This window comes from Panulirus ornatus, chromosome 37 (assembly GCF_036320965.1).
Source record: "Panulirus ornatus isolate Po-2019 chromosome 37, ASM3632096v1, whole genome shotgun sequence".
Classification (NCBI taxonomy): Eukaryota; Metazoa; Arthropoda; class Malacostraca; order Decapoda; family Palinuridae; genus Panulirus; species Panulirus ornatus.
The window spans coordinates 21,016,502-21,088,590 of NC_092260.1; the positions used below are offsets into that span (position 1 = coordinate 21,016,502).

Consider the following 72,089-nt stretch of genomic DNA (forward strand, 5'->3'; position numbering starts at 1 on the left):
ACTACGTACCCTGAGCACACATAATTACCATACGTAACCGAAGAACAGTAATTATGATGCATAGGCTTATTACCCCCCGGCACATAACTGCAACTTTCTCCAACCAGCTCAGACCGGCTCTCTTTCTCATAATCTCGTGTATCTTAAGCCCTCACATATGCGTGTAATCTATTACGTTGGTTCACCCCAGAAAAAAAAAAAATCAGACGTCTGTTACTTCTTCTTTTGTCCGTGAGCAAGCCTGTCTTTAGTTGCTCTGAGCCTCCACTTCTCCGTTCTTATGACACTCCAACTGATCCAGGAACACTCTCCTGCGTCCCTCGACCTGCTATCGCTTTAGTTCATCCAGCTTATCTCATTATCTATACCTCCACATCTCTATCTCGTTATCTATCTACCTCTGTATCAGCGGTCTCTCCACCCACAGGTGTTCGTCGATCATCTAGCTACCTACCTTAGGCTGGGGTGTATGTATATATATATATGTGTGTGTGTGTGTGTGTGTGTGTATGATTTTAGGGATTAAGAATGAGGTGAATAAGGCTCCTAAACTCAGTCCCTTCGACTAACTATAGAACTCGATTCCATCGCTATTGGAACCACATGTATATGTAAAATAGTCGCAAGCAGGGAGGCACACACACACACACACACACACACACACACACACACACACACACACACACACACACACACACACACACACACACACACACACACTATCCCATTCGACAGGACTGTGTGAGGGAACAATCTTCCCACGACATCCACCTCTCGCAAAGACTCCATTGCCTTACAATAACCCAGGGAAAACAATACCGAGGAAGCGCCCGTCTTGATACTCGCCCCACACTTCAAGCGGAGGAGGAGGAGGAGGAGGAGGCGGTGGTAGTAATAGGGAGGGAGGGAAGCGGCCCTGGGAAGTGTGGATTATAGTGTGATTCCAGAATGGCAGTTTCATACATGAAGATGAGACAGGTCATGAGAGAGATAGAGAGACATGGAGGAGAGATAGTGAGTGTATGTACTAGCCTACAATATATATATATATATATATATATATATATATATATATATATATATATATATATATATATATATATATATATGCCATTTACCTTATATATCAGCTTCTCTATTTTGTTATATTTCTGCTTTTAATTATTTCAAACATGATGGAAAAACATGTAAATATCGAATATGAATAGCAAGCGTTCAAATATGTGGTTAAAACCAATTTATGATATTGAATGATAAATTTAATCGCCTTTCTCTTTAATCTAATAAACAGCTCTCATCGTAAATGGATAACTTTTACGGTAAATTTAAAACTTTTGGTAAAATATGAGAACTTTGGCCATAAACAAAGGCGGGTCAGCATCAGTAATTATCTCGTGCATAAACAAATGACCCTTTGACCCCGGTCTCTCTCTCACCCCTGTGGCCCCTCTCCTGTGAGCTCTCTCTCTCTCTCTCTCTCTCTCTCTCTCTCTCTCTCTCTCTCTCTCTCTCTCTCTCTCTCTCTCTCTCTCTCTCTCTCTCTCTCTCTCTCTCTCGATCTGTAGACGACCTGCCTGCTCTGGGATTCTAAGATCATTTTTTTTTTTTCGTTTCCTGCTGTCTGTGAACTCTCTCACAGTGCAATAACCCTCTCACTCTAGCTCATTTTTCACGCTAGGCCTTCCTCTCTCATACTGATGCACCGCCTCTCCTATTCACACTGGCTCCCCGATTTAACCGCCAGTATGACATTATAACTCTTTCCCGTCTCTCCTCCTCTCCTCTAACTTACACTACTCATCCCTCATAATCCTCTCCCCCTCCCTCGTATCTTGACTCGCATCCTCCTCACACAGGTTCACTTTCCCACACATTAATTCCATCCATTCACACCTCGGCTAGCTCTGGAGTCCCATGGCTGACACGATCCCAAAGGAGATCACATTTGGGAGGTGGCGTCGAACCCCACCTAATTCACTAAACACTGAAGCATAACCGTAGCATTGCAATAGCATCCCATCCCTTACAAACCTTTAGGGAGTTGATATTCCTCAAGACCTAAAGGAACCAGCCAAAAAAAGACCGAGGGGAAACGTAATCTGGTACCTATTATTACCCATCTTCTGAGGTGCTAACACGCCAGTTCTGTTGGAGGAGAAGCACAGGTGCTGATATCAGCGTCTGCGAAGTCTCAGATTTACTCTCCTAAGTGTGAGAGGAAGCCAAGGAAACACAGAGGTGATCTTGCTCTCTTGGGCCTAGCAGACCTGAGCATGACATCTATCGGCCAGGCTTTTGTAACGCTAGGACGAAGATTACGTTGTTGGCCTTGAAGACGTTAGCGAGGAGGTTCTCCACCGTCTTACGACAACCAGCTCCCCGGACGGAGCAAGTTAATGATAAAGTGATCAGGATGGAATCCGGGAGAACAAGAGGAGGTCCTGGTTGATCCCAACCAAACCAACAGTCGAGTGTAGTGAAGAATATCTGGTCCTCTTCAGCATACCTTGTATAGAACATATAATCCTCTTCAGCATGTCTTGTATAGAACATCTAATCCTCTTCAGCATGTCTTGTATAGAACATCTAATCCTATTCAGCATGCCTAGTATCGAACATCTAATCCTCGTCAATATGCAGAAGAAAGAACAGCTAATCCTCTTCAACCAGCGTTGTACAATACATCTGATCCTCTTTTGTATGCGTGGTAGAGAGAATCAAACCCCCTTCAACATGCTTTGTAGATAACGGGTAATCTTCGTCACTATTCAGGACATTTCGTTACATATACACCCTTAGATGGTGTTACAGGAAGGACTATAGGCAACCGCATGGAATCAACATTCATTCTGTAATGGATATCGAGGAAATGAAATATATTTGCCCACTTAACCTGAAGATGACCGACCGTTCGTCTGTCTGTCTGTCTCCAGCGTCGTTAATGATCTCCACATATGGCTACCTTCAATGGTAATGGTATTCTGATGTCTCATACGTGAATGAAGTTTGGATTAATATTATAGATATTCATAATTACCTCCGAAACAGTTTCTATGAAATGAGTCATGGTGTTCCTTAGTGTTTTACTAAAGGCTCCTACACCCCAAGGTTGCGCTACTCCCAGTACCAGGGAAATACAGACTCCGTTGAGATGAAAACTTGTTTGATGATACTGTATTCCCAGGGATACACCTTCGCCAAAGGTGACATTTTTAAACTCGTGGTATTAACTTTGAGCAGGCGGGAGTCGGTGGATGTCCACCACTCACTTCGTCTCGACGACTTGGAATATGATTTCATGAATGAGAACAAGAAGCTAAGATCGTTACTGATCGAGGCACACGAATCACTTAACAACCTTTAATGTACGATGATACGTAGGCTCACAACGCTGCAATGTGTGATACGAGGGGAGAAGGTAACCTTCCTTTATTACTGACGTCTCACTGTAAAAACCCGTGTTCTCTACCTCACCCTCGCTGTGTTGACACCTGCTGAGTATAAAGCTCTCGTTGACGTTGTTGTGAAGTGCAGAGACTTTTAGAGAACCTACAGAAAAGGGATTAATCTTTCGTGAAATCTAAAGGCAAGCTATTCACTTGCACTCCTCATCCTTCCACGAGTTTGTATAGTCTTGTAAAGATTAAGAAGAACAAGTGAAGAATGAGTGGAGGATATTTTCCCCACAAGAACTGTCTTTTCAAACCGTTCTTTTCATCAGACCTCGTACCACGACTGCAGCGAGGGTACCATGGTGGCAGCACTGGCACCATGCCATCAGTCCCTCACAACGTAGTACCAGACCTCCTCACACTGTGGTTAAACCCCTCACACCGTAGTGCCAGACTTCCTCACACTGTGGTTAAGCCTCTCACACCATAGTGCCACCCCTCTCGTGGTGTTAGCCCCTCATACCGTTGTACCGGACCCTCACACTGGAGTATTAACCCCTCACAACGGTGACATCAGCCCCTCTCACCGTGGCTTCAGGAGGGTCAGAACCAACCGGCTGGGCTTCAGTAGGAACCGGCCATTACCGGCCTCTGTTGATTTGTTCGGGGGCGAGTGGGGTTAAGGGGAAGGGGTGCCTCTCGGCCCTTAATCTCCGGCGATCCTCCTAATGTGTTCCATACGTTCTCCCTCCCTCCCTCCCTCATTACACCCTGGCTCCCATCCTCCTCCTCCCACCCTCTTCTCTTCTCCTTAAATCCCTACCCATCCTGCCCTCTCCTCTACCTAAGCCCTGACTCATCCTGTCCCCTCTCCTCTCCCTACACCCTTTCCCAGCCTCCCCTCCCTCCTCCTTTATAGTACCTCGCTATCACAGCACAATTTTCACAGCAACATTTGACCTTATGACCGAAGAGGCAAGTGTTTCAGCCGAGTGGAACGTCTTGAATATTGATTACTTACTTTCATGATAGATCTAGTACACGTCTTGATACCTTGACAGATCTACTGTCATTTAGTCCACAAACAAAACTACCACTTCGTATCAGGGTTACGTGCCTATCATCATTCAATCTTTGTAAGTGTTTCGTTGGTAGCAAAAGTAGATGAAAGACTTGGTAGTAGTGTCAGGCTTCAAGGAGGCGTAGAGAACTGTAAAGGGTTTCTACCGCGGCTCTGGAGACCCTTGAGAACTTCTTGTGTACGGTTTCATTCTCAAAATGATTAAGTTGGAAACGGCTTCAGACATTTGACACTTTTCCCTCGGTGCTCGAGGCTGGAAAGGAGAGGTAGGTGCGTCCGTGTCACACCAGAAAAAAAGAAAAATATCGAGAGTTTTGCTAAAAACAACTGCAAAGAATCCTGCAAAACCCACCATTTAGTGAATGAGACATCTAGCACACAATACTGATGTGCGTCTCCAAAAGAAAATACGTATAACTTCACTGGCTCACACCCCACCTTTCCAAGACCTGAGCCAAGAGGAAGAACCTCTAAGAGATTACTTTTGGCCTGTGAACTATTTTCTTGAACGGAGCACAGCAGAGTCCTCGGGTCTGAAGTCTGTTTCATCGAGAGTCCGTCCGCAGTGAGAGCAATTGGTCGTGTCAACAAACATAACTGTGTCTACCAGCACGATGGAGAACCTCGCTTAATCCCTGTTGGAGCGTTGAGCGTTCCCGGCATCACACGGTGTGGGGTGAACTGACCTGACTGCACTGTTTTGTTGTGCCTTGCTGCTTCGTCCACACTGCAGTATTCATATACCTTGGAGGAAGAAAAAAAAAGAAATGTATGTTTGATCAGAACGAAAATACTTCGAAGCCAAACAACGTGAGGTCAATTATGCCTGCTTCATCCAGAGGCAGAATGGGAAACACCTGTGTTTTGTTCTCTATGAGAGCTCCACTTTCTCTCGGTCGTATATGATTCGAAGTTGCCATCCCTCGCCCACGTAAAAGCCAAGGGCCGTATATACAGTGAGAGTGTACGTGGTCTGAGAATTATCTTCAACACCAGAAGAACATTCGTGTGTTCGAGCTTATACTCGACTGATGGTTGTGATATGAAACCTGACGACTCTGAACACTCTTGGTCGTCAGTCAGTCGACATGGGTAACGTTAAAGCCTAACTTAACCAACACATCAACCAACTAAGCTCTCATGGTGTTGCCGTGCCCTAGGTTGCCTCGGCGCAGTTCAGTTCGAGGCTGCCATACCTCTCCACTAACTTTATCATGGTTTCCTCCGTACGACGACCTCAGCACAGGTCAACTGGAGGCTGCCATACCTCTCTCTCTCTCTCTCTCTCTCTCTCTCTCTCTCTCTCTCTCTCTCTCTCTCTCTCTCTCTCTCTCTCTCTCTCTCTCCTCCCTTGTCATGTTTCTCTGTACCACGAGCTACCATGCCATGACATGAACGGATACCTTCGATCCCCAGGTCATGGAAATACCCTCCTCCATTTGCCTGATACCACTATCCTGTTGATATATATTTCACCATTAAACTGAGCGATGTACTCTATCATGGCGGGAGATTTCCAAGGAAGCAATGTGCTGTATGTGTTCGAGTGGAGAGATGCGTTTGTGCAAATGGCCGTCTGTGTGTGTGTGTGTGTGTGTGTGTGTGTGTGTGTGTGTGTGGATGAAGGGTGAAGTTGGAGTGATGGTTTCTGGGTGATTGTTTGTTTGTCTTTGGAGATTTTTGTGTTTTGGGGAATTATTTTCATGAGTGTTTGTGTACAGTTAAATCCGTGTGTATGTGTTGTGTACGTGTGTATATATGTATGTGTGTGTGTGTGTGTGTGTGTGTATGTGTGTGTGTGTGTGTGTATGCGCAAGTAGGTATAAGTATGCATGTGCGTGCGCTTCTCTTATTTATCATACTGAATGAGGATGTAAAAAAAAATCTTTTTCAGCGTACTACTCCTGTTCATAAGCCTTGGAGTAATTAGTACAGGTAATTACACGTGTTGATTACTTGACTAATTGGTCGCAGCCTGTAAATCCTGGGTACTTTTTATCAGGTAATTAGTTTACGAGTAAAAGTAATAAAACACATAATCAAGTTAATAAGGTAATAAATCACTTAATTATGTTGATAAAGGTAATAATCACTTAATTACGTTATTTACCGATTTTGAAAAAGCAAAAAAAAATAAAAAGTATCCATAAAATGGAGGTGCTGTCTATATATATAAGCTTATTGACACAATTTTATTTATATATTGAAGACAAAGGATATAAAAATTATGCTTCAAACCACATAACAAAAGCGTCATCCTTCGCTTAGAGTTAGGATGCAGGATCTATTAAAAGCTGTATTTCGGCTCATTAGTTGTGGTGATAGCCCTCACAGGGATTAGGATGGGTAATTATACAATAATTGCGTCTTTTTGATTACTTTGGATTTTCTGTGAATTTCGAGGAATGAGTTTCCTTTTTTTTATTGGGGGGGTGAAGTTACAAATTATACTGTTATCGAATTCTATGTCATTTTATATATACATATATATATATATATATATATATATATATATATATATATATATATATATATATATATATACATATATATATATATATATATAATCGTATTCCATGTGGTTTTCTTCGATGATTGACGAAGATATAGGATCTGAATTAGAAGACAGTCTTATTAATCGGCAATCATTAGATATTGGACGAGTAATCATAAGCCATATTTTCTTATTGATCACTGGCTATCTATTGATCCCAGACATCTATTTTTTGCTTTTGAGATCAAAGTAATAAACTCCCGAATCACATCACTTTCTAGTCCTGAAAAAAATGCCCGAAAATTGTCATGGAGTTTACTGACACTTTAAAAAAAAAGGGGGTTTTGCTTAAAATCACATGAGAGGTTGCCATCACCTTGCTGATGAATGAGATGGGTTCTGAAAGTTATATTTCAACTCATCAGTCGTGTTATTAACCTTTGGAGTAATTAGGATAGATAATTAAGCGTTAATTAAGGGCATGATTAGCTCCCGTCTACCATTCTTGAGTATTGGTCTGAGCATCAGATAAAGATAACGAACCTCTTAATCACGTTATCATCCAATGATGACACAAATAAATGCTTTTGACTTTTTTTTTGGCCATTTTTTTTATTTTCATTTTTTCCCCTCGAACTTTACTTTTTTTGTTGTTGTTTTTTAATCGTATTATGGGCGCTATTCATCATGACCAGTAATGGAAACATGATCATAAAACTACACGTTAAACTTATTAATCACCATGATAATCCTTGGAGTAATTCGCACACGTATCAATCACTAATCATGATTGGTCGCGATCATAAATCCCATTTTCTAGGAAACTGGATTTATGGGAAATAAGGGAATAAATCACATAATAACGTTGCGTACCAGTTCGGAGCGAAGACACTTTTTGGGCGAAAGAGGAAAAGGGTAGATAAACATGTTTGCTTGTATAGGCTGATGATGGCCTTTCTCTTCGTCGGGTGTGCATGAAGGCAGGAATATCGTGCGCTCATTTGTGCTCGAAGAAAAGCAGCTTTGCGCCATTTTCTTCCCCCTCATTCGAAATTCCCTTTCATTGTCTCCTCCTCTCCCCCTCTTCCTTCCACTCCTCTTCGTCTTCCCCTTCTTCCTCCTCCTCCTCTTCCCCCTTCCCTTCATCTTCTTGTTCCTCCTCTGGCTCCTTCTCTTCCCTGAATTCGCAGTCTTCCTTCTCCTCTCACCCCTCCTCTTCCTCTTCTTGCTCCTCCTCCTCCTCCTTCCTCTGGCCTCTTCTCTGCATTCGCGGGAACGCAGTGATAACCCTTGGACAAGGGAAAACGCGCTAGATAACCTCGACCTCCGTCTCCTGCAAATGGGGCGAGAAAGAGGAATAGAGCGAGGAAGTCAAGCCACTGAGTGGAAGGAGAGACAATGAGACACCGGATCAGATTACAGGCATCGTTATTGAAATTAACCCACCCTCTTCCCTCCCCTCCAACCTCCCTCCAGGACCGACCACGATCCCAACCCAACCCCAAAATCACCGCCTCACCCCATCCTCAGCTCACTCCATCCCCCACACCCACCCACCCTCGCTCCTCCTCTCCCACCCTCGGTGGAACACGGGCGCAATGGCGTCACGCTGGCCCGCTGCATGACCACCTGATAACCATAAAGAGCCAGACACCCCTAGTGGGAAGCGGGAGTGAGATCGGATGCTATTATGAGTGTCATTTCGCCCATTAACATCAGTTAATCAGCTCTTTGGATCGCCCGTCTCCTACAGAGGATCTGATCCGAAGATGTTAGTAATTTTGTGCCAGACTGAAAGGGTTTTGAAAGCCGTATGTCTTTCGTATCTTTTTTTTTTATATGTTATGGTAGAGGGAGGGAGAGGGAGCGTAAAGAAAGTTTGAAAATTATTTTATATACTATCATAAAAGTAAGTCGTGGATTTTGTCGTCCCCTTTGCCCATTCCCAAAGAAATATTGGTGCCTTCCATAGCTAAAACTGACCCTTAAAAGAAAAAAATATATATACGCACTTGTGTATATATATACGTTCTTCACACGTATACCTACGTATATATACATTTTTTTTCTTCTTTTGTTTATGATCAGACCCGGAATAATTTCTGTGAGAGTCTTGGTCTTCGCCACAGGACCTTTCGAAAGTCTCCTATAGACCAAGGCTGCGCTACTTCCAGTAGCAGGAAATTGTAGACTCCTTCAGATTGAAAAGACACACACACACACACACACACACACACACACACACACACACACACACACACACACACACACACACACACATACATACACACAGTCACTGACTCACATATGTGTGAGTGTGTGTGTGTGTGTGTGTGTGTGTGTGTGTGTGTGTGTGTGTGTGTACGTGTGCGCGCGTGTGCGCGTGTCAAGCCGAGTGTCACCATATTCTTTACGAAATCATTAAAACTTTAGGGTCGCCCTCACTTTCCTTCTCCTTCAAAAACTCCTAAGAAGTCACATCCACACTTCCCTCCCAAAGGATTTAGAAATTCACAAAATTTCTTTTTTGTGTGTGTGAGGAGAGAGAGAGAGAGAGAGAGAGAGAGAGAGAGAGAGAGAGAGAGAGAGAGAGAGAGAGAAGAGAGCGGGAAGAGAGATAGAAGAGTAGAGAAGAGAAGGGAGAGAGAGAAATTTTCTTCCCTCAAATACGAACATAGAGAAAATAAAATTATATATATATATATATATATATATATATATATATATATATATATATATATATATATATATAAAAGAAATGCAGAATTAGGGTCGGCAAACTGTAACTTTGTGGAGATTAAGGTTAAAAAATGGTTGTAATCTGCATGATAAGGAGCCGTGCAATGGACGGTCTGCCCCTGCCAGATATAAGTAACGAGACGGCGCCAGTTGTGATATCCTAATTCATTTACATAATCCCGACCTCTTCCATAAGCCTTTCTTACTGTTATTCCCGGCCAGGTGTTTGTCAAGCAGGGGGGAGTTGGTGGTGGGTGGGTGGAGGGGGAAAAGGAGAGAGAGAGAGAGAGACGGAGTAGGGAAAGTGAAAGAGTGAGATAGGCAGACAAGAGGGAGGGGAAAAAAAAAAGAGAATCTTAAATGATTAAGAAAATTTGTACAGGAAGGGATGAGAGATGACAGAAGATAGATAAGAAAGAAGATGCAAATACAGAATGAAAAAAAGAAATAGCAATAATGAAGGGAATGGAAGACGAATGCAGTTGTAAACGTGTATGAAAATGAAAATAAGACGAGACAAGTAGGAACTAGGAAGACTGGCAGAGGAAGTGGAGAAGACTTGTGGAAGAGAACTAACTACAGCGTGAGGAAATGAAACTATCAACTGTACGAGAAAAGATGTCCAGAAACATTACAGGAGAAATGATAGAAAAAAAGGGAAGAAAGAAGAAAGATAATCGTTTTGTAACTGTGATGGAAAGTAATGGGAAGGACACAGAACACACACACACATACTGAGGCGAAGAAATGATAAAGGTAGAAGATGGAAATGAGTGATACGTACAAGAAATACAGAAATTAACAACAGGAGGCGAAGGTAAGGAGTAAAACCCACTTACGACTGTGATGTGATGAGGGACGAAAAGAAAACGGAAATGAGAATGGAATGACTAGAGAACGGGGAGTCGGTAAAGTTTAAGAAGAGTTGATAATAGTATTTTGAGAAGGACAGGTAAAAGGCCAAACAAGGGTCAGGGATAATGATGATAAACGACCGTGAAAATCACAGTGAACGACCCATGATCCTCAATGATGTTCTTCCTCTACCACCCTCACCCCTTTCTCTTCTCTGATCCTTCTCTTTTTCCCCCATCACTCCGTTTCCCCCCCCCCCCCTATTTTCCTCCACTCTCCCTATACCCTTCCTCTCTCTCTCTCTCTCTCTCTCTCTCTCTCTCTCTCTCTCTCTCTCTCTCTCTCTCTCTCTCCCCCTGCCTGCCTGCCACTGCGTTGCAGCAATTGCCTTGCTTATGGAAATCCAACTCCCCATTGGAATTCCTATGAATGTAATACGTCCATGAGCATCAACAGTAGACACGGATGACCTTGAAGCCCAGGCCAATACGCCCGATCTTATTACCAGAAAAAAAAGACATAAAATAGTCGAGTACTGGGTGGTTTTGTTGGTGAGGGATGTATGTCCATTTCACAGCCATTTCCCTCTAAGTCGTATTCCTAACTTGCATTCCCTCGACACCGATAGATTTTGTACTGCAGGTTTTCATCCTTACTGTGTGTTAGCGAAGAGTCGATATTTTGGTTTGTGTGGCTCGTTTTGTCAAAAAAAAAAAAAGGTATAGAGTCTGTTTCGTATACTGCGGGTATATACATAAAACGCTTTCAAAAAAAATGTCCATAGTTTATTCAGAATCGAGCGAGCGTATTGCCTCTCTGATAATTATAATCTTATCTAGGAATATGTTAAGGTGCAGTTGCTGAAGATAACTGTGTCGCATTGACAAGGTATGGATGCATCCAAGTAGATGCGATTAATACGATTAAAATCATAGAGTGATTACAAGACTCGAGAAATTCATCTTCAAGTTCTATTCCTCCCGTGTGATCTTATGGATAAATGAAGACAAGAAATAGTTGCAGGAAAGTCAGCACAATGAATTCATTCACTCGGTGAATTTACGATTGTTGTAAACTCGGCCGTCGAGAGAGAGAGAGAGAGAGAGAGAGAGAGAGAGAGAGAGAGAGAGAGAGAGAGAGAGAGAGAGAGAGAATAGTGTTTATTTACCTGACAACACTCGGATGAGTATCTAAATATACTTTAGAAACGCAAGGTAAACACACGCGGGTTCATAAGCCAACAATTAATGCATCGCTGTTGGTTTAAACTAATTCGTTTTCTTTATACACAGTCGTTTGTGTGTCAGATATTATTATTCCTCTATGTAAGTTAGTCAAATTTTCTTTAATAGCTGAGACGACACAGGCAAATGAGTACCCTAATCTCATTAACTATACACACACACACACACACACACACACACACACACACACACACACACACACAAGCCAGGGATCCGTTTTATCGATCTACTCTTAGGGGAGGATGAACAGCTGGGTTGACTGTAGACCGACTGCTGAAACTAGGCTTCGAACCTATCCACTCGATCCAGGACATCCCATGAGTGCGTCATAGCGACGCTGACCTCTACATCTCTGAAGTCCACTACACTAATATCACATTTGTAATCATGGTTTTCAACCGATGATGATACAAAAAAGAAAAATATTCGTTGGACTGACAAAATGCCACATTTCCTCGCCCTCTCGACCAATGAGATTTCATTATCCATCCAAGATGTTTACATCAACAGCCAATCACGACTCCAGATTCATCACGAGGATATGGACACTGGCCAATAACAGAAAGAAAATGCAGTGACGTAAGGCCCTTTCTACTCAAGTTGCGCCCGATTTGGGCTTTGAGAAGCCAGTGGCAACGTCCCACCACGGGATGTTACACAGCAGGTGGCTATCGAAGTCAGTATACATCATCCAACCGAATCACCTTCATCTTGCGTTAAGAAGAATTCTAAGACCTCACACTGTCTCATTATGGAATATAACCCTTTATTTCTCCATGGATCCCCATTTCTTTTTTTTTTTTCTATGGTAACATCTCCTACTCTGGAGTAGTCTGGGATTATAGGTCATATAGGCTTTAGGTTATCATAGCACAAGAACTAATGGCAGGTCGTAAGATATCAAAGCCCAAGAACCTATGCAAAAGTTTAGGATACCATTACCAGTGTGAACTTTCCCCAGGTCTCATAGTATCAACACAAGAACCTAAGAACTGTTGGAGTATCATAGCAAGCAAACACTCTTGCTAGGTTATAGACTACAATAGCGCAAGGGTTTAAACCCCATCTTATGATGCCACAGCGCAAGGACCTATGCTTTATCATAGGGATTTCAATAGCTAAAGAACTTTGGCATATCCTCTCCATCTTGGTGATCGTTCGATCTGATCCTATACAAATCAATATTCTTAATCCAATCTTGTTATAACTGTACCCATGAAGGCTGATTCATCATTCCTATCCTCCATTATTTGATATAGGGCTTCGACATTTTCTTAGTATCTAGTATTCATACTTCTGTATTCGAATTGTAGTCTCTCTCTCTCTCTCTCTCTCTCTCTCTCTCTCTCTCTCTCTCTCTCTCTCTCTCTCTCTCTCAGAGCAGTAATATCACCAAGGAAATATTCTTGACACTACAGATGGCCACAACTCAATAACGTCCCTTTCAAGTTTTCCCCCCCACATTCGAATGAGAGAAATTCGTAGATACGTGCGTGAGATCTTCTCATAAGACCAAGCCGAACCTCCGATCACAGACCATGTAATGTTCATCGTATACGAAAGAACAGAGAACACAACAAATGCTGCCATCGCCAAGCACCGCCAAGCTCATTTGATATTCAGCGAGAAGAGAGTTGCGCATTAGTGCCAAATGTGCTGCTCGTTCGTATACGAATCTTCCGTAAGCTGCTTGATAGCGAGAGAGACTTTGTTCCGTGTTCGTGTAAAGTGTTCTACTGAATCGTGTTCATGCGAGGCGTAGCACAGAGTTGCCTGTGTCCCTCTGAAGTGATCCATAGAGCAATTATTTCTTCAAATGGTTACGTAAAAGTTGTTATATATATATATATATATATATATATATATATATATATATATATATATATATATATATATATATATATATATATATAGTAAAATTGCTTCAAAGAGCTTACAAAGCAGTAAAACACACACACACACACACAACGCTTGGTTATAGGGAAGCCTGGCTAGCGAGTCCAATAACAGGTCCTGGGAGGCGGCGTCGCGTAAGATAAATGCTCGCGATATAAGCAGTAACGAGAGCGGATAGAGTAGAATGAAAAATTATTCCTGCAATAGCGGTAGCAACGGAGGAGCTCAGAGGCCATGGCTGTGGGGGTGGGTGGGTAGGATCGTTGGTGTGGGGAGGGTGGAGGTGGCTACCGCAGCGCCAGCCCCGGGCACTGCGGCAGACGGAAGAACTAATTTGCGAGTACAACTGATACGACCTTGCTGAAGTAGAATCTCCTAATAGCATTATTGATGATCTTTAGACACTTATGCTGATAACTATCGTTATTCTATGTCTCGGTTCTGGACATTTAGTACAGAATAAGTTATGGGAGAATAAGAATATGAGTCTCATTTACGAAGTGGGCTCAAAGGATCATTTCGGGGGGGGGGGAGGCAACAGGACAAAAAAAAAGAAAAGAAAAATAATAGGATCCGTGTGCTGCTGGCTCAGGACGCTCTCTCTCTCTCTCTCTCTCTCTCTCTCTCTCTCTCTCTCTCTCTCTCTCTCTCTCTCTCTCTCTCTCTCTAGGATGCCAGTAACAATCCTACCACACAGCGACGGATTCGTCCTTTGTGAAGTGTCCTTCACTCAGGTCAAGTATATAATCCTTTATCAGCTTTTACTTACAAGCTGATCCAGGTACATGATCTTTCATTAGCTTTACTTACAAGCTGATCCAAGTACATAATCTTTCATTAGCTTTACTTACAAGGTGACCCAAGTATATAATGTTTCATTAGCTTTACTTACAAGCTGATCCAAGTACATAATCTTTCATCAGCTTTACTTACAAGCTGACCCAAGTACTTAGTCTTTCATTAGCTTTACTTACAAGCTGATCCAAGTACATTACCTTTCATCAGCTTTACTTACAAGCTGATCCAAGTACATAATCTTTCATTAGCTTTACTTACAAGCTGATCCAAGTACATAATCTTTCATCAGCTTTACTTACAAGCTGACCCAAGTACTTAGTCTTTCATTAGCTTTACTTACAAGCTGATCCAAGTACATAATCTTTCATCAGCTATACTTACAAGCTGATCCAGCTTGAAAGTTCATCTGCTTGGAAGCTCAGCGTAGAGCGCTAACCCTTGAAACACAATGGTACAACCCTTAGGCCTACCCCTTAAGGATCAGGTCAAAGGAACCATGTCATCATACCCAAGGATCGATCCACTGAGGTCAAAGGTCGTACCGTTGTGCTCAATAGTTGTACCACCTCTACCAAGGGTCGTACCGTCGTGCTCAGTAGTCGTACCACCTCTCGCAAGGGTCGTACCGTCTTCCTCAGTAGTCGTACCACCTCTCCCAAGGATCGTACCGTCGTGCTCAGTAGTCGTACCACCTCTCGCAAGGGTGGTACCGTCGTGCTCAATAGTCGTACCACCTCTCGCTAGGGTCGTACCGTCGTGATCAATAGTCGTACCACCTCTCCCAAGGGTCGTATCGTCGTGCTCAATAGTCGTACCACCTCTCCCAAGGGTCGTACGTCGTGCTCAGTAGTCGTACCACCTCTCGCAAGGGTCGTACCGTCGTGCTCAATAGTCGTACCACCTCTCGCAAGGGTCGTACCGTCGTGATCAATAGTCGTACCACCTCTCCCATGGGTCGTACCGTTGTGCTCAGTAGTCGTACCACCTCTCGCAAGGGTCGTACCGTCGTGCTCAGTAGTCGTACCACCTCTCGCAAGGGTCGTACCGTCGTGATCAATAGTCGTACCACCTCTCGCAAGGGTCGTACCGTCGTGCTCAGTAGTCGTACCACCTCTCCCATGGGTCGTACCGTCGTCCTCAGTAGTCGTACCACCTCTCCCAAGGGTCGCACCGTTGTGCTCAGAATCTAATTTAGATTTTTTGATCCCAGTGCACTATACGTCAAAGAACATTTGAAGGGAACATGACCATAATATTAAGGCAGTTCCTCCAGGATCTCGGAGTTTAATCAAGTGACTAAGATCGGAATTCAGACATCCTGACACTAGTTGATAATTACTTTAATCCGGTGTGTCAACTTTTGTAGAGAAAATTAAAAAAAAAGATGATAGTTTCAGTAATTGCCCAGGAACGTAAGCTTAGCCAGTCAGCAATGTAATTTGCAGCAAAATACATTTCGCTCTTCTGTGTTAATCTCCCAATCCTTTCGAGTGCAACAGTGCTTGCAAGTTTAATAAGAGATTCTTTACCATTTAGTAAACTGTAACTATTTTTGTAGGATTTTACATTCGTGAATGAAAAAAAATGAGAGAAAAAAAAAAAAGATAACACGCGGTTTACCGTTTTCTATTTCAGATTAACAAAACACATTTCAGCTACTGCGAATTCTTAAATTCGCTTCCTCTCCCGTTTCAGTCCACACACATCACCATGAAGCTTCTCCTCTCTATTTTCGTGGACATGTCTCCCCTCACCCTCCAGTCTTTAAGGGAGTGAACACGAATTCGTGAATTGGTTCGTCAGCGAGCAAAACCGCGTCTCATTTACATACTTTTTTGGTGTTATATTTTCCTTTCTGATCCAACTACATTGTTTAATTTTAGCCTTTAAGTATACAGCAAACTGTTATTTTTCTACTTTCATCGTGTAATTACATCGTTTTACTGTTTGTTGTATATCTTTCATTGCGATATTCTATCGTTTACTGTTTAGAGAGAGACTTGTTTTGTCCTGTTTTTTAACATTACGTTAATTTATGACGCAATTCGTGGACCCCTGTGCAATCGGTATCCTCCTTCGCATCAAGCCCTAACAAAAAATGAAAAGAATAGCATCCAAAAACAATGGCTACGGAATACGTTTTCTACGGTAGGTTTTCCTTTGTTGGCTACAGCGAAGCTATTCAAAAAAATATGAGAAAATCTCGTCGATCTTTTATAGATGGCCACGAAAAGTCACCTTTAGTAACATTTGATTTTAAAAAGTATGACACGTCTGGGCATCATAACAAGGTCAGTGCTTGTGTCAGTTCGAAACTGATTGGCCTCATCTGTCATTCAGTGGCGGAACAATCTAGACCAAGTTGAAACAGACGTCCCGATGAACGGACGCAGCCAGCAAGCATCCTCCATATCATATGACTTGGGTTTACAAAAATGAAAACAGAGAAGAAAAAAAAAGGTTTAAAAAAATACGCATACAAATGTAGGGTAGAGTTTTATTTGTACTCTGGTGAAATCATAAAAAGAGATAGTTTCTTTTATCTATATTGTTGTTTTTGATATATATATATATATATATATATATATATATATATATATATATATATATATATATATATATATATATATATATATATTTTTTTTTTTTTTTTTTTTTTTTTTTTTTTTTTTTTTTTATACTTTGTCGCTGTCTCCCGCGTTTGCGAGGTAGCGCAAGGAAACAGACGAAAGAAATGGCCCAACCCCCCCCCCCCCCCTACACATGTACATACACACGTCCACACACGCAAATATTCATACCTACACAGCTTTCCATGGTTTACCCCAGACGCTTCACATGCCTTGATTCAATCCACTGACAGCACGTCAACCCCTGTATACCACATCGCTCCAATTCACTCTATTCCTTGCCCTCCTTTCACCCTCCTGCATGTTCAGGCCCCGATCACACAAAATCCTTTTCACTCCATCTTTCCACCTCCAATTTGGTCTCCCTCTTCTCCTCGTTCCCTCCACCTCCGACACATATATCCTCTTGGTCAATCTTTCCTCACTCATTCTCTCCATGTGCCCAAACCACTTCAAAACACCCTCTTCTGCTCTCTCAACCACGCTCTTTTTATTTCCACACATCTCTCTTACCCTTACGTTACTTACTCGATCAAACCACCTCACACCACACATTGTCCTCAAACATCTCATTTCCAGCACATCCATCCTCCTACGCACAACTCTATCCATAGCCCACGCCTCGCAACCATACAACATTGTTGGAACTACTATTCCTTCAAACATACCCATTTTTGCTTTCCGGGATAATGTTCTCGACTTCCACACATTTTTCAAGGCTCCCAAAATTTTCGCCCCCTCCCCCACCCTATGATCCACTTCCGCTTCCATGGTTCCATCCGCTGACAGATCCACTCCCAGATATCTAAAACACTTCACTTCCTCCAGCCTCTCACCATTCAAACTCACCTCCCAATTGACTTGACCCTCAACCCTACTGTACCTAATAACCTTGCTCTTATTGACATTTACTCTTAACTTTCTTCTTCCACACACTTTACCAAACTCCGTCACATATATATATATATATATATATATATATATGTATGTATCCTTCGTCTGCTCTTGCGTCGACATTTCACAAGAGTTCACAGCCAGAGCGAGTTATTGTACTCGCTATATTTCGCATTCATCCCTAGCTCGGCATGTCACCGCGCCTCTCCTGCCTGGCGAAGCCACACGTGCTGTATGCTTGTATATGCTGGTACTGTGTATGTTGTATATTTGGTGTTAGGTGTCGTACACCCGCCACGGATGGATCTGTTTACAAGGGCTGTCGTGTTTGTCGTCGGGTGAGCTTTTCCTTTGGTGGTGGTGGTGGTGGGTGGCGGCGTGTGTGTGTGTGTGTGTGTGTATGTATGTGTCGTGCTTTATACTTACAGTTTGGGGTGCACTTTATACCCATCTGTCCTGCGTAGTGGCATTGTGTGATGATTTTTTTTTTGGCATGGCGTGCTGTATACTGACGTTGTTGTATGATGGTGATATTCTGACGTGTATGAGTCCATTCTGGTGGGAGGTTTTTTGTTTTACTTTTGTGAGGTTTATATATATATATATATATATATATATATATATATATATATATATATATATATATATATATATATATTCCAGCTGTATTCACTTGTTATTTTGTTATGCTTTTCTTTTAGTATACCTTTGTTATGTTGTGTACTGGTATCATGCTATGCCTTATGCAAATGTTGTGTTTTTGTACGTGTGTTTTGTATTGTATTACAGTGCTGTGTATTGTATATGGATACTATCGTTGTATCAAGGTACTACACGATATCCAGTCGTGCTCTGTGCCTGTTTATGACTAGCCTTAGAATAGTCACGCCACCATACTTATCCTCCCTCATAGTAACACATTATTGTATGGGTTACATCTCACAATGACATTAGATCTCATCTCGAAGTTTCCTCCAAACAATTGTGTATTCAGGACTATATATATATATATATATATATATATATATATATATATATATATATACATATATATATATATATATATATATATGTATATATATATATATATATATATATATATATATATATATATATATATATATATATATATATTCATTTGTCAGGGATCCAAGGCTAAAGGTTGAAGCATTTTGTAAAATGTTTCTAAGATTGATTTAGCTCTTATATCACCTAAATTTATTCCGCTTTTTCTTCTGAAGTAAAGCTATAAATCTGTGGAAAGTACGAAAATTTTCCCCAGAATGTACGAGGTAGCGAAGTACAGTATGGGGAAGCAACAGCGAGTGAGCAAGGAAAGGACAAGAAAGATTAGAGGCATTTTTGCTTGTTACCTGTGTCTTGTACATACGAAGAAAAGAAGACGAAACACAGAGCTAAGGTGTAGATATGGTTGTGCAGCTGCGGTGTGAGTGTGGTACGAAACTCGGTGTGGGTGCAGAGCTGTAGTATGGGCTCGTTCGAGAAACAGAAGACCACAAGTCAATAAAAATGAGGAAGCCACACACGCGTATTAGATCAAGATGATCATCTCTCTCGTCTACTTGTTTTTCGACCAATAGCTGCTCGACTTACTGATACTACGAGTGCCAGATTCAGCATCCTGCTAGACAAGGAAGCTTTTTAAAGGAGGAGGAGGAGAAGAAGGAGAAGAAGAAGGAGGAGGAGGAGGAAGAGGAAGGAGTTAACTCAGACACAGACAGTTCTTTGAGAGACCCTGGCGCTCGGCTTTGAATTCATAGGACATGGAAGAGTGAATAGATCTGGACCGTTTTGCATCATCTGCGACATTTGCTGGAAGATCTTCATTGCTGAGCCAAGTATCAGTCATTCCTTGTAAGAATTCTTCATCGATTTACACACCAAGGCACAAAATAGTTTTGTTGTATGATTTGTCATTGCGAGAAAAAAAACAAGAAAAACATAAACATTGGTTATATATTTGTTTGATTCTGCTTTTGATGCAGCGGGAGCTAATCTATGAAATGGATACCTGGCCTATGCCAGGGTATAGATATATAGTGTAAATGAAATGGCCTTCATAAGGGCCTTCTGTTGACCGTGCCGTCTTAGTTAACATTAGAAATAAAAAAAGATACTCTGAATGACCCCAGAGTGACCATGTAACCTTTCCCCCAAGAAATTCCCAGAGCAGGAAGCATCGGCAGGAAAACTCCAAACCCTCTGGGAACGAGTGTTTCCGAAGGCCGGTCACCAAGTGTCATGTGAGGACGAACAGTACGCGGCTGGGGAACTAAAATCCTGTTTTCTTCCTCCTCCTCCTCCGTCCTTGTATTCCTCGAAATGGGGACAGTGGCTCAGTCTCCCACGGGCACATACGGTATGATATTACCTCCTCCTATGTCATCACAATAAGTCATTCGTTTCCCTGTTTATCATTTATAGCTTTAGAAGTCATTATGTCATTCGTTTCCCTGGTAAACATTTCTCGATCCAGAAGTCAAATGTCAGAAACTTAGATATTTAAGGTGTAAGTTTAGGGTCAGAATTGGGGTTCGATTCCAGACTGGTACTACTGTCATCCTCTTCAACTTCCAGTTGAATCTTTATCTTCTGTTTCCTTCAGACTTCTGCTCTGATCCTGGCGCGTCTTGCATATTCCTCCCACTTCCAGCACGTTAAGAGAAGCATTGTTGCCATCTACTGACGAAGTAGATCATCCCTTCTGCCTTAGTTATTTCCTACCTGTCCATCTAACTCATCATACCCTCGTGCCCAGACGTCCATCTCTCTCTCTCTCTCTCTCTCTCTCTCTCTCTCTCTCTCTCTCTCTCTCTCTCTCTCTCTCTCTCTCTTTCTTTCTTTCTTTCTCTCTCTCTCTCTCTCTCTCTCTCTCTCTCTCTCTCTCTCTCTCTCTCTCTCTCTCTCTCTCTCTCTCTCTCAGCCCTCCTGCTATTACCGAGGAACGCCCGCCTGGTGCCTCGCCTCCCTCACATTCCTCAGTTTCAAAAGTTCAGCCACATCAGTGACCCACTCAAGACCAAATGTGTCATCCGTCAACCCAACAATTCTTCGTAGGAATTTCCTCAGCACCTCTCACCCATTTATTTTTTTTTTTTTTGGGTGGGTGTGCCAGGGTGCCAGGCCCTCCATGTATGCTGTTCCATATATCATACTACTACCCCGTCCTCCTCACCCCCTTAACACGTTGATGAATCTGGGCCTCCCTCTCCAGGAAGCGAATAAAAGAACACCACGGTAGCATCCGTCTTGCTAAGACGTAAAGCCCCTTAATCCTCTTGATGTTAAAGATTCTGGTCGCCTCATCGACTGATCTGCTCAATTCATCTCTCTTGGCGTTAATCATCATCCTGCCAGGGGAGGGAAGCGGGAGGTGGGATTCTGTCCAGAGCAGCTCGTATCCATAGCTCCAGAGAACTTAAACATTGACCTTATGTTCAACGTCAGGTTTATCTCTCTCTCTCTCTCTCTCTCTCTCTCTCTCTCTCTCTCTCTCTCTCTCTCTCTCTCTCTCTCTCTCCTCTCTCCTCTCCCCTCCCGCTCCATTCTTGAATACCTGAACCTCACCAGTCAGCGTAACCTGGCATTAAAAGCCATCTTGTTGCTCGGATTACTTGGTACCTTTTTCCTTCGTCTGTTCTCCAAATTCCTTTCTCTCTCACCTTCTAGTTTGGATTTTCTCCGCAGGATCTTGATGATGTTCTTAGCTGTATCAGGGGAAGAGCTGTACTCTGTAATACGTGTCCAGTCTGAGTTTGGTTTTTCTTATTTTGCGATTTTCATATATCCTTCAGCGGGAAAAGAACCCAATGGCTCCTGCGTTGTTGAAAACTGGAAATCCACATCGTTACCACGACCAGCGACTGCAACCTGGTGTACCAGATCATATTCACGCAACTTTCTGCGTCAGTTAACCTAAAAATCCTCTCAAATGATGGCTGTTCCACGCACGGTGGGTCTAACGGCGAAAGGCCGTGTATACACTCGGTTCGCCCTGCTCCCAACCCTCGACCCAGAGTTCTGGGATTCGTCACCGGGCGTCCTTGTCCTCTCCACACCACCCTGGGTGCTCCCTCTCATTGCCAACCACCTCCTCCTCCTCCTCCTCCCTCTTCACCCCCACTTCTTAGCCCAGAGTGACATAACGACCACCTTTGGCCAAGATCCATTGAACCATAGAACATAAATTGGAAATGGATACATTCCAAAATTCCTGAGCAGCTTTTCTATTCAACCACTTTCACGCTACATTGCTCCCACGTCCTAAAAGTTATTACCATTACGATATACGGCGTAGCAGCGCCTTACGGGAGATTTACATAAAAATCTACTTGGCACAAGCGAGACTGGATGCCAAAGTGAACTGACTCTCGTACATTTCAAACTTCTACAAAGTGTCTTTAAGTAGATCTGCCATAGAGAGATATTACTTATGCTTTTTTTTTTTTTTTCCTGCAGAGAATTTACTCCAAATCGTTTATTTACTGCAAATGCTTAAGCGTTTTCGTGTTTCACGAATAACGAATAGGCCAGTTTTCTTTCCCCAGTATTTTGTGTAATCGTAAACTCTTTTTTTCCTTTTTCCATGACCGAACGTAAAATTGGCGATTTTTTCCCCGCTTTTATTCAAGCAGATCGTTCGAACATCATGGGAATGATTTTTACCCCCAGGGTGACCTGAGCAGCTCGTGTGTTGCGAACATTAGGTTGGTCAGTCGGTGATGATCCTCACAGTCATTGCTTGAGGTTGTGCGTGTAGAGAAAAGGGCGAAGTTTCTTCACCTCATCTCCGCAAGGTCCTCTGCATCAACACAACAGATTATCATTTCTTTATTTTCCATTAGATACGAAATTCTACTTACGAAGTGGCAGCTGTATTGAAAGATATGTCAAACAGTTAAATATCAAAATATCTCTAAAATTATGTTCAGAGCTTATGTATAATTCACCCTCAGCTTTAGCATCGAAAACAATTTTTCTCGTGAGTTTTCGCCCTCGGAAATCTCTTCCACTAACTGAAGGCCAGACTGGGCAAGTAAAGCTTGTTGTCGTCGTTGTTTGTCTCGCTTCATCAGCTTATCTTTCATTCCCTCCACTTCCTTCCCTCTCTCATGTCCCCCTACCCGTTGGCGAGGGGGCGCTGTAGCAAAGCCTCTATCTCGCCGGTGCGCTTCAAGCCTCTTCATGGGACGTGAACAAAAGATAATCTGGACGTCATTGAATACATTCACAGAGGAGCTGGTCACTCAGATGCTCGTGTATAATGTAGTCGTGCAGAAGTTTGCCCTGGACGACTTTCTTTCTTTTTCGCTAACCTTACGAGTGGCAGTGTGAGTGAGTGGTCGTCCAAACCGTCTTCGTAGGACACGTAGCAGACCCTTAGGTGATTTCTCAACCAGCAGTCATGGGCATAAGAGTCTCTTGTCACACGGACGAAACCACTGTTCTTTCCCCTGTCCTGAACATCTGAGCAAGAGATGAAACAAAATCCCTCCACACCTTCAGGCAGAAGTCTTGGCTATCAGAACACCAGGACACACCCAAGTATCGGGTGAACCAGTTCTCATCTTTGCGTCTTGGCCAGCCGAACATTTCAATCTCTCACTAGTCCAGGGATCCAGGAACGGACGGGGGTCATGTCACCCTGAATACTTAATCCCCAAGAAGTCCTCCGAATATAAGACACTGGGCCCAAGATCTGTCGCAGCTTTGCGTTACAAGACAAATTAGCTCGAGTTCTCATAAGCCACATAGTGGAGAGGTCCATCGGTTTATCCCACCGTCACTCTCGCCTCGAAGTCTTTTACTGCTTAGTTGTGTCTGCTTGTCTAGTCTAGACCCTCACACGCACCGTACCTCACTGGATATGCCAACAGTTACAGATATAGGATTGAAATCGACCTAGAACCAAACCGTCCCTATGCTTATGGTATTTAGAACTTAAATCCTGAGAGTTATGAGATCAGCACTTCGGAGGCTAAGAACATACGACGACTTGTTAGTCGAGTCTTTTGTATTAAGAGCGACTAGAATAACTACTGGTGTGTTCCAGAGGGTTTCTGTACCCCTAGACTGAACAATAGAACTCGGAATGGGATGAACACCTCGATCCAGCATACTCTATAGTTCTGAGACTTAGTCAGCTACCATTTGTTAAGATAAAGTCTGGTAATGATGATGTTTCAGCCCCTCAGATATTAGTGTGCTCAGTAACATGCTGATGCATGAAATTTACCTGTATACACTCTAAAAATTCGTCTCCATGACTCTGTGTCTCCATAAGAATCTAACTTTTCCCAGTCTGTCTGTGCCTTTATAACTGAAAACCCGAATTATTAATCAAGTGTAATCGCTAAGGCATCATGTACCGCCCTGATTAAACAAACCAAGATATCGTCCATGCCTACAGCCAAGATATCGTCCATGCCTACAGCCAAGATATCGTCCATGCCTACAATCAAGATATCGTCCATGCCTACAGCCAAGATATCGTACAAGCCTACAGCCAAGATATCGTCCATGCCTGCAGTTAAGATATCGTCCATGCCTACAGCCAAGATATCGTCCATGCCTACAGCCAAGATATCGTCCATGCCTGACAATCACAGTTGTGAAAAATATGACCATCATCGTCCCTTAGCTCCACGAAAACAAACTCAATTCACACTGGGTTGTATAAAACCTAAACTTTAAAATCTCCTCCGTAAGCCGAATTTTCACCAGAAGTTTTATCTCTCCATGATATGTGGGCCGCTCGGCCGCAGTATTCAGTAGAGTAAAACGATACTTTCAGCGAGTAAACACACACACACACACACACACACACACACACACACACACACACACACACACACACACACATGTATCATCTCGCTAAGCTCCACGTGAGTATTCCATCCATAAAGAACTTACCATACAACTAAATGTATATCGTATTTCGCCACCCGTATAGCCAGTCCACGCTCATACAACTGACGAATATTGAGTTTATCTCGCGTGTGTATAGGAGTCTGCAGTATCGACTCTGAGAAGCCTATTCCGTGTGTACAACGTTGCCTGGAGAAGGACCTGCGACGGTGCGAGGGTAAAATATTCAAATCCTATTTCCCGGTATCTGAGCCAGACCCCAAGGGAATCGTAACTGCTAACCTCTTGGTGTGTAAACGTTCTGCTGTTCGTTTTTTTTTATAGATCGGATCCTTCGTTTTGCGGTCTCGATTGCATTTGTATTTTCCTGTGTTTATGGTAATGGAATGCAATCGGGAATCCTCCTGGCTGAAAGGGGGGTTCGATTTTATTTCTGGTAAGCATAAGCTTTTGTTTTCTTTCTCTCTTTTCTCAAGTACGGAAGGATATTATCATGGCTCTAGTCACATGGATATTTCTCTATGTAGGTTAAAAAAGAAACGGTGGTCGATGTCTGTTTCATTCGCTGTACACCCCAATCTCTCTCTCTCTCTCTCTCTCTCTCTCTCTCTCTCTCTCTCTCTCTCTCTCTCTCTCTGGCGAACGCAATTCCTTATGGAGAATTTGGTCGTAAATACATAGGTACTCTCTCTCCAGACACACACACATACATACACACTATACATATCCATTCACCCATGTTGAGGCCAAGAAATGAAGATCCAACATAGCGATAGAAAGCTTTGATATGAGTATTATCTAACAGAATATTTAAGCAGCAGCCATCTGTGTGTGTGTGTGAGAAAGACTTTTGGGAGCTGACATTGTCCCTAACCCGTCGCCAGTGTCTCAGAGTAAAGGAGACAAACCTTTTATTGGCACAGAAATCTTACATTTGCATCCCATGTACTAGAATAAGCTTGTCAAGCTTGGTCATCCGCTTATGAAGAAGCACAAAGAAGTAATAGAGAAGATCCAGAGCAAGGTAATGAATCTGGTAGAAGAATTAGAAGGCCTGAGTTACAGGGAAAGGCTATATAGAGACGTTGAATTCGTCCGCCACGGAAGAGAGAAGAATAAGGGTGATCTGATCACAGCCTTTGATTTCTTCGACTATCTTGTTGTAGATGCAAATGTAGAAACAACTTGAACTCAGAACATCAAATTTAGAAGGAAACCATACCCTGCTCCTGCATGGAGCGCAGCTTCAAATTTGGTGTGGCTTAACCAAAGGGGGCCACAGGGCAGCATAGTATATATATATATATATATATATATATATATATATATATATATATATATATATATATATATATATATATATATATTCGTACTATTCGCCATTTCCCACGTCAGCGAAGTAGCGTTAAGAACAGAGGACTGAGCCTTCGAGGGAAATCCTCACTTGGCCCCCTTCTCTGTTCTGTCTTTTGGAAAATTAAAAACGAGAGGGGAGGATAAAGAAATAGGAACATTACTTTTCTAATACCTAGATCCCAGGTGGCAATTTTACAGTCCCAGCCCATGAGAAATACTGAACACTGTACACCAACTTGTGTTATTAGCTCCATGTTTACTGCTAATGGTCCAGCCCCCTTAGTCATCATACGATACTTAAGCCAAGTTCGTAAATTTCTTGACCTTTTTCTCGTTAAGGTACTTAAAGCTTGTTACTTCCATAACAAGGCCTCGGTGGTAATTAGAGGAAGGAGAAGTTTTCTGTCAGCAGGCGTGAGAAAAATAGAATCGCTCCAAGGAAACATCTGTCGGAAACTTGCCCAGACCAGAACCATATTTTGTCAGACGAACGATTACTTGTTTCACGTTTCAAATGTGTCTATGTACAAAGGCCAGTAACACGGCGGTTCGACGATACCACCTGATAGATAGATGAACCTTATCTACCATAGTCAGGCTCTCGTAACACCTGTGTTCATTTGGCTATAGACTATTGTTAATTGAGGTTGTTGTTTCAACTTTTTTTTTTTCTGTTTGTCATTCATGTTAACTGAGATGGCACGAGTTCAGTGTAAACTGAATTTCCTAATACATTATATACCTAAGCCAGGTATCCATTTATCGACCAGCTCCCAAGGGAGGATGAAGAGCAGGGTTTAGCTGCAGACAGACTGCAACAATTGAGCTTCGAATTCAAGCGGGCCCATGCGTGATTCATAGACAGCAACGCTAACCATAGGTTCTCTGATGAGATAGGTCTACGAATGCTAAAGTATCTATGACGTAATCAAAATATACACCTCTCCTTTGCACATTTCCTCTTATTATCTGTATATCAATCTGGCCAGCTGAGGATTTCACACAGCGGAAGGGGAAAAAAATTGTGTTCCCTTAGCCTTCTAGGAATTGCTGAGTTAACTGATTTGTTCAGTGACTGTACCTGCCTGCAGATCTGTCATGAGGCGTGTGCGTTTCCCCAGACTCCCTCATTTCGAAGGCTCCTTTTCATAAGGTTCCTTATGATGGGTGTATGATGAGTCTGAGGCCTCGCCAGCTCTCTGCTCTTGTTAAAGAATCGTCACCTGTGTGTTCTTCAGATGTTTCAGCTGTCGAATCCTTTGAGTTATTATGCCAATGCCATTCACGTGCATCTCAAGCATAACCAAACAGGCCTGAAGTGGGTTGATGTTCTTTTTTTTTATAGTTTTACAGCAAAAAATTCACAAGTGTGCAGTTGATATTTACTGCCATGTACATCTTAAGTGTGGTGTTGGTATTTACAGTCAGTAAGCCTTGTGCAAGTACTATTTACAACTAGGAAATCTTAAACGTGTTGCTGGTATTTACACCCTGTAAATCTCGAGTATATTGGTGATATCTACACCTAAGAAGTTTTTACGTGGGATGGAATTTACAGCCAGTAAGTCATAAGTACATTGGTAATATTTACAGCTAAGAAGTCTTCACGTGTTGCTCGTAACTCGGAAATAGAGGAATTATCGAATACCTTCGACTGAAATCTCTCCATATAACGTAAACTATTTTCTTTTCACTTTTAACCGAGTTATCTTCACCCTAAATTCCTCCGCCGGAGTAAAGAGTTTTGAGTATGTCGCAACACGTCTGGGGCAGATTAAACCAGCTTAAAGGTTTCTCTCTGCTCAGAGGGAAGCTTTATGTTATAAAGAAATCATCAATCCTAGAGATCCAACTCTGATCTGGTCGGTTCTGAACTCTTCGACAATTTGTTAAGAGCAATTTCCCATCGTTTTCTATTCCGTATATTTTCTATTTTCTATTTTGTCTCCCTCTATTTTCTAAGGGGTATGCTGTGATGTTTATTCCTGTCATCCTTGATGCAAGAAATGCATTAGTTGTTTGGACGAATAACTCCAACGCATTTCAACTAAGCCTGAAAGAGATTTCTTCGCCAATTCTGGAAACATTTTCAGGTAGAGTCAAGAAAGCATTTACCATATTCCCGTCACTGAAATGATCTGAAATGCACCTGTATGGTGTTGCATGTATTGATTTTACAGGAGGATGTCGTGAAGTGGTCGTCGGAGTCATTTCTGTGTGAATGTGTTTTGTCAGCGTTGTCTGCTATGAGTAGAGGAGTTGATGGGGATTTTGATTTTTGAAGTGTTGGAAGTGGCATTTACACATATGCAGTACTCATAGTTTCTTTGAGAGGCAAGTAATCTAGATTTCCTTTATGATAAAACCTGTCTTGTAAACGCATTTTTTCTTCATAACACATCTCTTTTCCAATACATGTGCCTTAATTCGGTTAAAGAGATGTATTTATTCTTCATATAAATGTTCTAAGATCAGTAACGCTTTCCACGTGAAATATTAGCACATAGAATTTTCTAATGGACATTGAATGTGCATTTATTTCATCATGAAATTCAACGTATGGTTTCTCCTTTTTTTCTCTCTCTCTCTCTCGGTTTTGCATGGCCTTTTGAGAACCCATATGTGTTTGTGGAATAACTCTTTTGCGACCATAAATGAAATAGGTTTGTCTATCCTTAAAATTTGTACATTTTCATTTTCTTTGGATATTTTGTGATGTTTGAAGGAGTAACATTTATAAAGTGACTCTCTTTTGCGAGCATGTGCATCAAAGCAATTTCATTTATTCTATCGCAGTTGAGGGGTCTTTGAAAGTATTAACATGGCTTTGTTTGATAACTGGGAATTGGGAGACGATCAATTTTGTTTTATATCTATCTTTTAACGATTAAACCTTTCCCATTTCCACAGGGTGGATTAAAGCGTGTACCGACGTGCATCTTTTATGGGGATTAGTTTTGAGTTACTGGGAACTCCAGCACCGTTGGCTGGCAGATAGCAGGGACGTCCAATTGTTGTAACTCTCTTCTTTGTTCTGTTCTTATTTCAGTTTCCTTTTTATATAAACAAAATAGTGATCAAGTCATTATCACGGCGTTGTCCATGTGTAACTGTAGTGTAGTGGGCACTTAAGTGGATGTGTGTGTTAAGATGTGATGGATTGATTCACCCAAAATCCAGAGCTTGTGTCCAGTCATCCACTGGGTACTAATTACTGCAGACTTGTAGAAACCATCATATACAATTTGTGGGATAAACTATATTAGTGTTATCGTCTGATATTACTTTAGCTTTATGCATGTATAAGCCCTGAATGAATTGTTATTTATACAGTGTGAAGGATGACTTGATATAGTCTCAACCTGATTGCTTTCGCAGTGATATCCATCTTCACCGCTCTTCAGTTCCTCGCAATGTCAAATGGTATAAGTGTGAAATGATAGAACATAACGCTGCATATCTCTAGAATAATTATCATTCGTGTCATTATCGACGCTGATGGGCATTCATAAAAATATTTTCAAAGGAGGGGGTTAACATTCTTTGTATATAAGATAATGATTCTCATTATTTTTTCTTTGGTTTTCTCTCCTCCGTTACCTTTGTTTTCTCTCATAGATGCCACTTTACAGTAGTTACTTAATAACCTCAGTACGAAGTCGGTGAAGTTTTCAAATGCTTGTCACCGAGTGTCTTTTTAGAAAACGGTATAAAAAAAGAAAAGAACTAGAAGTCCCGCTGATTTATCAGTATGAAAGTATCAAATTCCGCTAAGTTCATAGAAGCAAAATTTACAAAGCATACTCACTTTATAACAATAGGTGCAAATTTAATGAAACTCAGAGCTTAAATATTATCATGTATTTAACATTAATGCAAAATTATCTTAATGCTTTTATGTTTTTTTTTTTAGTATATTGTATCAATGTAAAATTATCACATATGTTTAGTTTCTTCATGTCATGGTATTGGGACCACTAGAAAAAAAAAAAAATAGGTCTAAACAGGCTTGGCCAATGTTGTTTGTTGAGCATTGCCGTGCTACCGGATGTTCTTCATAACGTCCTCGACAAATTTTCTTCTTAACGACTCGCTCGCCCTGTTTACGGTGGTTACGGTGATCTTCATAACAGCTTTTCCAACACCTTGTTCCTTAACGACCTCTTTGTGTGTGTGCGGTATATTTATCTCCCTTCCGGTGGCGTCCGTGCTGAAGGATGTGAACCAACACACGGGTAACGCATGGCATGTCACCCACTTGGGACATGACACGGGTTTATAGTTGCTTCATGGCGTGCTGAGCAGTCATCCAGCAAACCTTCATTCCTCCCGCCATGTACACACATGTGCTGAAGCTGAAATGATGGCAGGTGTTACTGAGAGAAAATATATACGCTCATACATAATAGATACATACACCCGCACGTTTCATTTACATATATACATGAATATATATATGTACATTGGCAAACACACATGAATGATAAATTCACATAATAGTGTAAACACGCATGCAAACTTTCATGGGGCCCCACAATGTAGATAATGACAAACATACAAGTAAAATGACGAATTATATGTATTTCTTATTACCATACATCGAACAGCTAGCAACATGAATTAAATGGAGACTATAAGTTGTTCAACGATCTCTGTATATCGACAAAAGAAAATATTAAAACTGGCCTTCGGTCCAGACATGTGGGAAAGGAAGGACTTTAACATTACATGTGGAGCACACTTAATAATATAATTCGTGCAGTGTGACTTGGAGTTTTTGGGGTTCATAAGAAAAACGGCAACATAGATAAATGGAGTCGTTAAGGAGGAAGTGCTGGTCGAGGAAAGTGTGTGACTGCACACGCATATGGCAATACTCGTCCTCAACACTTTAACCGACTCTACCTTAAATATATAAGAAATACTAACTACTTCCTTTGACATGGGCAGTCTCATGCCCATGCCCTCTCACGTCTATATCATAAGCAGTAAACGAGCGCCAACAGTTTCAGGCGTTAGTTATGCGAACGATGGTTGAGAATACATATATATGAGCCCAACACGACGGTAACAGTCAGCAGCCAGTAGTTAATGAGGGTCGGCGACTTCCTTCGGTTGTGGTCAGTGGATAGTTCCTGCATCACTGACATAGCTACAGGTATAATACCTGTGTCGTCGAACCTATTTTGGCTCGTGAACCCCCTGACCAAATTCATCTCGGTCCATGTATTAACATCTTACGTAAGATAAAGAGGAATGGATAATCATTCATCGGCAGAAATAAAAGTGCTTATGAGTACTGAGGCCAGTTCATAATGAATGACTAATTTCTCCTTTTCTTATTATAATAGATTGCAAAGTGCAGAATAAGAATGCATCCATGTAACCTCTCGTGGACCCACAAGGAGTGCATTCGCTGTCGGTGAGACAACACTGAGGTAGAAGCTATTATACACACCAGTAAGATTTGAAATATCGAGTGTCCAATCATTAGTAAGAATTGCCGAGAACTACTGGGACCAAACCTGTCATGTATGTAACTTAATTCCATATCAAGAAAGGAACAATAAAGGCTATTTCATAATAGCACTTCAAAAGGCCTTCGCTGCCCCAACGGGTTATTATTAGCTCGTCCGGCCGCACCTATTCGCAGGCCACCGTTACCAGACGAGGCGAGAAACTCGGGAGGAAATTCTTTCACTGTGTTGTAATAAAAGGGAAACAGCATCATGAAAAATGACTTCCAATCTTAGCAGATTGAATCGTAGATACAATGGGAAAAGTAGACACTGTATATACAAGTGAAACACAATAGTAGCTGGAGAAGTTACGGTAAATGAAATAAATCTAGAAGCTATTTCAACGCAGATAAAAAAAAATAAATCAAGTGTAATCGTAAAAATGACGGATGTCCCTCCTTTCTTTGTTCGGAGATGAACACGTGAAGACAAGGAAAGTGTATATTCTCCCTCTGCTTTATACAACTTCCCCTCCCTTGGCAAGGACCATATATGCAGTGATTATGTGTTTAGTCTTAGAATTATCTTGAGCACTTGAGGTTATTCAAGATTTTTCGATTGGTGACTACAATCTTAACTTGCATGTCCTTAATGACCCTGGCAGTGAACTGCATCTTCGTTTTGTCGTTGTTAGCGAGCAAAATAAAGTTTACTGATTGATAAACTTAACAATATCTGTGGCCCATAGGTGAGTTATATTCCGAATATGCAGATCAAATTTCATATAAAGAGCAAGGGTAAATATGGAGGTATCCGAGAACTTGTCCCTGACAATGAGCCCCCTCGCACAAGAAAAAAAAAAAAAAAATATCGTGAGTTGGCGAGGTTAGATTGGTCCCGAGCAGTTAATGACGTCACCAACGTTTCTGGCTTGGGAAGTCTTGGCGGTTGTAATTCTGGTCTGTTGTCACCGAATGTAGAATTAAAATGCCCTCCATCTCACAGGTAATCTCGCTTACTGTCATATATAGATGATTGTGTCCAATATATATATATATATATATATATATATATATATATATATATATATATATATATATATATATTATATAATATTCAGAAAGGTTAAAGATAAAGCTTCCTTGATTGTCTGCTGAAAGGATGGGTTTCAATTGAAGAATTTGGGAGGGCTTTGTTGGATGGTTTTCGAGGCGGTGGTGTTCAAAGGATTAGGAATGATAAAGGTCGCTACATCTCGCCATGTGTCACTGCTACGTCATCACATCGAAAGCGTCACAAAGATGGCGGATCATCCAATTTCTACATTTGAAATACCAATGGAGTTTTCTAATATTACTAAGGTGGAAACTGCTCCAGAGTGGTATTTTCAACATTTGTGACTAAACGATGGCTTGTGGCTGAACGTTATGGCATCATAAAGTTACATAGTGTCTCTTTCAAGACAAAAAATATATAAAAAACGAGAAATTTTATACCAAGCACTTAGCCATTTATGATATATTTAACAGAAGTTTGTAATGACGCTAATAACACATCACACTGCATGACCAGATTCTTGGTGAGAAGTTGAATAATAGTTGGAACCGACTAAAAATAAAGTCCTGAAAGAGCTTTAGGATTAACATAGTGATTTTGTTCAGTAAGGTTTATATATATATATATATATATATATATATATATATATATATATATATATATATATATATATATATATATGGACAACGAAAACACGTGTTACATAACCGATCTCAGACGTGTTCATTTGAATACGTGTTTATCAGACGGAATACCCCACACGTTATCTCTTATCATTCCTTTCAGCTGCTACAATTCTGAGCGTATCGTCTGTTTCAGTAGAATGTCAAACTTTTCACGTTTAAACGTTCTTTGGCAAAACAGTCAAACGTATGGGAAAAAATGGATCACGTTACCCTCTTTTCAAATCATTAGTACATCACTCACAATAGTTTCCTTAGAACTGCACATTTATCAAAATTTAGAAAACTTGTTTTTCTGCCACGTTTGGTTACTCACTTGTATCCGAGGAGCATCGCGGCTACAGCACTTATACCCACCAGTACCAACACAGCCTTTATTAATTCCAATAAGAATTGCTTTTTGTCTTTTGGGACAATCCCTTCGGCTTCCACCATTTTGTCTCTCGCTGTTGTCAAAATGTCACCGAGATTCACCTTGTCAATGTTTATGTACTTATTCCTTCCGTGTCAACCACCTATACGACTTGCTTTGCTATCAAGGTTGTGGAAAGAGAACATATCACACCCACTCATTTAGCAACTGCCAGTTCAGAGTATGAAGTTTTTAACCAAATTTTTATTAGATTATCTTATATCATGCATGTATGGTTGATATTTTCTAAAAATTGGTTTGAGATGCAGTGTATTTAGTTGTTGAGGCTTGATACAATTATGGGCAAATCATTCAAGATATACAGCTTTATAGTTGTTTAGGAAGTGGTGCAACCTGGCAACTGTAGGACAACTGCTGATGGCGATGCCAGACGTATGAAAGACCTGCATCCGTTCTTATCTGTTGTGTTGACAGTTACCATCAACACTAACATCTCAGTATCGAAGACTTTATTCGAAAATCCTATTGTATATACCATATAAGTACAAATAAACGATGAAATCGATATGTTATAGAGCAAGAGAAAATTGAAAAAATTTCAAAATTAATTTTTAATGTAAAAGGTAATGGATTTTTTTTTTTTTTTAGTATTATTAAGAAGGCGCCTTGTTAGTTAGGCTGTAAACAATCTTATTGACATTATGTAGATATATGACATCATTGATGAGAATGCGCTCAGTTAGGAAATTTAAGGTAGTGTTAAGGTTTTCAGAAAAAAGGATGTGGGGGGACAAGTTTCATTCCTGTGAGTACCTGCACATCTTGAACTCGGCGGAAATGATTTGGCTGATACAGTGGTTAGAGACGGATACAGAGATATGATGTTAATTTTCATGAACATAAATGTATAGAAGACAAAGTCTTTCTATTTTGTTACCTAATATTACCAATCGGTAACTCCCAGGCTTTTCGTTTCAGTGAAGATATTCACCTTTATGTTCAGTGTATATAGAAACAAAGGTGTCAGACTTTTTAGACACTTAAAGATTTAAGTACTTAAGCAGCTATTTGAGGTTAACATGTAGGATATATATTTTTAAAAGACTTTTTCCTGGACTTCTAATCATAACTGTTAGTGTAACATAGCAGGTTAATCCATGGCTCTATTCTGTTGCCTTCAGACAATGACTGCATTTCACTAACTTTCTCTTGATCACTACATTCTCACGAGCCTCACAAGAAACCCCTCCTCACCCTCGCCTTTAAAACTCGCCCTACTTAACACTGGAATGAAAGTCAATTTTTTTTCTGATTTCATTTCAGTTAGATGTTAGATATTCCGAAAGGCTACGAAAATGAAATAGTTCACTCTCTTTCGAAGAAACATTTTCTGAAATAATTTAAGATGATATGCAGTGTTGACTAAACTCATCTTGTATCATATGTAACGAATAGGATTTGTTATCCTCAACTTTTCATTGTATCGTTTTCTGTAGTTTTATCTGAAACAGAGTACTGTATCTTGACTATTTTACTGGGATACTCTTCCAAAAGACGACAATGCTTAAACGTATCCGCATATAATTGTATGATCCCCCCTCCCACGAAGTTGAAACAGAGAAAAAAAAAAAGTTGCGACAACACAAACAATGCCTTTCATCTTCGGGGATTTCAAGATCATGAGTTTTGTTTATCATAGAGAAAAAATTTTACTTTTCTAGATAGATCAGATATATTCCATAACTGACTTTCTGCTCTCAGAACATACGATGATGGCATGAAACGGCGCAAAATAAGTCTATGTAGCCATAGGATGATGTGATTTTGGTAGAGTGTATTGTTATGCTAGCCTTTCCCCTATAACTCGACAGGTATATAGAAGGGTCTTAAACATCCCATGTTATAAGCGATGAGCTATATGAATAGCGAGTGTATGTAGTCTTAGAAAAATTTTACACGAAAAAATTGTCAAAGATTTTTCGGCTGCTGGATGCAGCTTGATGTTTAGCAGCCTTAATGACCCTGGCAGTTGACAGGCCTAAAGAATGAATAACTAAAATCAGCCGCGCCTATAAATAATGGCTATGGCAACTGGAAGGACTACAATCCAAATATCGAACCATCCTTGGTGTTTTGTCTCGTAATTTGTAACACATCAGTTTCCCCAAAGTGCCGAGCATTACTAATTTTATAAGAAACACGATCTACCCGACTCTTATCAAACATGATAATGTATGAAGCGTAAATTTTGCACTAAACTATAAATGTCGGAAATTTGAGTGTAGTGGGATCATGTGTCGATGACTTATATAAGTAGAAACACAGATGTGTGGAAAGTTTAATGAACGGAAGATGTAGTCTAAAAAGGAGGTAGTCTAGAAGGGTATGATGAGAAAAGTACGTGGAATATGCATATATTTATCATTACTGTTCTTTCTTATCCCTATTGGACTGCATGTCAGTTGCTCTGGTGACTGTACTAGGAAATAGAAATGGGACTAATTTGAGTGTCAAAGATATCGTTCTCTTCAGAACACACAAGATGGCAGGTATATGATTCCCTTTACGAAGCAAATGGGGATAGGGGAGAAAGAATACTTCCCACGTATTCCCTGCGTTTTGTTGAAGGCGACTGAAAGGGGAGGGACCCGGGGGCTGGAATCCTCCCCTCCAGTTTTTAATTATCCAAAAGAGGGAACAGAGAAGGGGCCTAAGTCAGGAGTTTCTCTCTTAGGCTCATCCTCTGTTCTAAATGCTACATCGTTAATGCAGGAAATGATAAATATGTATTAAAAAAATAATCAGTTATTGAATCTTTCAAAGACATCTCCAATATTCCAGTAATCAAATAATAACCAACATGTTCTGGAATACCAACAAGTCCTACTTCATATAATGCAATTATACCTGCTTTGCAGGAAACAAAAAATCTAAAGCGTAACTAGATGAATATTTCGGTGTATTATTAAAAAAGATGTAAATCATATCCAGTGGAATATTCCCATGTCTTGCTACAGATAGAATAGGAAAAGAAAGAAATGCAAAGCTAATACAGCAGAAGAATATAAAATTAATGGCCAAGATATCGAGTGCAATTCAAGTTTTGTAGTTAATATGATAATGATTAAAAAATTTATGACATTCACTAAAGCACCACATGAATGAAATAACTAATATAAATGGAAAAGCATATTCAAATACAATTTTCATTTACTTTAATTTTACATCCATCAACATCTCTTACCCTTTGCCTTATTAGATGAAATGACTACAGAATAAAAAGTTTTTGATACACTAAACACTTCAGGTATCCATTTTTAAATCAAACTACATGGGAAAAGAACTGGTTTGACAGAATTCTGCCTACAGTAATCCATCAGTATCTGTATATTTAGAGGTTCATACATCAGTCAAAGGGATATATGGAGGTACAGCTGAAGGTGCATGATGTAAACTAAACAAGTCATCGACTGATACAAAAAGAGAACTGATGAGGGAGAGGTATTTCAACTAATGTTGGACAAATGATTTTTGATGGGGCACAATGAAACATTTAAATGTGAAGAAAAAAGTGCACATAAAAACTTTTGTCTCATGTAATGCATCACCTCAGAGTGCAATGTGAAAAGACTTATTCATTCTTGTACTTCTTTGGAAGTCTAAGTTTAACTTTAGCACAACAGACATGGGTTGAGGTAGTGTAGGAGTGTGCTGACAGGCTGTATGCACCTATCCACCTCATGTAAATTCAAACAGCAAAAGATAACAAATTGGTCTACAGAACAATGTACTATCTACTTACAACATCTATGTTATTTTCTAAACATCATATATAAATCCTCCCTAAGTAACTTGGCCACCACTTACCTCTACACATCCCTCTACTGAAATCTAAGAGCAACCTTAAGAAATTTGGTGGAGAACTTATGTTCATTGATGGTTTACCTATCATAGAAGCAAAGAAGCTTACAGGTACTTGCTTTATGGGAATATAGGTACGAGTGTTGCCTCAGTTACTGAAATACATCCTTCCATCACTTTGTGACAATTCACATAACATGGTTTTTTCTAAAATCATGCAACATCAAACACTTTATGATTTTTTTTCTTTTTAAATTACATCCTCTGAAAAGAAAAATATGACTTACTTTTTCAAAATAATGCCTACATGCATCAGCTTTCATTTGAGGGATTTGGGAATACTTATTCAAACCTACAGATAGTGGAAAAATGTCGCAAAAAGAAATGGCACAACCATCATGAAACATAAGGACAATGAGCAGAATTTACATCCCTCCATACTCAGTACCACATGTTACCGAAGTGGCAAATCATGCCAGCTGACTCCTAAGGGTGTGTCATGTTGCTAAACATATAACCCCATCAAAAGCAAATAATAGGATTTGTTCTGCGAAGAGAATCTTATGTATGAAAGCGTTATTTTAACCTACAAATGCCATCTTTTTTTCTAACACTGTAGTTTGGCGTGGGGGTTAACACACAAGTTGATTGGCCAAGGTTGGGATTCAGCACAATCCAAATTCAAAACTAGCCAGCCAAACCCAGGTGCAACCAAGCTCTGATAATGGCATACAAAGTATGTTTATGTTATCATCTATTCATCCATTTATGTTGTAAATCCTTGTATTCACTTATCTATTTAAAGTTTGCTGTTTCCACAGCCCATGTGTTTTTGGGTTTGGTATTGCAGGTGGTCGAGATGTCACTTTAGTATATAGGAAAGAACATCAGCAAGAACAGGCAACACTGTTCCAGTGGTAGTCTACAAAGCAAATAATCTGTGACAAATAGTGATTCCACAAAATCAAAGTAAGTCGTCTACCAAATCACGTAAAAGTCTTTTGACCGTTAGTCCTATGTCCATAGGTTTAATATGCATGAAAATAGCCTAATATACCCAAAAATATTAACAATATTGATGATAGATTAGAATTGGAAAATCAATATGAATTACATTAAATGAAAGTCCATTTTTTGTGTTTCGTACTCTTGAATCATAAATGTGTAATACTAGAAAAAAAAAAATTCTTTTCATAAAACTGAAATAAAATTCATATATCTAAAGAAAAGCAGACATCTATAAAGATGCAGTGAATTAAAACAAAACAAAACCATCAGGCTGTTGAGCTATCACTACCTTCATTGTAGATTGTCACATCTACTTGCTCATTCTTGGTTTATGGAATAGGTTAGAAGTTCTAGTCATTGCAAGAAAAATTTTGTCTGATGAATTTGTCAGCTTTGTGTCGCTGTTTACGAGAGAAATGCAAAATCTGGATTGAGGGTTATGAAATCCTAATCTTACTCTGTAAAGCTGGGATCCATTGCACCATCTTTTCTCTGCATGTCCCCATGAAAGGGAAGGGTATAATTGGTATAGGTAAAAAACTAAGTTAAAGTGGGGAAGGAAGAACTGATAAGTGGGAAGCAGCATTACCTGCAAAATATTGTGAAGTATGAGAAGGTAAAGCAGACCAGCAAGAGGAACGTCAGAAGTATTGTGGTCTAAGAATGAAGCTTGATGGATAGAACAGGTATCTTTAAGTATAGCTTCTTCCTATATTTTGTTGAAGTAGTATAATACAGTACATGAACTGAAACTTTGATTTTCTGTACCAGTTAAATATATCCTTATTCAGTACATCATCTCTTAATATCTAGCAGGGTGGCCTATACAGTTCTATTCATTCCATTCATCCCTATTCCTGTACTATGCCGTATGATCCAAACCATTACCCCTTCCATTCGTGACTTTAAGCTGTTTCTCCATCTAATTGCTTTTCACCTCCCTTTAATTCATTTAAAACATTCTCTATCATCTCCATGATATCCATCCTTTTTGTCCTAACCATGCCACAGCTCCATTCTTAGTCTTTTTGACTACCACAATTCATTTTGCACCTGATAATCCTAATTTTTGAGTTCATCAACTCTTTCTCCAATGCCAAGTCTGAAAAACGCCAAAGCTTGTGCCCTCCAAGGCAGTATGTTTCACTCTTTTTATATCCTTTACCTGACCTATTTAGTCTTTCACACCTGTAACTCATTCTTGAACTGGGTGCTTTGGCTACTTTCTTGCTTTTTTAAATACTCTCAGATAAATTTCATACCAAATCTTTGATAAACATATTCAGCAGATACTTCAATGCCTGAGCCAGCAAACCTTATACATCTTATATATATGTATGTATCCCTGGAGATAGGGGAGAAAGAATACTTCCCATGTATTCTCTGCATGACATAAATGCAACTAAAAGGGGTAGGAGTAGGGGGCTGGAAATTGTTCCCTCCTATTTTACTTTTCCAAAAGAGGGAACAAAGACAAGAGCCAATTGAGGATTTTTCCCCTCTGATGCTCAGTCATCTGTTCTTGATGTTATGTCACTAATGCAGGAAATGGCGAATATGTATGAAAATATATATATCTTTTTCTCATACATATTCGCCATTTCCCGCATTAGTGAGTTAAAGTTAAGAACAGAGAACTGAGCCTTAGAGGAAAATCCTCATTTGGTACCCTTCTCTGTACCTTCTTATCGATAAGTAAAAACGGGAAGAAAGGATTTCCAGCCACCCACTCTCACCCCTCCCCTATCACCAGGGGCCTAGATACAGATAGAAAGCTGTGATTTCCATGCATTACACATGACAGCTAGAGACTGAGTGTGAGCAAGTGTGGCCTTTTTTTGTCTGTTTTCCTGGCATTACCTCGCTGACGCAGGGGGTGGCAGTGCTGTTTCCTGAGGGGCGGTAGGTGGTGCCGGGAATAGACAAAGGCAAGCAAGAATATGCACATGTGTATATATGTATATGTCTGTGTATGTGTATATCTTGTTATGTATATGTACATGTATGTGCATGCATGTATATATGTGTGTATATGAGTGGATGGGTCTTTCTTCATGTGTTTCCTGGTGCTACCTTGCCGACACGCAAATTGGCAATCAAGTATAATAATAATAAACATATGTATAATTATTTTTTTATTATACTTGACCGCCTTTTCCTGCCATTTCCTCTCAATCACCATGCTGCATGAATCATTTGCAAATGGTGTTGTCATCATCTCAGACTTCCATTTCCCCAATTCCATGGTCAAATTACTCTTCATGTACTCCTTGCTATGAACTGCTTCATAACTTCAATCATGCACATAAATCATCAGTTATGATTGTAAAACAAAGTTGCATCTAAACTTCAAACCAATTAGTTGCTATTTGACATGTACTATACTTAAAGAGACCTTAACTGATTCCATCAACTTCCCCTGTTTAAAACCAGCAATGTTCACTGGGAAGGACCACAGATCATAAAATAGGGCAGATCCTAAAGAGTGGTCATGTGTGTACATATGTATGTGAGGAAAGCATCATAAAATAAGGCAGATCCTAAAGTGGACATGCGTGTATGTTTGTCTGTAGGGTGGAAAAAGGACAACTGTTCTAACCTAAAGTACCATTTTTTTGAACTCTATATGCCAGTAACATTATTTCTCAGAGCATTTAATAGATCTTATGTTATCCTCAAGTCCTTACTTCTAATCAGTCCTTCCAATCTTTTGCAGAATTCATACACCATTCCAGCACACTACATGAAAATCTGAGAATTCATTATAACCTAAATTGAGTAAATCATCCATTTTTCCTCAAGCAATTCTCTATGATAATAATCAATAAACTTTACTATTACCATTATCATAAATATTACTACTTCTAAACATTTCAAACAGCTAATTGCATTTCCCACTTTAGTAAGGTAACATTACGAACACCGAGTCAGTGACTTCTTATGTACACTTCCAACTTCTTGCTATCACATATGACATACTGAAACATGCATGTATCATTTGCTCAGTCAGTCTGTCAAAATATATGAATAACCTGTTCTTATTGCTATTTCTCCATTTCCATTCCTCCCTTTGGTTTTTTTTTAATCAATATTCTTTCAATCCTTACACTTATACCACTTTCCTGTATTGTTGGCACATCAACATTTTTCAGTCCCTTACTTTTTCAGTCTAACAAACATCAACAGCCATCCCTAACTTAAACACTAACAACGGCAGAAATACTTCCCATCACAATACTTCTAAGTTGTACAACAAATATCCCCTGCTTAACCCTTTCAGTCATATGTGAGACATGCTAATATTTACCACTACATTTGAAATCTCCTGGAGCTTCAATGAGCCATATACAGACATCATATGTCAACAGTAATAATTAGTCGCTCTTAGAAATTTCACAGCTTTCAGTTACCCTACCAAAACTAAGTGATAGGATTCATCACAGCATGCACCTAGCAGATGTAAGAATGATACCCATGCATTTGGCAACCACAAAAAATTAAAACATTTTGAGTAAATGTAGTGATTTAGAGGAATATGCGGAATATGCTAACAGTAATTAAGATGTTTCATTTTGGCTTTATGATGACAGTTATGTGTCAGAACAGGCTTATAAATATTCTACTGCTAAGGAAATTTAAAGGAAGTACAGCTGCTAAATAATTTTTGTTCTTGTGGGATGTGTTTAACATTATTTTGAGTTAATCTATGATTTCAACATTCTTATTCTTAAGTTTTTTAAAAACTTTGGTTGGATATAATGTACATATAGATGATGATTAAGACTGAAAGGGCTAAGAATGGAAAAAATTAAAAAATATTCATTTCAGTTTACAACTTTATCACAAAATACAAAGTCTGCTGTTATTTGCCATTTCTCTACAAACTTTTATCTATAACTTTTACTTAATATAGCTTCACTTCTGACAAAACTCTTTTTTGTCAACTATTTTAACAAAATTCCATTTCCGTGTATTTTGCAAATTGCAATTAAATCTCCAAAGCTGGAACCTGATCAGTAACTTGTGTTGAGAGATGCTTTAGCATGCCCTCTTTTCCTTTACCAAGTAGGATTGCATTCTCTGTTACATATGAATGTCATCAATTATCCGTCTTCACAGATAAATACACTTATCAGTTATCTATCTATTCATCTACAGTATATCACAGTTTACTATCACTTAACCAGATGAATAATGATATCCATCTACATTACCCACATTTCTGGGCACAAACAGATTTTCCCAAACATTTTGGTTACCAACCATTAAGTACAATATGCCACAAAAATATTTTTCTTTGCATTATTAAAGTCTTCCCCCATTTCTTTCCTAAGTCTAACAGCTCGTAAATGCATCATTATCACATGTACTAGGTTCAATGGAAATCCAGAAAAACCTGCATCGAAGAGAAGAGAGCCACACAATACCCTTCACATCACTCAGGAAAATAAAACTTGCCAAAAATCACTTCTTAGGACCTTCACAAAAAGGCTTAGATCCTATAATACACAGCCAATAGCAAACTTTAAACGCATAAATATCTAGCATAACTTTGAATTTCCCTTTCTATCTTGAAAATATGGTATATATACGTATAAAACAATTCTCAGATTCTAAGAATGTCATGCAAGTAAGCTGACTTTGATAATTAGAAATTATAACTGGAGGTTTGAGATCTTGGAAAAAATCAATAAATAAACAGATAACAAAGTCACATGGTTACTTTGATGAGTAAGTCATTGCAAAGACTTCAAAAAGACGTCACACAACTTGATCTAATCAGCAAAACTGAACAAAAAAGAATATTTTCTCCCACATTTATAAGGAGGGCAAGATACTTGCTTATAATGCTTCTAAGTGACAGAATGTGGGGAAAAAGTAACATTTTCTTCCGTATATATGGAGACAAAATACTTGCTAAGAATGCTGCTATACAAATAACCTCAGTAGATGATTAGAAAGTACATCATTAGGTATCAAGAAGTCACCTTACAGTGCAAGTGATTTCACAGTAGACTGGTATCTCTAAACATGTATTTTAAATGTAAATAGAATTTTCAAAATCAAAGTTTGAAATTCATTATCACCTATGCTGCATACACTAAACAATATATATGAATGTCTTTAACTCTGCACCATCAAAATCTTGAAGTTAAAACATAAACGAAAATGTACTATACCCACTTCAAGAGAATTCCAGTTCATTATCATGTTGGCCCTCTCGAATGGCAACATTTAGATGACTAGCAACAGAGTAATATCCTTAAAGAAAAACAATGCTTATCTTCAACATAAAACAAATGAATTTTTCCTTTTCACAACTTTAACATAGTTAATACAATAATTATGAACAGAGGTCATAATCATAATAACTTAAACTTTCTTCTTAAGGTTAGACTTGTGAGTTAACATGAAGCATCTCATTGCAAACCACCAAGGTATCCTTTCCATGAACCACACCTGAAAAATAAGACACTTCTATGAAACTAGAAATAAAAATAAAGAGGAAGTGATATGAAGAGTTAAAGATAACACTGTTGCCCTCAAAATCAAGAAAGTTGTAAAAAACAGATACAGGAAATAAAAAGGATGGAACTGCTCACATTTGAGACTAAAAAATTTTCCTTTGGTTCACGTAATCAGTTACAATACAAACAGTTTAGACTGGCAAGTGACCTGAATTGTATGATCGGCTAACTTCCCAAAAATTCAAGCTGGAGGGTGAACATAGCTGCCAATCAGCCCCTTATAACCATTTATGGGAACATTTATAAATGCATTCACACACACACAGAAACTGAACATGATTGACACATGAGCCTGCCCAGGTTCAAATTTTGGAAATAGCAGCAAATCCCAGCTTTTCATTCTCTCCTCAGGGATGGTCGATAAATGAGTACCTGGTTTAGGCCCAGGTGTGTAATAACATAAATGGGAAGACATGACACATATGTACAAGGTTTAAAGATGGGGCAGAAGACATGGCACATATGTACAAGGTTCAAAGATGGGGCAGAAGACATGGCACATATGTACAAGGTTTAAAGATGGGGCAACACAAGTGTAAAATTCTCATCCTAACACAAATGGTAACTGCACACATATGTACAGGCTTTCACCATCCCTTCTATATTCACAAAAACACTTACACTGACACTCTTATTGCACAAACTCTTAAGTCCCAAATGGCCTACTTCTGATACTCTAACATTCAGAAGTCCTTCAAAATAATCTCATCTTTTCATTCCTCTTTGTCAGATATCATTTCCCCATCTGCTTCCTTCACTGTTGCTCTCACTTGTTCGACTGTCCTCCATTACACTATTCACCTCCTATCAAAACATGTTCAGTTTGTTATACCTGAAGTTTGCCAATACTCTCACCCTAACTCATTTTCACTTTTTCAGACTCTGCATCCATCTTTTTACAACTTGAAAAATGTGAATTCTAGAATGGGAAAGAAAAACTAAGATGATAAGCAATAAATTATATATATAAAAGTATATTCCCAAAAGAACATTACCAGAATTCCATGGATCCAATATCCTGTGGTGCACCGAGCATAACCTAATGTTGAGAGGGCATGAGCAGCAAATGTGGTAGGACTTGGATTGAAGAACCCTGAAAAAAAATTGTATTTCATGACAAAATGCATTTGTAATATAGAGTAAACCCTGATGTAACTTCTCAAAAACTGCTATATGCTGTGACAAACTTAGTTTGAGTACAATTTCATCAAACTTACTTATGTCTGTTGAGAGACCAGCAGATACGATGGTCTGTACGGTTATTCCAGATGACCGGTATTCAAACTCAAGTGCTTGAGAATAGTAATTTACAAAAGCCTGCAAGAAAAAATTAACTATTACTCAGTTCTCTTCCCAAACCCCCTCAAAAAAAAAATAAATAAATAACTAAATAAGCTATCTTCAGCATTGTCAGCAGAGCATCTAAAATAGATATTCATCTTTACTTAATCCTATCCAGCACAAGAACCTCTTTATGTTACATTCCCCCTCAACTCTGGTTTCTCGTAATATTGGCCTATTCTAGGAAAATATCTACCCATTTACCTACAACTTAAATGTTCTCCCACACAGAAAAATTTCTCTAATGACAATGGAATAATCAGATATTCATTTTCTTAACAGTTTAATACTACTTCATACTCTCTATATATCTGCTTTATCTATCAAAATTTGGATCTAAAATTTCAGTAACTCTTAGAATAACATGCATCATCTTCATAAAGCATTGCCTGCTGTTAGAAACATATTACTATAATCTTATGATCATTCAGTTAGCGATAACCATGAAATGGGAAAAGAAAAGAAAAAACACTCAAACTGGAAGGAGCATAGAGGAACTAAGAATGTAGGTTTAAGCAGGGGGAAAGAAGAGAGGGGGAAAAGAGAAAGAAATAGGGGGAGGAAGAGAGGGAAAATTGAACAAAAGAAAGGAGTGCAAGGGAGAGAAAAGAATGAAGGGACAGACATTGATACATGAGATGGATGAAAGGAAGGAGCAGAAAGAGCTGGAAATGGACAGAGGAAAGGGAATAAAGATGAAGGAAAAAAAATGAAGAATGCAAAAGATGAAGGAGAGAGTATGACAAAGAAGGAAAGGAAGCAGGTTATTGAGTACCTAAAACGATTTTGCCACAAGCAAGGCTAGCTTGCAGTTCTACCAGGAAGGCAATAAAGGTGCATGTAAATAAAAGAAAAGATTAACAAGACAAAAAAAAATATTCTCAATGACTGATCCCCACTAACGTCAAGATAGAACCCACATGAATATCGTCATATGTCAAAATCAACTTTACCTTGGTAGCACTGAAGACCTGCAACAGTGGGTATGGAACAAGAGCTCCCGATGAGCTAATGTTGATAATTGCACCTTTTTTCCGTGCCAACATGCCAGGTAACACAAGTCTTGTCATAGCAGGTACAGATGCCACATTAATATTGATTTGTGCCCAGAGGTCCTCTTCGGGCATATTTTCGAAGAATACTGGGTTGGAAATCACCCCAACACTGTTTACTGAAATATGCAGATATGAAAATTTTCACTCAATAATTAGCCAACACCGACTGTAACAATCAAAGCAATAATGATTTAAATACTTAATAAAACCAACTGTCCTTGGACATAAGTTAATGAAACCAGATTCACCTTTAACGTCCATTTACCTTCAGGGAAAACTCTTCTCAAACTACAGTATGCTTACCGTACCCCACCTTCTTTCTATAAAAAAGACTTTTCTTTGTACTTTTCTAACCGCCTTGAGTTAAGGCTATGATGTATGAATTGGGAGTTCTGCTCAGCTATTATGGAGAGGGTCTAGGATGTCAGTCTGGTTCCTGACTGGCCAAGAGTGGCCCTAGGTAACAAGCAAATTGCTATGGACACACTCAAATCATTTGCATATTTACATAATTAGTACTTTTTTTCAACTCTGCGTACTGTACATTCATTCTATCTATGCAGCAATATCTTACCCTGAAAAATGGGTGGTAAAGGTAAAATATCCATTTTGATCACCCAAAAATTCCAAATAAATTATAAATTTTTATAATTCTAAAAGGATACTTAGAGCACTTTTACTCCAGAATTGTGACTGCTATAATTATCTATCAGCTTTAAGCACTTGTTTTTCTTCAATAAACACACTTTACCACAAAAATATATATGTATCTTACCTAAGATACCAATCTCTTTATCTTGAAGATGTTTGCTGATGTCATCATATACTGGTTGTCCAATGGGAAAATCAGCTTTCACTGTTTCTGTCTGGACTCCATACCGGTTACCTGTTCCAATAAGATTGAATATTCTTTTACACCTAACTGCTTTTCCTGCCTTAGCAAATTACCATTTGGAACAAATATACAATGGCCCCATCACAGTCACTCACAAGTTGTCATGAATAATGTAATAAAACAAGAACCAACCATAAACAGCCAAGCCCCACAGAATACTTCATGTGAGCTTTAGCATGCCTGGTTCAGTCCAGTAACATGTTGCCACCACACATGCCACAGCAACTGAAGTTAATCTATCCCATTCCCCATGAATGACTTTCATCTTTATAAATGTTTAAGCCCTGATATACAAAAGCCTTTTTTGCTCCAAAATTTTATCAGATCTTTCTCTTTCACAGTACCCTACATCTTCCTAGATCAGTACAGACTTCCCTGCTATCAGTTAGGTAAGTTTTTCTTTACTAAGCAATGTAATCCCCTTATATAAATATTCAACACTGTATCCTAAGAATCAAACCCCTACTCCATATGCATGGCAGCCCAGTGACCAGGGTTCGATTCTTGGGGAATAGTGGTGAATAATTTACAGCAATGAACAGTTGAAAAAGTAATAAGTGTGTTGCTCAGCAGGGCGGAAGAGAATGGCCATCCATTTAAAGGATATCATGATCATATCTTTCTTTTCTTTAAACTATCGCATTTGGTGCGAGGTAGAAAGAACTGAGGATGGGCTTTAGGAATACCGTCACCTGGATTTTTTTTTGGAATAGAAGAAGTAAGAGTATTAGTGTAAGCGCTCTAGAGAGAGGATTATGGAAGATTTCCTATCCAGGGAAAATATAGCATATTGAGTTAAAAATATAAAAGATATAAAATATAGGTCAAAAAAGTGAAATAAAAAAAATGCCCATACATGACATTCGATGAGTAACTATCATAACATTTTATGCTTGCTTTCACCATGGAACTAACGCCCAAGAGAATTAGTACCTCTGTTCAACGATAATTACAACTTAGTGTTGTCTCCGTGTAAACAAAGTAGCACAAGGAAACAGATGAAAGAAATGGCCCTACCACACATACATGGACATAAAAAGAACCGACATACACAGTATACTGGGACATTTGTATGATAAGAGATATACATTCATGTAATTTATACTGTTGCCTTACATGTGTTGATCCAACAAATGTAAGCAGCATCTTCAACGCGGTAGGTTGGCAGGGAAGCCAAAAAGGATTAGTAAATTTTGTATTTGTGAAACACAGACATCAGGTATAAAACTTTTGTTCCCGGGAAAATCAATGCCCGGCAAACACTGGCAGCCAGCGTTCAATTGTTCAATTTACTTATTTGAATTTATTTAATTTCAGGGAATCGTCGACCTTATTCTTCCACTCCAGTTTGGATAATGTTATATTATATGTATAGTCGTGTCATCGTGTAGAGGTGCCTGGGAAGCGATGAAAGATGCTGCATGTAACACCACACCCCACACAACACAAAAGGAAGGATAAATTGTGCGTGTCAAAATTTACCAGAGGTAATAAGGTTGATAAGATCCACTGGTAACAAATTCATGGAGGGTATTGTTAGTTGAAAATGGAATGTGTATATTTTACAATGATAGTCTAAGTGGTAGTAAAGCAGTGATGTATCAGAGTGGGTAGGGCATAGTATATGTATAGAGTGTTTGGCTGTTGATGAATCTAGATATGTGAGAAAAACATTAAAAAGTAAAATATTTATTACTATTATATTTGGTCTCCTCGCGAGAAGGCAAGAAACAGTTGAAAGAATGGCCAACCTACAGTAAGGATAAAATTACAATATATTCGGAGGCAAATGTTAGAAGATAATATAAGTATTTTATATCAGATATAATCATTATATCGTATACAAAAGAATGATCACAAATCGATTTTACTCAGTGGCAAAGTACCTAGTTGACAGCACAAAAGGGTGTGCTATTATCCATGGATTGTAATTTATTTTTATGAAAGCGTTGAGAGAGTAAATACATGATTCTTGGCAAAACTGTGGCATAACTTTGAATCCTGTTGGAGCAGTTACAACTTAGAAGGACAGATCTATTGGTTTGTTACTAATAAACTCTGGTGCATTGTAAAAACTTAGCAAAAGATGAAACGATTATGTCATCAGTGTGATAAATAAATTAATGCTGTAAATTGGATAAAAGCAATATATATAGGTACAGAGGAAAGTTGAGGAAATCGAAGTCTTAATTGGTTTGAATATTTTTAATAAGGTTGAAAAACTAGTGGAGGAAGTGTAAATTGACTTTAATTATCTTGGGCAAAGTGCTGTGCATGTCAGTCGAAATATGGAACAACATGCAAGCGAATTGGATCATGAGGGTGGGGGAGGGGGCGAAAATTTTGGGAGCCTTGAAAAATGTGTGGAAGTCGAGAACATTATCCCGGAAAGCAAAAATGGGTATGTTTGAAGGAATAGTAGTTCCAACAATGTTGTATGGTTGCGAGGCGTGGGCTATGGATAGAGTTGTGCGCAGGAGGATGGATGTGCTGGAAATGAGATGTTTGAGGACAATGTGTGGTGTGAGGTGGTTTGATCGAGTAAGTAACGTAAGGGTAAGAGAGATGTGTGGAAATAAAAAGAGCGTGGTTGAGAGAGCAGAAGAGGGTGTTTTAAAATGGTTTGGGCACATGGAGAGAATGAGTGAGGAAAGATTGACCAAGAGGATATATGTGTCGGAGGTGGAGGGAACGAGGAGAAGAGGGAGACCAAATTGGAGGTGGATAGATGGAGTGAAAAAGATTTTGTGTGATCGGGGCCTGAACATGCAGGAGGGTGAAAGGAGGGCAAGGAATAGAGTGAATTGGAGCGATGTGGTATACAGGGGTTGACGTGCTGTCAGTGGATTGAATCAAGGCATGTGAAGCGTCCGGGGTAAACCATGGAAAGCTGTGTAGGTATGTATATTTGTGTGTGTGGACGTGTGTATGTACATGTGTATGGGGGGGGTTGGGCCATTTCTTTCGTCTGTTTCCTTGCGCTACCTCGCAAACGCGGGAGACAGCGACAAAGTATAAAAAAAAAAAAAAAAAAAAAAATTTACAGCAGGTATAATGTGTATATCATGTGTTTGGGAAAATATTATATCATACTTGTTTATTATACTTGATCGCTGTTTCCCGCATCAGCAAGGTAGCACCAGGAAAGACAAAGAATGGCCCATCCACTCCTGTACATACATATACATATATATATATATATATATATATATATATATATATATATATATAAATGCCCATATACATACACATTCACAGATATATACATATATATACATATTCATGCTTGCTTTCATCCATTCTGGCACTACACCGTCCCACAGGAGACATTATTGCTACCCTCTGCTTCAACGAATAATTATCATACTTAGTTGTTGTCTCCCGTGTAAACAAAGTAGCACAAGGAAACAGATGAAAGAAATGGCCCTACCCACCCACATACACATGCACATACATAAACGACCACACCCGCACATACACATACCTGTACATTTCAACGTATGCATACATAGACATATACATATATACACATGTACATATTCATACCTGCTGCCTTCATCCATTCCCGTTGCCATCCCACCACAAATGAAGCAGCATCCCCTCTCAACGCGCACGCGAGGTAGCGCTAGGAAAAGCCAACAAAGGCCACATTCATTCACACTCAGTCTCTAGCTGTCATGTGTAATGCACTGAAACCACAGCTCCCTTTCCACATCCAGGTCCCACAAAACTTTCCATAGTTTACCCCAGAAGCTTCACATGCCCTGGTTCAATCCACTGACAGCACATCGACCCCAGTATACCACATTGTTCCAATTTACTTTATTCCTTGCACACCTTTCACTTTCCTGTATGTTCAGGCCCCAATCGCTCAAAATCCCTTTTACTCCATCCTTCCACCTCCAGTTTGGAAAATTATTATATCTCATTATGTATAGTCGCTGTCTCCCGTGTCAGCAGGGTGGCGCTGGGAAGCAGATGAAAGATGGCCTTCCACTCGTACACACACACACACACACACACACACACACACATATATATATTGGAAAGGATCACAATTTTGTGCGTGATCAAGATATTCCTATGAGTCCACGAGGAAAATGAAGAGGTGAAACTAAGATGCCACTGGTAACAAAGTGTCACTGGAGGCACTTGCTTACCAATGTGTCTTAGCTTTGCAAGCAACTAGGAATGTGTATATGTGTACATATGTATATGTCTAAGTGTATGTCTATGTCAATATGCAGATGTATGTATATGTGTGGGTATGGGCATTTACGTATATACATATGTATATAAGAGTGTTTGGGCTGTTCATGTTTCCTAGCACTACCTCGCTGACACGGAAAACAGCGATTAAGTATAATAAAATATATTAATTTATCTATTATACTTTGTCGCTGTCTCCTCCGTCAGCGAGGTAGCGCAAGGAAACAGATGAAAGAATGGCCCAACCCACCCACATACACACGTATATACATAAACATCTACACACACATATACACACATACATAATAAAATATATATATATATATATATATATATATATATATATATATATATATATCTCATAATCAAAAGAATCTTTGATCACTTAAATCAACTTTATACCTGCACCAAGTGGCAACTACAGTACCACATATAGATTGACAGCTACCACAAAAGGACTGGCTACTATCACATACGGATCTCCTGTGCAACTCTCTCCAGTTTCTTCTGAAAGCGTGAGATGAGTACAATATTCATGCCATTCTTGGCCAAAACTGTTGCATAACCTTTGCCAATACCATCAGTGGAGCCAGTTACAACTGTAAAGAAAGAACCAACCATCTTATTGGTGGAATTTTACTTAATAAACTACTGTGCATTTAAAAGACTTTAGGCATAAAGATAAAATCATTATTGCCTTTCACTTCAGAGTGATAAATTAACCATTAATGCTGTCCCACACTCATATACAATAGGCATAAAAATCAATATATCATCTACGGGAAAGAGGAAAGAGAGGAAAGGCGGAAGTGCTTAACTTGGTTTGAAAATCAATTTACAAACTTAATAAAGCTCTACTGAATCTGAATAAATTGCTTAGTGGAGGTAAGTTGTCAACAATCTATAAGACCTTTAATTTGCTTGGGCAATGTGCTTGTGCCAAATGCACAACCAAGTTCGTCAAAATCTATCAGCCAGAACAACTAGTGCAATTGTAACTTGAAATATTGATAATGACTGTAGTAATTGGTATTTCTCTTATAATTTCGGCTAATATGTCAGGTTCAATAAAGTCTTCATAAGTTTACTTAATAATGTACAAGTATATTACCTACTATGACATTCATCAAACCCCCAGTTTTCCAGATATACATAACTTCTATTGCCTTAAATATCATTTAATAATATTCAATACTTCAAATCATAGTCCACAACTCTCACTGTAACTGTATTTTCTAGCTCTAAATTAGTACTGCAAAACACAATCAGTATTCAAAACTAGTCGCGGTGGGAAGCTAAATTATTTAAAAAAGAAATTCCATACGTAGTTAATTCATTTATCAAAAATGAAGGAAAGCATCTCGACGGGTAGGCTGTCAACTTCCAGCAGAAATACTGTTAAGATGGTTAACGTAATAAGACCAACCTGCCCATTTGCCGTACTCTTTCGCCCAGTGCCTGGTGACAAGCTTGGACCAGAAGTGTACTCTCAGTCCCGTAGCCACATCCCACATCGTTGTCACGGTGATCTTTCCAATACAAAAGATACCCACGAATGACAACACCTCTTCTGTATGCCGTAGTCCAGATATGAACTCGTTCAGTAGCCACTGGGCAGAATCCACTGTCACTGCCATGGTGTAAGCGATTTTAAGGGAGACGTTCTATTGACAAACGAGAACTCGTCTTGCACGACGCCCAGCTGAGCGACGTAAACAAACCAAAATGGCGCAATTTGAACGCGTCTTCTGAAATACAAATTGAAGTAACCCACCAAAAACCCTATTTTGTAACCCGCTCGCGATACCATATAACCATTGATACCTTACATGTTATTTATTTGGTGCAGAACGTTATCAGCAATTTATTATTTCATAGGTTATAACGCCTGCGTGCTAAATACTGTAGATATACGAAAACCATTTTACTATGTATCCAGTTCAATTGTAGTTTTGCATTCTCTGGTCATCCCCTTATGCCATTAAATATCTTGAATGCATTATGAGAATTACACGACACGAGAAATACGTATTATCCTCGGTCAAGTATTCATTTATAAGTACTATATATGTATTTTGCCAATCAAAATAGAATCAAACCAAAGTTTCATTAACGATTAACAGCTTGATATGCATGGCAAATCAGTAATTATTCAAAAAGCGTTCTTTAACTGTTCAACAGTGGTATTGATTTGGTAATCTAAGTCTTAACTCGTGTCATAATTACGTGACCACTGATGTCTGAGAAATATGATTATTTGTTCTTGTTTTGACATGAGCTGCATGGAAAGAGAGAAGTTTATATTTATGTTTAAAGTTATAATCGTTGTTTGATGTTAGTGAGCCTGATTGTACTAAGAGAGTCTTGCTTAGTTTAGTTGGGCAAACTAAGAACGACCTAGTTTGTTCACATCCTCTATCGAGCTGTCATGTTTAATATCACCGAAACCGGAGCACACAATCCACAGCTAAGCCTCAGAAACCCTTCTGTGGTTTCCTTTGATAGTTTAGGTGCTGTGACTCAGCTCACTGTTAGCACGCCTTCCCCTGTATAACACATTACTCCAATTTGCTGTATCTCATGCACACCTCTCAGCCTTCTGTACCTTCAAGCCCCGATAACCTAAAAGTGGGAACCCATCATTCGATGTCCTTCAAGTCTCTCACATCCCCTCTTGCTCCCTCCACCTGTGAAATTCATCATCCTCTTAATCAGGCGCACTTCACCATCCTCTATATACAAGCAGATATTTTCAATTCATCCAGTTAAGCTCTTGTCATAATCTCTTTACACTGTCAGTCCAAGCGCGACCCCACATATTGTCCTCAAGCATTCAATGTCAAACACACCCACCCTCGTCCGTTCTCTTGCACGTAGGGACTACGATTATCACTCATACAGCAGCGATATGTCTAACATACCATCAAACGTACCCAGGCTTGCCCAAAGTGCACCTAGGATCCTAGATATACACTTTCACCGGTAAAGCTTCAGTAATGGTACTCTTACTTAAACTTAATTACACTTTGAATCAAAACAACATTATTCCGACGACATATTTCGATGTTTTACATCTTTGCTGCTTACCCTAGGGTGTGGTCTCCCATATTAGTAAGAATTATTGTGAATACGTATGAACAATCTCTCTCTCTCTCTCTCTCTCTCTCTCTCTCTCTCTCTCTCTCTCTCTCTCTCTCTCTCTCTCTCTCTCTTGTCATCATATTTGAATTATCCTAACGTGAGGAATTAATTAATATCAGGCCTCTGGTCTCCGGATCATCTCTTGCTTGTGTCTCTGTGTACGAAGGAGGTAATTAATATCAGATATGTGTCAGTGCCATTGAAGTTTCGGGTCTCCATTAAGGTTCATTGTTTCATTTTACTATAATTTCTTATTCCTTCATAAGAAAAAACTATATTGCCCATAGATTCAGCTCAAGCACTATGGCCAAGGCTTCCTATCCGTACATCCATGGCATATAATCACTTTTAAATCCACCTCAAAGAGCTTTTTTCTTTTTACGCAAGCTGAAACGGCACAGACAACTTGATACCCTAATCAAAGCCATCTCATTACCATATGTATGTATATATATATATATATATATATATATATATATATATATATATATATATATATATATATATAATCATCAATCAGAGGGGAGGATGAACAGCTAGCTAGGCTAGGTTAACTGCGGACCGGCTACCTCAACCAGAAGTCCGGACTTTTGTTGACCCTACCCCGGGCGGCCTGTAAATGCCTTAAGGTCAACAGTGCTACACCACTGAGGTCCTTCTAACATTTTCAAATGATCGTGATCACACTTGATTATTCACGTTATTTGATATAGCCTATCTGCAGTCAGTCTTCCTTTCTGCTAACTCAACAATGTCAGTTTTAGGTGACGATTATACTCATTATTTTCATCAATCGTCAAGATTTAGGCAATTCCGGATTAAATAAGATGATGGAAATATATGCATTAAATCCAGAACTTATATGTGACATAGGCTTTCACCAAGGAATCGTTGCACTAGTGCTGAACAGTACTCTTCCAGAATTCATGGCAGAAACAAAAGAAAAAAAAAAAGAAATCCAAAACCTATTGAAAATTCGAGACACGTAAGGGATGAATGCAAAATTGTGTCCAGAAAATTGAATTTTTTTTCCACCCAATATTAGGTAATAGATTCACTCTATAATATTCATATATTTCGAACTATTCAGTTATTTTACTCATGTTTCGTTGCTCTGTTCTCGGTAGTTGAACAAGGTGGTCATTGCAAGTCCGAACGTGTAAGAGGCCACTTGTGTCGTATGTGTAAATTCAGGATACGAACCATTTTGCTTAATTTGTTAATGAGAGGTGTTCATAGGTGTAAAATCCGAACTTTTCGTGTACAACAAACAAACAAGTTCTCGCCAAGCTTCGTCTTTTGATCCTCCATTATAAGGTAAGTTTTACTTCATTGTCGGGATGTTTCCATTAGAAGGGGAGTTGTGCATCACAATTAAGCGCTTACCAGCTTCGTGTTCTGACCTTTCACTATAAGGTAAAAGGCAGTTTCACTTCATTGTCGGAGTGTTTCTAGTGGAAGGGGAGTTATTGATCACAATTAACGTCTGGGGTGAAGTTCAGGTGCGCACTATGTAACGTAGCCTGCCTTACTTAGTGTAACATCTTAACAGGTTATTACAGTTCTTTTTTAAAGTCACTTCTATTTGTTTACCTTGAAGCCATCAGCAATTTTCAAAGTATTTATCAGGTTATTGCTTTCGGAAAACATGAGGTTAAGACAGATTACGAACGCGTTTCCAAACTGTTCGTCCTTTGCTGGCTTACATTTTGTGCATTTGGAAACGTTTTTCCTTCCGCGTGCTTACGTATGGACATTTAAAGAAATGTTTTCAAGGGGTTGGGAGGATAGCAAATCATGTATTTTGCAGGGGATCAGCCTTTGCAGTGCAAGTCAATAGACTAAAATGTGTTTTGTGTTCTTAAACGCAAACAATTTTCTGAAATTGATTAAAAAAAAAGTTACTGATGATATCTAGTTTGCGTTTGATAATGCTCCATATGTGCATTTCTGAGTAAAATGTTAGGAAGAGGTAGGGGGGGCAAATATATCCTCTTGCTCATTCTTGCGGGCGCCCATCCGGCGCATCGGGTCATGAAAATCCATATTAGTGGACTGTTTCCATGTGCATATCTTAGTTGTTTGAATTTCCCAATAGTTCTGAGATATGTTTTGGTGTTTTATGAACCGTTTGCGTACCGTACCGTGTGGGACGATTTTTTTTTTTTTTCAGACGGTTTCGCTCTAGTTAGTTGTGCAACAGAGAACAACAGATTGTCGTGAGTAAAGATAAAAGTTCTGGCTAGGTTTCGACCTGGCAAATGTAATTCTCATGAAGTGGGGTCACTTTTTGCGCATGCCACTATGCAAGATGAGAAGTGCAATTGAAAATTCTAATTCAGGTAATACTAAGGAAGTTCACTGTTTAGTAGCTATCTCTCTATTATATGTATATATATATATTCTTTTTTTTCGCTTTACACGACATTGTATTCTGTTCTATTGCATATTTCCAGTATATACCAAAGGAACAAACGAGCGTTCTAGTGATCATTCACGCAACTATGAAAAGGTAATGATTATGGTAAAATTTTGAATCTTATGACATTGAATAAGTATGATGAAGCATATTATGAATTACTTCCTTTGATCCGAGTCTTGGTGCCTTACCTCGCTGAATCGGATTCGAGCCTTGGTGTTTCACCTAGCTGAGTCGACTAGTTTGCTGCTTCAAAACAAACAGCTCTTGTATCTTTTGGCATAGATTGTTCTTAGTCTTGTCCTCCCATGAATGTAGTTCTTTCTCTCTTGGGATGCAGGAGCCTTAGGCAGGTCACACCAGGGATAATCATAAATGTTTAAATATGCATTAAAAGTTTGTGAATGGCGAAGTGTGTTAATAAGTAAGTGTGTACGAGTAAGCAGACTTGTGTAAGGAGGAATGTAAATGAGCGACACAGTGATTGTTCACTTGGTGTATTTCTACCCGCCGGGTTACTCGGTTCGGAGGGGTCTTTTCCCCTGGCGAGTAATTTGGGCCGGAGGATGTCTTTCCGCCTGGTAGGTCAATTGAACAAGGGAGGTCATCACCCTCGGTGGGTCACTTGGCTCGGACGGGTCTTTTCTCCCAGCTAGTCACAGCCTCTAGGGGGTCTTAGATATACCATTTTAGATTTCCATTCAGCGTCGGAGTAACATAGCATCGTCGCTGATATTTTGCATGCTGTAGATAATACCATTTGGATTTGATACGCAAGGATTGATTTAAGTTGATGTAATGTAAATATGTTGTATAACTTTAGCGGCATTGCGGCATTCTAACCTCGAATATGCTAAATTTACGCTTATTCAAAGAAATTTAGGACATACTTTTGTTTGTCTGTTCGTTTGCATACAGTACCACCGTTGGTTTCAATGTAGATAATGCAACTGTCACAATAGTTTTTCACTTATATACTGTCATGGCTTTTTCCGTTGAATTCGTTTTATTTTTCGTGTAAAATTCTAATTGTCATTTTTTATGGTAAGAATGACTACCTCTGGGAGCACAGTGGCCCAGTAGTTGCAGCTATGTTATGAGCTTTCATTGATGGAAACGATGTTTATTTGGATCATCTAATGGTTGTTAACATAGTTACCACTATACGCTGAAATGTTCTCGTAATAGGTTTCAATAATCTTTGCAATATTTCTAGTTAAATGTATTGAACAAATAATAATAATGATAATAATAATGATAATGATAATAATAATAATACAGTGTGGCCATTGGTCTTAATAGCTGGATGTGATCGATTGAATATTCTCGGTGTGGTCCTTGTTTATGCATGACTATGATATATTTACATCGCTTGAGCCTCCTTACCTTAGTTATATGATTTTGAAATATGTCGAATTGGTAGCTAGCTACATCTTGGTTTAGAATGAAGTATATCAACAGTTCTGCATATTCTCCATACTGTTTATAGTACAGGAAATTACGCACATATAACTTTAGTGATAGATTCCTAATTCAGGTTGAATACTAGAAATCAGAATTTCATCCTTTTTTTTTAATATAGGTAGAATAACACAGGCAACTTGAAATGATAATAGATAGAATAAGATGGAAATCATTTTGATATCCATTAGATCATCAAGACATTAATGTGAGTGTAGCTGTTGAGTTTTCCTAGCAGTTTTTCAGGTTAGGTTACGTTAGCTCTAAGAAGTTAATATACATTACCGTAAACTGGAATGGTTGTAAATGAAGTGAAACAGAAATGGGAAACACTAGTAAGTGTCTGATATGGACTCACTTGGACTTACAATCTACGATGTACCCACTTCAAGTCCAGTATCGTAAAACGAAACTAACTATTCGTACAACAAGCTTTTTTTGCATTTTTGAACAACTTCACGTTCTCAAGTCTTTCCCATACCATAGTGATAGAGTTAACTTCAGTTAAGATGGCAGTTCAATGTGGATTACTTTCAGTTCCCAGCAATTGATTACGAGTCAACACAGGACTGTTGATAATGAACAGACCATTTGTAAAAGCCAACAATATTACACTTACGCACTCCGACGTTTTGTGCTTCACTTGTAAAATTAGTGAATTCAGAGGTGATCCTTACCGAAAATTACAAGATAAGTGACTTTCCAAAACAATGTTCTGACTTAGATACTTGGAAAGTAACCGAATTTTGCCTATTGTAAATAGTGACTTTATTATATACCATTATCTTATCCAATTATTGCTATTCATGCTATGTGAATAGTTCATTTAATGTATAAACTGTTATATAATTCATTGTTGCCCTATCCTCGCGTAACTTGTAATCACTCAAGCACTGGCGTCAAATTTCTGGACCTTTTGTGGATTTTACATTCTCTTTTGCGTCACCACCTACAAAATGGGTTGTAGTGCACTTACACACCCGCCACTCTTGCGTCAAAACTCAAAAAGAGTACGAGTCCAACATTTCATGTTAGACAAAAAAGAGCAGATGTTGCACACGCATGTTATCGTATATTACTGCTCCATGCAAGTGATAAATTTACTTTTGCAGTTGCCAAGGTAGAGAATAGAGGCTCAGAACAGGTTGTGTAAAAGGTTCGGAATAGGATTAAGGTTTAGTGAGGTTCTAGGCTCAGGCAGTACGTATTTGGGTCCCTTCATACGCCATAAATCATATTTGTTTGTGAGCATTATGTCAAATGTCCTTATCGATATGATATACAATGTTATCATATTGTATGATACTATATACAATATAATCATAATGTATGACACTGAATACAATGTAATCGTAATGCATGTAGCATAGAATTGCCTGCATTCTACTTGTTTTACTAGCATTGACTTCTTAACCTGCATGTGTGGCGGGGCCAATGTATCGCCGGGGTCCCCGCGCCTGGGCCCCTTTGGTTTATCAGATAATCCGGTACTGTAAGGGCTCACTAGAATGCGTACTGGGGATGTCACATGCAAGTTAGGTTCACTGTGTTTAGTTTGCACTAATCATCCTGTTTAAGACTAACACCAGTGACTTCTTGAGGGTCTTGTGAAATGTCCTCGCGATGAGAACGAATGAAAACTATCAGTGGCTATTCAAATTGGGAAAGATTTTATTTTCTACTCTAGAGCGGAGATGAAGTGTTATTGTGAACTAGTAATCGCAGTTTTGTAATTAGTATGAGGGTGGTAATGTTGAACACACACACACACACACACATATGGTATCCCTGGTGTATGGTTAACGTTGCTGACCATAACTCTGCATGGGCCCGCCTGGGTTCGCACCAGGATAGGTTCCAATCGTGGGCGCTGCAATGGGCACACACCCAACCCAGTTGTTCATCCTCTGTTCGTGATAGATTGAGGAATGGGTAACCTGGTTTAGTTTGAAGCTCGTGCGTGTGCGTTTATACACACATAGGAGTAGACATAGTAGTACATACATATAAGGTGAAGAGACGGGACAACAAGACTGTAAAACGCTCTCCCCGTAACACACACACACACACACACACACACACACACACACACACACACAGATACGCACACACAAACGGATATAGTGAGAGGCAGCGGCAGTTAACGAGTTTCGATATGAAGCGTTGAGCGAAGTGTTACGACCTTGTGTTGAGCTGGGCAGTGTTTACACCATACAGGGGAGAGAGGTCATCATGTGCGTGTGTGTGTGTGTGTGGAGAGAGAGAGAGAGAGAGAGAGAGAGAGAGAGAGAGAGAGAGAGAGAGAGAGAGAGAGAGAGAGAGATTACGAGTAATTAGAGATGTCTCCATATGTCTTGTCCTGTACCACTGTACTACATGATGACCCAATTCAGGTTGTGAAGTTATTCATTGCGCTGTGAAAACGAGTGCAATGATAGCTATTCATACGACCTAAATCAACTTGGTGTTCAGGTATTCTGATCGTCTTTGTCATAGAAAAAAGGAGAAAGAGGAGAAAAGAAGGCAACTTCTTTTTATTAGAAGAAAGAATACCTGATATATCTGTCTACATATGCTTATTTTTTTTCTATTCTCATTCATCATTACGTCAGTCCCCAGCTGAGAAAGAGTCCCGATGATAATCTAGGTGCTTTCCAGAGGTTCCTGAAGTCAAGGCTACGCTACATGTAGTAGCGGGGAATTGTGGATTCCTCGGGGGCGAAAAGCTCTTTAGCAAGACTGCACTCCCAATTTTATATATATATATATATATATATATATATATATATATATATATATATATATATATATATATATATATTGGAAAGTTGTATGACTTAACGAGTTATTTTTTCACTCGTTTGTTCAACGCATAAACAAAATTGATTTCCAAATATCGGTTGTAGGCGTTAGTGTGTGATAGGTTTGGTTTCTAGTTTTGTCCCAGGTATATAAGGCACCATCCAACCATAAAAAAAAGGGAAATTTAAATACACTTAATCGAGATATCAAAACCAGGACAGACTGGGTTTATGAAGAAACTGTGACACTCGGAAAAATGGTATTTGCAAGTATCCTAGCCTCACAGAGAGAGAATTACGAGCCTGAATGGGCTTTCCCCTCTGAAAGGGGGGTTTGCCACCCATTCGTCCATTCTCCGACATTGGGTCTACATCCCATGAACGACTCTGTAAATTTCGAAAGGGGGGTATAGTGACGAAACTAAGCCAAGCCTCACCGTACACATGCGAGAATGAAAAAACGCGATTCATTTCTACGAAGGTCGCGGTTTCGCTAGGAAACATGAGTGTGGCTGCTCGTGGTGGCGCTGTGGAATGTATCAACCACTCTATGGCTGCGCTTAGAGACGACATAATTTACAGCCTATCAAGAGAGCAATATATCCTTCAAAAGGTGTTTCAATAACTTATGCAAATGTTTATGACGCTTTGCTCGCATCAGCTTACTTCATGTATAAAATATATGTATAATTCGGCTACATGGGTTATCTCATGAATGAATGCATGTAATATGTCATGGAATTTTCTGCCTGAAAAAATGACAGGCGGTACTTTTTGTTGGTATGCATATGAGTGGGGGAAGGCGCAGGGGAGAGGACAGGAAGCCTACTGTGTCAGGAACGAGTGAGGGGAAAAAAAAATATTCACTGGTAGAGGAGGTAGGTTAGCCACGCGTTGTTAGCGTGTACGAAGAATACAACAGAAAATACGAAATATTTGAAGGTCTCTTTAATTGCTGTTTCCAAGATACTGGGGCAACCAGAACGTAAACATTCACATATGGCAAGACTCGTTTCTATCAGTCAGTAGTGGTTCTGTTAGACGCAAGTGGGTAGTGCCCAAGCGATATTCTCGGGCGTTCGTCATTGTTTAACATTGTTACGTTACAACTACGTCAGCAATAGAGGTGTGGTTTAAGGATGCACTTTGAACTTATGTCACGATTCTGTTTTGAGGTGTCTGAAAAAGATTGAAATATTTACTGCTGGAATCAAGGGTACTTTAGAATGGGTATCAGCAAACGGGACACAAGTACACTTACTTATATACCTGCACACACACACACGTGCACGAAGAGACACTGATTCGTGCGTACGCATGCGCTCATGAATTTATACAAAGCAACAAAAAATACATAAAAACGTCTAGATATTGTGAAAGGAATATGACGGTGACCATATTGGAGAGTTTATAAAACTAAAAACAAAAACAAAACAAAAATTTGACCTTTTGCAGGGGATATTATTTACGGTTACTGGTGCCGGTCAGTCGGTCTAGGTAGCTTTTTTTTTTCTTTTCTTTAATCAAAGTGAAGAAACATCGATGAGGCTTGCATCAGACTTGAGCAGTGCTAGTTATTAAAACCATCAAATACTGAGACTTTTACGTCCTACATTGAAGGTGGGATAGTCGGTAAGTGTTCGTAATTCTAACTAAAAGGGCACTTCACTCCAAAGATTATATAGCATCAACACAAAATGCATCAAGCGTAAATATGTTAGATGATCCAATGACTATCGATTGCTCAAATGGTCATTAAGCCAGAATTCTTAATACTTCAACACATCAGCGTTTTTGTCAAGACACGACCATGAAATGCCAAAGTTCGCGAAAGAATGCGAGAGTTTCTCCTGTTCATGTAGAAGTGAAGTGCCACTTATCATTGCTCACTGTTACATGGTTTTTTTTTGTTCATCATTGATCCTTGAAAATTCGATCGAAAGCCAGAATCGAAAAATGCGAAGTTCCACTGTATATGGGAACAAGGTACATAAGTCTAGTGAACAACTTTTCTCGGAAACAATGAAATGGCTTTCTTTTTTTCAAGGAATTACTGAAATGGAGAAACAGGAAAACCAAAGTAAACTTTTTAAACGAAATGAGGCAAGAAGATTGTCATATGCCCGTACGTACGTAGGGAGATAGGTACAACACACCCCCATCAGCAACCTTCCTACATCAGAAGCACTCTTCCATTAGTCACACTCCCCATCGATGGATCAGCAGTTCTCCCCCACCATCAACACTTCGCCGCCATCAGTAGCACTCCCCCCCATCAGCAACACTTTATTGGCACTTCTCCGTCAGTAGCACTTCCCCATCAGTAGCACTTTCACCAGTAACACTTCCATCAGCAGCACCACCACCATCAGTAGCACTCTCGCATCATTAGCACTTCGTCACTTGTACTTCTATCAATAGCACTTTTCTTTCGGAAGTAATCCTATGTCGGCAACACTTCTACGCTATATTATAGTTGCCGACAAACGTGCACACATTGCCAGACAAAGCTAAAGTTGCGGTAACTTTTTTTTCGCTTATTAATGGCGTTTTCTGTAGTGTCGAGGATGTGCAGCTAAAGACACACCATGGATGTTTTGTTTTAACAACGCACTTATCGAGTAAATGAGTTATCCAGCATAACGGAATTATATTTGAGTGTTGGTTCTTTCAGTAGTTCACTAATCCATTAAAAAGCGAGTAAAGGAAGTAAAATATATATCTTTTCAGGCCATACTTTTTTTCTGACTGGTCAATAGAACTTTGTGTTCGTACGGGACTCGCATCAAGATAGCCTATTTCCTGGTTCTTTATAAATTATGATACGGTATCCTTTTTCATCCATTCATATTGGCATTATAACTCTCTGAAGGATGTTGGTGGACAGGCAACATAGCTTGACTTACCCTAAATTGAACGAACTTCAGCTAGCTGAGGCTACATCCCAATTTGCATATAAAAAAAAAAAAAACTGCGTGAACTCTGCAGCATTTGGAAATGTAAACTACTCCACCTGAGTTGATATGGAATGGTTATTCAGCTATGTCGACTTAGGCTGCGAGTAGAAAGGTGGGGTGATTCGAACTGGATTCGAAAATATCGGAGTTGTAACTGATTTGATTCAGAACTCTTAAATTTTGATGTTATAATGATCGAAGTAATAAGAAACCAATCAAATATTTGTATAATCCAGTCCGGTCTCCACGTGTCAGCAGTATTTGAATAAAGGACATTGATTGGCGATAATATATCCTGCTCGTTCTACAACACCGAATATCCTCGCCCGCGAAAACGCAAAACGTTACTAGTATGCTGAGTGAAGCTCTGAAAGGAACTCAGCAAATTTAGGTTAACAGGTGAAATGACAGAAACATGGCTCCTCTAATGTGTGTGTGTATGTATACATGTGTGTATGTATGTGTGTGTGTGTGTGTGTCTGTGTGTGTCCCAACAAGTGGTCCAAATGGAAAGTGGTTCTCCTAACCACACAGATCGCTAATCATGTTGACGTTGGCCAGTTAATTGCGAGTTCTTGATAATTGGTCGGCGAGGGGAAGACAGCGTTAAACTGCACGACGAATAAGCAGCAACTGGACTTTTCTAGAGCTTGGCACAAGATATCGTTTTGCTGCTGTTTGGCAATGAGTGTGTGTGTATATAATCTGTGGCCGGTTACCCCCCGAGATGCGTGTCACAGTGCTTAAGAATGTTAACACTTGTGATGTGACACGACACGAGCGTGGGGGTATTGCGCCTTAAAGCGATCGCACGCGATACCGCCCTCGTTCCTGCAAATGTACCTTCCGTTTGAAGGTAATGTATGCTTTATTGCATGTATATATACATATATTTCGAGAGGTATATCGTAGATTATAGTGGCAGAATCGCAAACACGTTCGCTGCTACTGAGGTAAAGTACATAACACCTCGTGTGCACAGGTTTATATAATGTACCCACATCTTCCAGCACACACCAACAGAACGCACAGCTGGAAGACCTAACATGCAAGACTCATCTTTACAGAAGCATAACAGACAACTTAGGTGAATTAACTGTGCATGTGATGTGTACAGTTTGTAACCTCGTGAAATTCATTCTAGCACGACGGTACGACCCTTGAGCACGACGGTACGACCCTTGAACACGACGGTGCGACCTTTGAACACGACGGTTACGACCCTTGAACACGACGGTACGACCCTTGAGCACGACGGTATGACTATTAGAATTGATAATGTAACTTTTGACTGACCTGACCGTTAAAGGCTGAGTGCAGAAGCCACACCTTCCTACTCAGGGGTTGTACCGTTATGCTAAAGAAGTTTACTTATACACACACACACACACACACACACACACACACACACACACACACACACACACACACAAAACTTAGGCTTGTGTGTTTGTTGCCGGTATATACATACACGTTAAACGGTTGAAAGACGGGGCAACACGAGCGTAAAAAAAAAAAAGAAATTCTCTCTGTAACACAGAAATGATAATCACACAAGAGACTGGGCTCCACGTACGTAAACCGCCTTTCACGTTCAGTACAAATAGGTAATTACATGCTCGCGCGCGCACGCTTACGTGGTGCAGCCCACCAATCGAATGGACCAAGGCACGCGGTTCACAGCCAACTTATGTATTTATCTTCATCCTTGAGGCTAGTTGAATGAGTTAGCTGAAGTAAGCTGGGGTATATATATATATATATATATATATATATATATATATATATATATATATATATATATATATATATATACATATATATATATGTATGTATATATATATGTATATATATATATATATATATATATATATATATATATATATATATATATATATATATATATATATATATATATATAAGTCTGTATTCTTAAGGTTAAGACATGGTACACACACACACACACACACACACACACACACACGAGATGAGTTACAGGGAAAGGCTAGAGTCTTTATTATATTGTCCACCATGGAAAAGAGGAGTGATGGGAGACCTGATCACAACCTTTATGGTCTTTTTCTTCTTTCTTTCTTTTAATCAGATTGGCTTCATAGTTTACTAGTGCACTGTTCTTCGAAAAATGTTGGGATAGAACAACCAGAGGTCATAACAGGCAAGAAACTTGTGTTGAGGACAGAAATGTTAAAGAAGTCCTTTTGCAGTACGAGAGGTGGATGGATGATAGGAATAGACTGAATAGAGTAAATGTGGACAGCATACAAAAATTTACAGAGTCATATGATAGTAAGAAAAGTTTAGGAGACGGAGCCCCACGGGTACACAGAACGTCCTCCCCGTACAGTACAAATAGGTAAATACACACACACACACACACCCACACACACGTCCTCAACCTCCTCTTCAAACACACACGGCTGGGCCCGCGCCGTTCGGCCACCCGTCCGGCCTCCGAACTGCACATTCCGGCGTTTGATTCATGACTGGAATATTCATAGGCGTGGAGAGCACCCACCTGACACCTTCAGTACAGATATTTAGAACATTTAGATTCATTCTCCCGATGAACTGTCGTCACTGCCGACAGCCAACCCAATGTTAGCGAGGGATTTGTCAGACTTGTATAGCCTATCATCGTCTGTCTTTGTCAGGGAGGTCGGCGTTTTTTTTTTGTTTTTTTTTCCAGGGTTTAGCTCGTTATCAGGTTACGTTACGTTGAAAGTAGGCCAGGTTAGCGTAGTGTAAGTTAAGTTAGAAATAGATTAGGTTAGGGTAGGGTTAGGATAAGGTAAACCATTATTGTTCTGTCAGTAAAGATGTCCAGATGTTGCGCTGAGGTTGTTCGATTCGTCGTTAGCATGACCGCAATCAGAGAGCGTCATATGTATCAGCTACGAAGTTCCTTCATCGACGCTGTTACGTTGTTCTGGGGATGGTGGATGGCAGGTGGGTGCGGTGGCGGGTGGGTTTGATGGTAGATGGATGTGATAGAGGAGGGTCGTGGTGGTTCGTGGTTATAGAGACTATAGTATACCGGTAGGGATATGTGTGTGTGTGTGTGTGTGTGTGTGGCAGTAATAGGAGTAGATGGATTGGTCGCAGGTGGGTAAAGGTGGTACTGGTTGATAGGGAGTTAGTAAAGGTGGCAGATGGGAGAGAGAGAGGGAGGGGGAGTTAAAGGGATAGGAGTAAGGTAAGGGGGAGACGGGGAGACACGGTAGGAAACTGGGAGAGGTAGAGGGAACAGGAGAGATGGAGGGAGGGTAAGTTGAGGAATGATGGCGAGGGTGAGCGTGAGGCCTAGAGTGAGAGGGAGGGACGAAGAGCAATGTGAGAGGGAGGGGAAAGGTAATTGCCAGAGTTAGAGCGAAGGAGAGAGAGAGAGAGAGAGAGAGAGAGAGAGAGAGAGAGAGAGAGAGAGAGAGAGAGAGAGAGAGAGAGAGAGATCAAAGGCATCACCCTGGTACAACATTTCCTGCATAAATTGAAGGGAGTGATTCTCCTTGTTTTCCAAGCTGGCTTCCCTGACCGACATTAGTGGCGCCGTGGAATGGTGGTTTGGTAATGGCAGAGGGAGGGAGCTGCCAGGCATTATATTAAGGCATGAGCTGGTTGGGCCAGGCATTCCAGGGGCCCACCAGCCTGGTATGTAACAGCTAGGCATCCGCGTAGCGAAAGCACCGAACCTGAGAACGATCGCTACAACGTAAATGTTATGTGCAAACCCTGACGTTATAAATGGACCAAAGGCATAACGAGTCGTGTGCAACAGAATGAAAATGTATGAAAAAAAAAAAGAGCAGATAATGTTTCTCACAGATGAGGGGACAAAGGTATTAAACGCCACCAGATTTGAAGTGATGCTGTCGAAATAGTTTAGTGTGGTGAGAGGAAATGACCCCACGACAGGCAGATCAAACGACGGGTATATCAAAAAAAAAAAAAAAAGGAAAATATCTGTCTATGAAAATGGGACAGAATGTTATATAGCCCGTGGCACCAAGGCTGGTGTGACGGAACTATCCTCTCTAGAGTACTTTCCGTTACCGAGTTGTTATATTGGTTTGTCTGTGTTTTGTGTTGACATCCTTGTTTCTACGTACAATTTTTTCTGTGTTTATGTATATATATATATATATATATATATATCTTTATGTTGGTTTGTTTGTGTTTTTTGACATCCTTGTTTCTACGTACCATTTTTTTTTCTGTGTGTACATATATCTTTTTTCATGATTCTGTCTGTGTCTGTCTTCGTTTATATATTTATTTGAAGTGTCTTTGTTTCCTTGTATATTTTTGTACGTTCGTCTTTTGTTTGTGGTGGTAAGTTGTGCCTACGCGGAGAAGGTTTTACACTCGTATGTTTGTATGTGTGTGTATGTGTGTGTGTGTTAATGCCATATTGCAAGCTAAGTATATAATCATTGTGTTCATTAATATAAATGAAGTTAATTAGTAGTCTAATTTTAATATTAGTAATATACTCGTATATTTACCGAGTATGATACGGATGTTGGCATAATGGGCGTTTAAATATTCGACTGCAATTAAACCCAACATATTATTTATATAATTTTATTAATCTACGTTTTATATAGTCATGAATAATCCTTGAAATTAAACGTAGGGTGAAGTAACAGTGAAAGAAGTCCGTCCCACGTTGAGATGTGTAACTGTATATAGTTGTTAGTTCTCTTTTCTCTCCTGTAAGAGGAGTTTCCAAATAACCATTTCCTCAAAATTCAGACTGTATATAAGAACCGAATTCGATCCCATTATAAGTGTAGTGGACACGATGTTCAATACGGTGAGCGCTATCAGCCTAGCCCCATGGTAAATATCAGGTCGTAAGCGCTCGTAGGGAAGTAGGTACTTATAGATATCGTCATGATTTTTTTTTTTTCTTTTATCCTGACCCATCCTGAACGCTTGCTGCCAGTATATGGCAGTAAACGGTACGAGCTCTTACCCCAGAAGGCTCTAATGAGTATACATTTTCTGTGAGCCCTATATCCAAGTTACTCCCTCCTCTTCCTCCTCCTCCTCCTCTCTCTCTCTCTCTTCCAACCTCCCTCACTCTCCTCCCTCCCTCACCATAACCCTGCCCTGTGTCTCTCTCCTTTGATCTTCTCCTGCACATTATTTCCCCCTCTGGTCGTGTACATATTGTATTAGTAATTTTGTCCGCAGGCATTCTCCTCACACACCCTAAATTTCATTTAATCGCTCGTATCCTTGTTATATCCGGTGTACCTATTGTTTATCGCAACCTTGACTCTCTCTCTCTCTTCTCTCTCTCTCTCTCTCTCTCTCTCTCTCTCTCTCTCTCTCTCTCTCTCTTAGGTTGAAGGCACCCACCGGCAAGGGAAGTATTACTACATACCCCTTGGGAATTGAGAGGGTTAGGTGACAGCAGTGAAGTTAAGCCAGTCCTTTATAAGTGGCTGTCGAGTCCCATTCCCTTGTACAGATGCTTGCCTTTTCCTTCTGCCTCAGAGACACACATATTAACTGACTGCACGTAACTCACACGACTCTCCATTCCTCATGGTGCAAACGTTTCTCCAGATGGCGCTGCACGTTAGCCCTGTTGGTACCTGTTGGTACTGATTGGAGGGAGTGGAGGGTGGGGGAGAGAGCCTTTGCTTTGCCATCCTGTTCCTCTAGTACTTTCAAGGGGACTGCATTTTTTTTTTGTCTCTTTTTAAGTAGCGTTAAGACCAGACGACTTCGCATAGAACTTGTGACCTGTGTAACTCAAGAGAGGAACATGTTGAGAAAATATGGAGAGCTGTAGGAAGAAGTGATGAAATCCTACAGATGAGAACATAGAATGGAGAACATAGAATGAACGAATGATAATACAGAATGAAGAATGGGATCCAAAAATTTTTTAACTCCTCGTCCATGATAAGATAAGAAAAAAACAGACAAACCAAAAAAGAACTAACCTGAAATAGGACTGTTTAAACTGGAGGAAAAGTACGAAAATGACCCCAAATTATTATCTAATTAATCCATATCAGTATTCATCTCAAACTGTGTAAAGATGTGATGTTAGATCATTAAACCAAGTTGACAATGCAATTGTCGTTACTGAGATACTAGAAAACTACTTAGGCAAAGCATTATCATATCTGCTTGAAAGATATCTCACTCTGAGACTGATTGGAATTCTGGTCGACTTCTTAAAGAAGACAGTGAGTACAATAGCCAAGAATGAAAGCCAGGACGAAAGCAAAATTGTAGGCATTTGTAAAACTGTATGTGTCACACCAGTACAGAAATGAGGATGTCAACCTTATAACAAAGCAGTATTGGTCAGTCAGTTCCATATCACACGTCAAAAAGAAAAAGTCAGTAAGAAAGTGTGATAAAAGAATGCACACTGATACATATGACCAACAACTATAAAGAATAAGGTCAACATGGATTTGTGCCGCGAAAGAGTACTCAGACCTAATTACTAGCTCCCCACAATAGCATTCTTGGAACTCAATACAAGGAAAGCGAGTGGAAACCTATTTTTTCTATCCTCTATTTCGCTAAGGCATCTGATAGAGTGAACCATAGGGTTTCACTAGAGGAAGTAGCGATACAAAACAGCGATGGGTTGAGATAAGAAAATGGATCAGAGAGTTTTTGACTTAACAGAAAATTTAGAGTTGGATGAAGTGGATCTACGTCTGCTGAAAAAAAATATTCAATCGGGGTTGCCGCAGGGAAAGGTGTTAGCCCCAGATATCTATGATAATGATATTAGACAGGGACACAGAGAGGAAAAGGACGTGTAATTCAGACGCTTGGCTGATGTCTCTAGATTGAGTAAAATGATTGGAGAGAAAGTGTAACCTGAAAGTGGTGTTGAAAGACTCTGACATTATCCACACTTGGGAAGAAAAGAATAGATCGGATTCACCGAAGGATGAATTTGAGTAAATAAGTCAATGGAACAATCAAACATTATGTCGGTGACGCCTCACACAGGCCTAGCAAAGAAAGAGCTAGAAAGAGCGAAGCCATCGTCATTATGGGACACTGGAGTGCAAAGAGCATAACAGGATAATACTGTTGATGCAAGTGATCAATGGCAAGACGATGAAAACTTTCACAACGAGAGACAGAAGGCTACCTCTATTTAATGGTCCAACAAGACGTGCGGTAAGTGATAAGTGTTAGCCCTTTACCTGTTGGCAAGGGAAAAAAGAAAAAATGTCATCGCAGTTACTCATAGATGAACAGGTACACACACTCTCTCTCTCTCTCTCTCTCTCTCTCTCTCTCTCTCTCTCTCTCTCTCTCTCTCTCTCTCTCTCTCTCTCCCTCTCTCTCTTAAAGCAGATAATGTCAGCGGCTTCTTCGGGTCATCACCCCACCCAGTGCGGCGGCACACAAGAGTGAGTGTACCACCCGTAGCTGCACCAGTGATGCATACAACGGGTCTACCAACCGACCCTCGCGGACAAGAACGGTTATCCCGCGGGAGAACCACGCCACTAAGGCAGTGATAATAGCAGTTTAGAAATAAGAAAAAACAAGAAAAATAGCCTC

General features: G+C 39.7%; 1 protein-coding gene and 1 long non-coding RNA gene across 2 annotated transcripts; both read right to left on the bottom strand.

Annotated features, from left to right (window-relative positions):
* Positions 1 to 30,113: 30,113 nt before the first annotated feature.
* Positions 30,114 to 34,203, bottom strand: LOC139760566 (uncharacterized). Its single transcript, XR_011715365.1, has 2 exons — positions 33,782 to 34,203; positions 30,114 to 30,622 (listed from the first exon to the last, which is right to left on the bottom strand). It is a non-coding gene; the product is annotated as an uncharacterized lncRNA (long non-coding RNA).
* Positions 34,204 to 37,038: 2,835 nt separating this feature from the next.
* Positions 37,039 to 53,464, bottom strand: LOC139760571 (inactive hydroxysteroid dehydrogenase-like protein 1). The gene is made up of 7 exons (XM_071683921.1): positions 53,162 to 53,464; positions 52,212 to 52,334; positions 47,407 to 47,517; positions 46,530 to 46,747; positions 45,453 to 45,552; positions 45,231 to 45,328; positions 37,039 to 44,167 (listed from the first exon to the last, which is right to left on the bottom strand). Exons 1-7 carry the CDS (start codon positions 53,370 to 53,372, stop codon positions 44,081 to 44,083), a joined length of 948 nt encoding a protein of 315 aa, XP_071540022.1. The 5' UTR covers positions 53,373 to 53,464; the 3' UTR covers positions 37,039 to 44,080.
* Between the last annotated feature and the right edge of the window lie 18,625 nt (positions 53,465 to 72,089).

Excerpts from the sequence above, each read along its gene's own strand:
- LOC139760571 (XM_071683921.1), bottom strand. The coding sequence starts at position 53,372 with ATGGCAGTGACAGTGGATTCTGCCCAGTGGCTACTGAACGAGTTCATA. Across the intron at positions 52,335-53,161 it reads AGAGTACGGCAAATGGGCAG|TTGTAACTGGCTCCACTGAT; the intron begins GTTGGTCTTATT and ends CTTTCTTTACAG. Across the intron at positions 45,329-45,452 it reads TGGTCTCTCAACAGACATAA|GGTTCTTCAATCCAAGTCCT; the intron begins GTAAGTTTGATG and ends ATTTTTTTTCAG.